Source organism: Arachis ipaensis, chromosome B3 (assembly GCF_059453495.1).
Source record: "Arachis ipaensis isolate K30076 ecotype BB chromosome B3, ASM5945349v1, whole genome shotgun sequence".
Taxonomy (NCBI): domain Eukaryota; kingdom Viridiplantae; phylum Streptophyta; class Magnoliopsida; order Fabales; family Fabaceae; genus Arachis; species Arachis ipaensis.
This window is the reverse complement of record NC_142438.1, coordinates 34,475,488-34,547,576: the sequence shown is the minus strand read 5'-3', so window position 1 is coordinate 34,547,576 and position 72,089 is coordinate 34,475,488. Positions and strand designations below refer to the sequence as shown.

The following is a 72,089-nucleotide window of genomic DNA, read 5'->3' as shown; positions in this document are numbered from 1 at the left end:
CATATCCGTCGACCCAAGAATCACAGGATTGTCTTAAGGAAACCGTGGATAAATTTCATGCAACTCTTCATCAATTGGAGCAAGCGATAAATCGATTAGCCCCTAGTCCGAAGGAGACACTAGAAGCTCCGGTTGACAGTACAAAACATGACTTTATACTAGAACAAGTGGAGGAAGCTGAAATTATCGAAGAAGAAGAATTGGTTGAGGACTTAGGAGATGCTGAACCTCCATGGGAATCAAGAATTGTGGATAATTCCACCAAGAAATTTGCAATTGATGCTAAGGAGGATAGTGCACAACCCTCCAAGACATGTATCTTATGAAGAACTGGACGAGATAAATCAAGAAGCAAGTTTCCTTGGTAATGATGACTACAAATCAAGCTCTCCTAGTGATGAACTTGTATCCGTAATTGAATTCTTTGAGACTAAAGATTCTGCCCCGAGTGAATATGAAGATAATGTGAAGGTAGACTTTTCTCAACCTCCAACTTATGACTTGAGTGATGAGGAAGAAATTGAAGACTTCGATCAAGACGAGGTTGCAATTAAAGAGGTTTGTCAGGAAAAGGAAGAATTCACAGAGGAGTACAAGGAAGTGGAGCTTGAAGAACCACTGGAAACACCTCTCCCACGGCCATTACCACCTAATACAAACTTCAAATGGGTAAAATCCTTAGCCTTTATCTTTACCTTTCCACTTGAATATGATTTGCTTGAAACCGATGGCCAGCTTAGAGCTCTTTGTGGTTTTAAGAGTAAAAGGGAGATGGCTAGCAATAGAAATTGGCACCCAAGGTTCAATACAGTTCCACGCTTCAAATGGAAGTGCAAGGATTGGTATAGAGCTTGATTGAATGAATTTTGGAAGAAGTTTGGGTATCTCAGTGAAAATTCAGGTTGTGTACTGCCCGGTTGGAATAATGAAGATAGAAGTGAAGACAGGTTCAAAAGCAAGGTTTGGGATCCTGGAGCTTGAAAACCTGCGTTAACTTGCTCAAAGGCTTTACGTGCCTAGTATGGGACCTCGGAGGCTGTTGGAATTGCAAACGTTGGTGGAGATTCCTGGATGAGTTCAAGCACAAGACACCATAACAGGAAGCTCTTCAAATGTCCAACTTAAGGACTTTAACTAAAAGTGCTTGGTGGGAGATAACCCACCATGGTATGATTGTTCCTTTTCAAATTTTAATTTTATTTTATTTTGTTTGTTTTTAGTTGTATTTTATTTTATTTTATTTTTCCTAGTAGCATTCATAACATCAGCATCCGCATTTGCATTTCGCATTCTGCATTTTCTATTAAAAAAATAATAAATCACACCATGCGTGCGCATGGGCCACGCGTGGGCGTCGACTCCAAATCGACGTCACAACCCAACGCCCAGAAAGTTGGGCTGGAATCGTGCGGCTGGTATGCGTTAGGCATAATTTGGGCCACGCATACGTGTCAACGACGCGTACGCGTCATTTTCACTAACACACACCACGCGTAAGCATGGGCGACGCGTACGCGTCGCGTGAAAATTTTGCCCCCACAATTGAAACAGAGAGTTGCGCCAAAATGACGCTGGATTTGTACGTTTAGCACAAATTCTAGTCGACGCGTACGCATGCTCCACGCGTACGGGTCATTTCCCTTATCCACCATTCACGCATTCGCGTCAATGACGCTGTCGCGTTGTTGCACTTCCGCCTTAGCTACGCTTTCGCGTGATCTACACGTCCGCGTGGATTTGAATTCACTTAACCCCCGACGCGGAAACCCTAACCCAGCGTCGCCCCTTTTTCCCCCCTTCCTGTACACGTTCCCTCTCCACTCTCTCTTCCACCAACCACCACCGCCGAACCAGCCGCCGCGCCGCCGCCGTCACCGCCCTCGCCGAACCACCCTCACCCCTCATTCTTCTCTTCTTCTCCTTCCTCTTCTTTCCCTTTCACCCTCCCCTCTCCCCTACCTCCACGCGGCCGAATCAGCCCCGCCGCCACCACCCAGACAGCCGGCAGCAGCACCCCCTCCTCGTCCCCCTCCCTTCTCTTCTTCTCCCTCTTTTATCCCCTGCTCCCACCCGAACCACTGCCCGTACTCCCAACACCGCCGTGCCACTTCCCAGTGCCGCCGTGCCGCCCACCAGCACCACCACACCACCACCCTCTCTCTGCGTTCAATTACTGCTACTGCGCACACCAGATTCCACTACGCTCCGATCCCATTCCCATTCCAGTTAGTTAGTTTGCATATTTTTCAATTCCGTTCAAATTAGGATAGTTAGAGATGCATGATCATAGTGGATTTTAGGTGGTTAGGTAGTTAGGATGTGGTTAGTGGATTTAGGTCTGATAATTGTGCCGTTCTTGCTGCTTACCTTATCTGTTTTGCAATTTTGAAATTGATGTGCTCATAATGTTTCTCATATACTGTTCCTTACTGTTTAATGCTATTTTCACATTATTCAACCTGAATTGCATTTCCTGCTGCAAATTGAGTTTGTTTATTCTGAATTCATGTGACTTGCTATTTGTTACTCTTTTCTGCACTACTTTTAAACGTCATATGAACTAAATTTATGCTGCTGTTGTTTTTCCGGGAATGTCTAATTTATAGCCGGAATGCTGCCCGATTTTTCTAAAAATTATTTCACTTAACTCCCATTCATAAATTGGCTTTGGTACTTTTGAATTCTGCACTAATTGGTTTCAACCAGGCCAATTCATGGATGAATGGGCTAGCATTCCTACTCATTCTAATTCCCTTCTTAGTTAAAATGCATTATTAATGATTTAATTCATTTTGCAATTCTTTCACTTATATGATTAATCATCATTACTCTGCATTCTCTGCTTACATGTGAGTTACTTGTTCTTCAAGTTTGTGCAATTCTTGTTAATTAGGAACCACAATACCATGCCACTTACTTTAACTTCACTTTTTAACTCTTAACTGCATTAACTTTCTAACTTCTCTCTTAGTTTTCAACTAACTACTTTCAACCCATTTCAAGGCATGATTGTTGTTGTTTCTGATAATCAAGCATTCCGCATATCCTAGATCTTGGTCTGAAATTTTTATTTCAATTCTTTGACTTTTAGCTTGCATACAGTCTAAAATTCTACATCTATCTAACTCCCTTCATGCTTATATTGTTATTCTATTCCTCTTTTGCCCATTTATGCTTATTTTGCTAAAATACTATTTGCTTACCTGTTTTCCTGCTTTAGTTTAATAAAATGTATCCTGGAACCTCTGCTTTTCAGGATGTCTGACCCAAAAGGCAAAGGAAAAGCCAAATCAGGCACAGACAAAAGAAAAAGAGGAGAATCCTCTACCACTATTTTGGATATCCTCCATGATGATTCCTGGCGGGAGAAAAATTTTACTCCGCAGGAAAAAGCTGATCAATTAGTGCCTGCCACCGACCCAGTCAAGTTTGCCAACCGATACTGCGAACTCAAGTATCCAGTTTTTGCAACTTCAAGGAACCTATATCTAGAAAAGACCCTCCGAATTCCAGCCAAATTACTAGAGTACACCACAGACCAAATCAAACAGAGAGGCTAGTACTTTCTAGAGAGGAACTTGACTGAGGTAAATACATCCTAGGTCAGAGAATTTTACTGCAACTACTTTAAAATGACCCTGAATGCAGTGCAGCTCAGAGGCAAACAGATTCTGGTTACTGAAGAGGCAATTGAAGACATCCTCCAACTCCAGCCTAAATCCGATCAGCCGGATGGTTACTAGAAGGCTGAAGAAGATATGAGGTTTATGAGATTTGACTGGGAAGCAGTAAAGCGCACGATAGCTATTGACCCTACTGTTCCATGGGTCATGGGTAAGGCAACAGTGACCCCAAAGGGCATCAAAATTATTTATCTGAATGATGAGGCTCGGCTATGGCAGCAAATTCTTAGCAATTATGTGATGCCGAGCACTCATGAGACTGAGGTACCAGCTGCCATGATTACCCTTATCTGGTGCGTGATGGAGGGCAAGGACATGTACCTTCCCAGATTTATCCGGTACTATATGTCTAGGGTCCATGTCCGAGGCACTCTGCCCTTCCCCTATTTGATTACTCAGCTAGGCCGCCGAGCTGAGGTACCCTGGGAGCTTGCGAATGAGAAGTCACCTGCCGCCGACTGTAAGAAGATTATCCCACATTGTAGGAAATTCCAGGCTTTGGGCTACAGACCACCCTTTCTCACTACCTCCGCTGATGCAGCCAAATCTTCTGCTGCTCCTTCTGCACCTGCTGCACCAGCCACCACCACAGCACCCTCACCTGCATCAGAGCCCATTTACCACCTTGTGCACCGCCTCTTTGAGCGGCTCGACCAGATGGAGCGCCGCAACCAGCAGCGATATGAGAGGTCTGAGCATCGCAACAAGCGACACTATGAGCATTTAAAGTTGATGATCTGATCGGGCCGCCATGACATCCCCTCCGAGCCTGACACACCATCAGAGGCATCTGAGGAGGAGGCAGATGACCAGGAGGAGGATGCACGAGCCGAGGCTGCGCAGGCAGGACCCGAGCAGGCTGCGCCACATCATGAGGAGCCCCGGCAGATACAGCCAGCCAATCCACATGTCCCTTTACAGACAGAGCCCCCACTTCAGCAGGCAAATCCTCAGGCACCCATACAGACTACAGCACCTCAGGCCACCATAGAGACACTAGCAGAGTACCCTTCTGGAGATGCCACTTCTTCACACCATGCTTGATTGAGCATCGGGGACGATGCTATTATTTAAGTGTGGGGAGGTCGCCATCTCTGGCGAACTTTATTTTGGTGAACTACTTTCAAACTCTTTATCATATTTTATTTCTTCGTCTGTATTTTATTTTTATTTTATTTTATCTTATTTTTCCTTTCAGTACTTGCACATTTTCTTTTGCTGTATTTCTGTTTATTTCTACTCTATTTCTACATTTTGCATTTTGGGCTATATATATATCTTAGATATTTAGCTTAATTTGCATTCTTAGCTTATTAGTTGTGATATAGAAAATATGGATTATTTAGTTTAGTTTACCCTTTTAGCATATCAGAATTTGGTTTAATTGAAAAGAAAAGAGTAAACTAGAAATTTTAGTTTTTCAGAATCACAACAATCCACCCACTATATATATAGCAATAAATGTTGGTAAATTGACAACATTTTTCAAAGAAAATACTTATTTTTAAGAGCCATTCAAAGATTTACATTGAGTTGAATGGAAACTCTTGATTTCTACTTGCATGATATACATAACTGATATATGATTTCTGAGCCAAAGAACACACAACCTGTGAGTTTTTTAGCTTAATTGCATGGTTACATTATTTAACCATAATTTTCATTCCTGTGTGTTTCGCCCTTCTTCACTATAATTGCAGACTTTACCTTGTTTCATTCTATATGTCCAGTATTCAATGTATTTACATTCTTGCATATGATTGAAGCCATTACTTGTATTTGCTTACTTATCCCAAATAAGCCTACCCTTTTATGTCACCCTTGTTAGCCACCTTGAGCCTTTTTATCCCTTTTTGTTCTATAACCACATCACTAGTCTTAAGCAGAAAAACAAATTAAAAATCCCAAATTGAATCTTTGGTTAGCTTAAGATAGAGATTGTGTATCCAGTAAGTGTGGGAAAACTGTGGGAACTTGGGTTGATAGGAAAGGATTAAATGGATAAAATAATTAGAAATTGGGAGCATGCTCATGTGAAACTTAAATAATTAAAAGAATCCATGTGCATTGATAATGTTAAAAAAAAACCTTTTAAGTAAATAAATAAATAAGGGGACAAAATTACCCTAATAATGAGTAAAGAAATCAATGCACATAGGATAAAAAAAATAAAAATAAAAAATATAAAAAAATAAAAAATAAAAAATAATTTGGTGCATGAGTATGTGATACAAAAGTGAAAAAAAATTGGGTAGCTAGGCATAATTTTAAAATTGTAGAAAGTATGTATATGTTAGGTGAGATCTTAGACTAATCAAGGATTCAATTTATAAGCTCACTTAGCCTTATATATATGCCCTCACCTTTACCTTAGCCCCATTACAACCTTGAAAAAGACCTCATGATGTTTGCATGTGTACATTGAATATTTGTTGATTGGTTAGACGAAGAACAAAGTTTTAGAAAGCATGACTAGAGAAGAATAGAGTGATTAACCCCAAACACTGAGTGACTAGAGTGTATACACAAATCCAGTGAGGGTTCAATAGCTCATTTCCAAATATCTATATTTAATTATTGATTGTCTTGCAAGTTTGTGAAATCTTTTGATTAACTCAACTCAATTGTGAATGTGTTTTAATTTGATTTGGCCTTGGTTGTACATATATGATTCCTTGAAAATATGAATCAACTTTACCACATGTAAGCTTTATATATATAAGTGGATAGTAATTAGAATTGCATGATTCATTTAGGTAGCTTGCATTTAGAATAGATTGCATTGCATAAGATTCCACCATTCTACCTTCACTCTTTTCTCTTGGATTTAGCATGAGGACATGCTATTGTTTAAGTGTGGGGAGGTTGATAAACCACTATTTTATGATTTATCTTATGCTCAATTGAGTGTTTTTATCAATTCTTCACCCACTTATTCATAAGATTTGCATGGTTTTACAATTCCTTCCTTATTCTATGATATATGTGAAAACATGTTTCCTATGCCTTAAAAATATCAATTTTAATTATCCTTTATTACCATTCGATGCCGTGATCTGTGTGTTAAGTATTTTCAGGCTTCATAAGGCAGAAATGGCTTAGAGGACAGAAAGGAAACACGCAAAAATTGAAGGAACGCACAAAATGGAGTTTTGGAGAAAATGGCAGTGACGCGCACGCATGGACGACGCGGACGCGTGCCTAGCGCAAAACGCAAACGACGCGCACGCATAAACGACGCGGACGCGTGCCTGGCACAGAGCACAAACGACGCGTACGCGTGACCCACGCGCACGCGTGACGGACGCCACGTGCAGGAAATTGCAGAAAACGCTCCCATCGATTTCTGGGCCCTTTTTCGGCCCAAATCCAAGCTCAGAAACACAGTATAGAGGCTGGAGAATGGGGGAATCAAAGGGAGAGATGGATACAACATTCATTATTGAGAAATTTAGGTTTTATATGTAGTTTTCTAGAGGAGAGAGCCTCTCTCTCCTCTCTCTTAGGTTTTAGAATTAGGATTTCTCTTAGAGTATGTTTATTTTCTTCAATCCAGGTTCAATGTTCCTTTAATTTATATTCTCTTCTACTTTTATTTACTCTATTACTTTAGTTGCTCTATTTCACTTGCTAATTACTTATGTTGCCAAATTGGCTTATGAACTCTTCATGTTAGATTTGAATTTATGTTTAAATGCAATTTGAGGTATTTCAGATTTGAGATTGCTTTCTTTTATTTATCTTATTGATGCTTCCAATTCAAGGCATTTTTATTCGAGTAGATTTTCGCCCCTTTTGGCTCTGGTTGAGTAATCGGTGACACTTGAGTTGTCAAACTCAGCTGTTGATTGAAAATTGGAAATTGCTGATTGATTTGGATCCCTCTAAAGCTAGTCTTTTCACAGGAGTTGACTAGGACTTGAGGAATCAAGTTAATTAGTCCACTTGACTTTCCTTTATTTAGTAAGGGTTAACTAAGTGGGAGCAATAAAAATTCTCATCACACCTGATAAGGATAACTAGGATGGGATTTTCAGTTCTTATACCTTGCCAAGAGTTTTTCTAATTATTTTTTCTTGCCATTTAAATTACTTGTTCCTTATTTCAAAAACCCAACGATACTTTTCCATAACCAATAATAAATCATACTTCCCTGCAATTCCTTGAGAGACGACCTGATGTTTAAATACTTCGGTTATAAATTTTATGAGATTTTGTTACTTGTGACAACCAAAGTTTTTGTACGAAAGGATTCTCTGTTGGTTTAGAAACTATACTTACAACGCGATTATTCCTATAAAATTCTTTACTAGCGGAAAATCCAGTTCGTCAGGATCGATCCCACGAGGATTGTGGCTTAAAGCAAGCTTATAGTTGTCTTGCAGGTCTTAGTTAGGCAGAATCAGAAGGAGTTGGATTATATGTCATAAATGCTGGATGTTTAGTAAAAATAAGGATAGGAATTATATGATGGGAATAGAGTTGAGAGTTGGAGTTGCTTTGTCTTTCTGAAGTAACTCTGGTACTACTATCTTCTTTGCTTGTGAATGATCTTCTTCTATGGCAGGCTGTAAGTGATCAATGCCATTGCTCGTGGTCATTGATCTCCTCTACTACAGGTCAAAAGCCATTACCTGTGGTCATTCAATCGGACGGAGGGTGAACCTCTTAGCAAGTCATTCTCTTGGCGATCCTACTCAAAACGCCATAGACAAGGTCGAATCTTCCGGATCAGAGAACGCTGCTTCTATGGATTCTAGCCTATACCACGGAGACCCTAATCTCCCCAAAGATCGGCTGAACTGGTGTCTCGAGAAGTCTCCAACGAAATCATAAATTAACCGTCTGAGAGATGTATAGACATAGCTGTTGGCTCGTGCTTTTCTTCTAGGTACTCACACGAACCCAAGTAGACGCGGGTGTTTGTCAGGCACGTTCGTCTTAATATGATGAACAGAGCTAATTTGTCAGATCATCCTGCTCACCATGATGAAGATCGGAATATACATCTTAGAGATAGATCAAACACGGATCGAAGAAGAAACAATAGTACTTTTATTAATTCATAGGACTCAGCAAGACTCCTCCCCTCAACCTAGGAGGTTTAGAAACTCATACTAAAAATAAAAACAATGGAAAAACGTGAATAATAAGAAAAGTGATTTTTTCCCTAAATTACATAGATCAAATCCCTTAAATACTAAACAAATGACTAGTTAGGGTAAAACAGTCTATCTACTGCTAAAATCTATTTCTGGGGCTCACTTGGTGAGTGTTTGGGCTAAGTTTTGATGAGATCCACGTGCTATGAGGCTCCTTGGGCATGGAACATCAGCTAGGGGGTCCTCTTTGGGCCTTTGGATGCTGCGCTCTGCTCTTTGGGCGCTGGACGCCTGGAAGGGGCATGAAGCTGGCATTGGACGCCAGTTTTGGGCCTTCTAATTCGAAGCAAAGTATGGACTATTATATATTTCTGGAAAGCTCTGAATGTCATCTTTCTATAGCCGTTAAGAGCGCTCCATTTGGACTTCTGTAGCTCCAGAAAAGCTCTTTCGAATGCAGGCAGGTCAGATCCGGATAGCATCTGCAGTGCTTTCTCTGTCTCTGAATCAGACTTCTGCTCCAACTCCTCAATTTCAGCCAGAAAATACCTGAAATTATCCAAAAACACAAAAACTCATAGTAGAATCCAAAAATATGATTTTAACACTAAAACCTATAAAAACTTAATAAAAACTAAATAAAAACTATTGAAAACTATATGAAAATGATGTCAAAAAGTGTATAAAATATCCGCTCATCATTTCATTTTGTTCATCGATGAAGTTATTTTCAACAAGCGAGGTGTTCGATCAATAGGCATCAATTAGTGATTCTTTGGAGCAAGGTTCAAATTAATTTTAAAAGTGGTTGAACATTGTGTAAGACGGTTATCAAGTAGGTATTTAGAGGGAATGGTTATCTTTTACTTCGCGTTGAGCTCGACACATGGTAGTATGGGATTGGTCGATAATATCTATAAATAGAGTGGTGAGCAATGAACAAGAGGCTGAAAGTTCGTTCTCTCCAGAAAATACACTCACACAAACTCCCACACAAGGAGGAAGATTAACATTATGTGCCTACAAGAAACAAAATGGGTTGGTGCGAAGGCTAGGAAGTTGGATACTTCCGATTTTAAACTTTGGTATACAGGCAAGGTGAAGAATAGGAATGGAGTTGGTATTATTATGGATAAGCAATGGAAGAAGGACATAGTGGATGTCAAGAGGGTGGGAGATCGGATCATCTCTATCAAACTTGTGGTGGAGGGAGGTGCTTTTCATGTGATTAGCGCCTATGCACCGCAAGTGGGTTTGGACGAACAACACAAGATAAGGTTTTGGAAGGATCTAGAGAGTTTGGTCCAAGACATACCTTCGGGAGATAAGATTTTCTTAGGAGGAAATTTAAATGGCCATATAGAAAGAGAAGTGACTGGGTATGGAAGTATTCACAGAGGCCATGGTTTCGGGGTGATCAATGCTGAGGGTAAGACTATTTTGTACTTTTCCTCAACCTTTGACCTTCTCATCGCAAATACATATTTTAAAAAGAGAGACGAACATCTTATAACCTATAAGAGTAGCATGACAAGCTCTTAAATCGACTTCTTCTTGTTGAGGAGAGTCGACCGAAAATTTTGCATTAATTGTAAAATTATCTCAGGAGAGAGTTTAACAACATAACTTAGGATGCTCGTCATAGATTTTCGCGTTGAGAAAAAGTTGAGGAAAAGACATCATACAAAGAACCCAAGGACGAGGTGGTGGCAGATGAAAGGTGAGGAACAAAGAAGCTTCCTAAGATGGGTAGGAGAAGAGGCAAAGTGGGATGGAAATGGAAGCGCGGAAGAGATGTGGAGGGAGATGGAAGAAGTTATTAGAAGAACAGCAAAAGAAAGTTTTGGTGAATCTAAAGGGATAGGACCAAGAGACAAGGAGTCCTGGTGGTGGAATGCGAGTATACAAGAAAAGATAAAGATAAAAAGGGAGTGCTTTAAAGAGTGGTCTTTATGCCGCAATGCAGATAATTGGGAAAAATATAAGGCGGCTAAGAAAGAGACAAAAGTGGCTATAATTGAAGCAAGAACAAGAGCGTATGAGGGTCTCTACTAGCCTTTGGGCACGAAAGAAGGAGAAAAAGGTATATATTGAATTGCAAAGATCCGTGAAAGAAGAACGAGAGATTTGGATCAGGTTAAGTGCATAAAAGGATAAGGATAGAGAGGTTCTGGCTCAAGAGGAGAAGATTCATGAAAGGTGGAAGAGCTACTTCTATGAGTTATTTAATGAAGGACATAAGACTCTTCCGAACCTTGGTCGGTTATGCATAAGGGAAAAAGATCAAAACTTTGACTACTATCGAAGGATTCGAGACTGCGAGGTAAAAGAGACTCTAAAGCAGATGAAAAATGGCAGGGCAGTAGGACCTAATAATATTCCATTGAGGTTTGGAAAGGCCTTGGAGGAAAAGGCATCCATTGGTTAACCAAGATTTTTAATGAGATTTTAAGGTCAAAGAAGATGCCTAATGAGTGAAGAAAGATCACCTTGGTACCTATCTACAAGAATATGGGGGATATACAAAGTTGTGAAAACTATAGAGGGATCAAGCTCATGAGTCATACCATGAAGTTATGGGAAAGGGTGATAGAACGGAGGTTGAGAAAAGAGATACAAGTAACAGAGAACCAATTTGGATTTATGCCAGGCAAATCCACCACCAAAGCGATTTACCTGTTAAGAAGGATGATGGAGAGGTATCGTAGTAATAAAAGAGATCTACACATGGTGTTTATTGATTTGGCAAAAGCGTACGATATGGTGCCAAAGGAGATCTTATGGAAGGTTTTAGAAAAGAAGAGAGTAAGGATATCATATAATTGTGCAACTAAAGACATGTATGATGGGGCCACAACTAGTGTGAAGACTCACGGTGGTGTGATAGAAGAATTTTCTATTGGTATAGGATTACACCAGGGATCATCCTTAAGTCCATACCTTTTTACATTAATATTGAAAATACTCACAAAGTACATTGATGAACTGAAGATTGATGGTTTAGAATTCACAATAAATTCTCGTTGCAAGTATAGTTTCTAAACCAAGCAATAATCCTTTCATACAAAAACTTGTTTGTCACTTAAGCAAACCCAATAAAATTGATAATCGAAGTATTGAAACCTCGGGTCGTCTCTCAAGGAATTGTAGGGAAGTATGATTTATTATTGGTTATGGAAAAAAAAAGTATATTTTTGGGTTTTTGAAATAGGGAACAAGTAATTTAAATGGCAATAAAAATAAATTAATAATTAGAAAATCTCTTAGCAAGGTATGAGAACTGGAAGTCCTATCCTAGTTATCCTTATTAGGTGTGATGAGAATTGTTGTTGCTCCCACTTAGTTAACCCTTACTAAATAAAGGAAAGTCAAGTGGACTAATTAATTTGATCCTCAAGTCCTAGTCAACTTGATGAGCGGATAATTTATACGCTTTTTGGCATTGTTTTTAGTATGTTTTTAGTATATTTTAGTTATTTTTTATTATGTTTTTATTAGTTTTTAAATAAAAATTACTCTTCTGGACTTTACTATGAGTTTGTGTGTTTTTCTGTGATTTCAGGTATTTTCTGGCTGAAATTGAGGGACCTGAGCAAAAATCTGATTCAGAGGCTGAAAAAGGACTGCAGATGCTGTTGGATTCTGACCTCCCTGAACTCAAAGTGGATTTTCTGGAGCTACAGAAGCCCAACTGGCGCACTCTCAATTGCGTTGGAAAGTAGACATCCTGAGCTTTCCAGCAATATATAATAGTTTATACTTTGCCCGAGATTTGATGGCCCAAACAGGCATTCCAAGTCAGCTCAAGAATTCTAGCGTTTAACGCCGGAACTGGCACAAAAGCTAGAGTTAAACGCCCAAACTGGCACAAAATCTGGCGTTTAAATCCAAGAAAAGTCTCTACACATGGAAGCTTCAATGCTCAGCCCAAGCACACACCAAGTGGGCCCGGAAGAAGATTTCTGCATTAATTACTGATTTCTGTAAACCCTAGGCTACTAATTCTCTATAAATAGGACCTTATACTATTGTATTTGGATCTTTGGACGTTTAGTCCCTAGACCTTGGAGGCTGGCCATTCGGCCATGCTTACACCATTCTCACTTTTGCATTTTCAACGGTGGAGTTTCTACACACCATAGATTAAGGTGTGGAGCTCTGCTGTTCTTCATGAATTAATACAAGTACTATTATTTTTCTGTTCAACTCAAGCCTATTTCTTCTCCAAGATATTCATTCTCACCCAAGAACATGATGAATGTGATGATTATGTGACACTCATCACCATTCTCACCTATGAACGCGTGACTGACAACCACTTCTGTTCTACATGCAAACAAGCTTGAATGTGTATCTCTTGAGTTTCTAATCTAAGATTGGAACCTTCGTGGTATAGGCTAGAATTATTGACGGTCATTCTTGAGATCCGGAAAGTCTAAACCTTATCTGTGGTATTTCGAGTAGGATCTGGGAAGGGATGACTGTGACGAGCTTTAAACTCGCGATTGTTGGGCGTGTGACAGACGCAAAAGGATCAATGGATCCTATTCCAACATGATCGAGAACTGACAGATGATTAGCCGTGCGGTGACAGCGCATTTGGAACGTTTTCACTGAGAGGACGGGAAGTATCCATTGACAACGGTGATGCCCAACATAAAGCTTGCCATGGAAAGGAGTATGAATGATTGGAAGAAGGCAATAGGAAAGCAGAGGTTCAGGAGGAACAAAGCATCTTCATACGCTTATCTGAAATTCCAACCAAAGAATTACATAAGTATCTCTATCTTTATTTTAAGTTTTATTTATCTTTTAATTATCAATTCTCCATCACCATCTAAATTAGCCTGACTGAGATTTACAAGGTGACCATAGCTTGCTTCTAGCCGACAGTCTCCGTGGGATCGACCCTTACTCACGTAAGGTATTACTTGGACGACCCAGTGCACTTGTTGGTTAGTTGTGCGGAATTGTGACAAAGTGTGATTCACGTTTAAGAGCTCCAAGTCCTTTGGTGCCATTGTTGAGGATCACAATTTCGTGCACCAAGTTTTTGGCGCCGTTGGCGGGGATTGTTCGAGTTTGGACAACTGACGGTTCATCTTGTTGCTTAGATTAGGTACTTTTCTTTTTATTTTTCAGAATTTTTAAGAATGAATTCTAGAGTTTCAAGGTGATGCTCTTATCATCACAAAAGCTGATTGATTCTCATCAATTTAGCTGCTGAATGTAATGTCCTGCTGAAGCTTGGCCAACCATGTCTAATCTTTTTAGACTGAAGCTTTAGACTAACATTGCATGATTTCTGGAATTCTTATTAAAAGTTTTGAATCCCTTTATTTTCTTTTCCATATAAGTTTCGAAAATCACAAAAAAATTTATAAAATCATAAAAATAAAAAATATTTTATGTTTCTTGTTTGAGTCTAGTGTCAATTTTTAAGTTTGGTGTCAATTGCATTTTTCTTGCATTTTTCGAAAATATGCAATATGTTCTTCATTAATCTTCAAGTTGTTCTTGATGATTTCATTGCTCTGATCTTTAAATTCCCTTGTTTTGTGTGTTTAGTTGTTTCTCATATGCATTCTCAATTTGTTAGTGTCTCTTATATGAAAATTTTTAAGTTTGGTGTCCTGCATGCATTGTTTGTTTGATTTGAGTTTCCTAAGATTAATTATATTTTGATTGTTTCTCATCATTGAAAAATTCAAAAAAATTCTCAAAACTATGTCTTTTCAAGTCAATAATACAGAGAATTGAAGATTCAGAACATTCAGCAGAGGAATCAAACAGAAAAAGCTGGGCGTTCAAAACGCCCAGTGAAGAAGGAAAATTGGCGTTTAAATGCCAGCCAGGATACTTGGCTGGGCGTTTAACGCCCAAAAAGGTAGCATTTTGGGCGTTAAACGCCAGAATGGATGCCATTCTGGGCGTTTAACGCCAGGATGACACTAGAGGGAAGATTTTGTTTTTAATTCAAATCTTTTCAAATTTTCATAATTTTTCAAAATCAAATCTTTTTCAAATCATATCTTTTCAATCATATCTCTTCAAAATCAATTTCTTTCCATTTTTTTATTTTCGAAAATCCTTGTTATAATTAATGATTTACTTCAAAATTTTCTAGTTGTTACTTGCCTATTAAGAATGGATTAAAAGTTTTAATTCTAGAATCATATCTTCTAATTTCTTGTTAGTCAAGTAATCAACTTTAATTTTAAAACTTTCTCTTTTTAGTTTGATTTTCAATCATATCTTCTCAATCATATCTTTTCAATCACATCTTTTTCAAAATTAACTCTCAATCATATCTTTTTTATTTCTAATTTCAAAATCTTTTTCAAAAATCACTTAATTTCTTTCCCAATCTTAATTTTCGAAATCTCAATCAAATTTTCAAATTTCTTTTTATTATTTCAAAATCTTTTTAATTTATTTTCAAAAATTCTTCCCCTCTTCTCACATCCTTCTATTTAAGGGACTAACACTCCTCCTCAAGGTGCAATTCGAACTCTATCCTTCTTTATATGTTCGAATTCTCTTCTATCTACCTCCTCCTTCTATTCTTCTTTTCCTCTGACACCTCAAGGAATCTCTATACTGTGACATAGAGGATTTTCTACTTTCTTGTTCTCTTCTCTTTCATATGAGCAGGAACAAAGATAAAGGCATACTTGTTCAAGCTGATCCTGAACCTGAAAGGACCTTGAAGAGAAAGCTAAGAGAAGTTAAAGCACAATTCTCTCTAGAGGGCCTAACAGAGCTTTTCAAAGAAGAAGAAACCATGGCAGCCGAAAACAACAATGCCAACAATGCAAGGAAGGTGCTTGGTGACTTTACTGCACCTACTCCTGACTTCTATGGGAAAAGCATCTCAATCCCTGCCATTGGAGCAAACAATTTTGAGCTTAAGCCTCAATTAGTTTCTCTAATGCAACAGAATTGCAAGTTTCATGGACTTCCATTGGAAGATCCTCATCAGTTCTTAGCTGAATTCTTGCAAATCTGTGACACTGTCAAGACCAATGGGGTTGACCCTGAAGTCTACAGACTTATGCTTTTTCCTTTTGCTGTAAGAGACAGAGCTAGGACATGGTTGGATTCACAACCTAAAGAAAGCCTGAACTCTTGGAAAAAGCTAGTTAATGCCTTCTTGGCAAAGTTCTTTCCACCTCAAAAATTGAGCAAGCTTAGAGTGAAAGTCCAAACCTTCAGACAGAAGGAAGGAGAATCCCTCTATGAAGCATGGGAAAGATACAAGCAATTGATCAGAAGGTGTCCTTCTGACATGCTTTCAGAATGGAGCATCATAGGTATTTTCTATGATGGTCTGTCTGAACTATCCAAGATGTCATTGGATAGCTCTGCTGGAGGATCTCTTCATCTGAAGAAGACGCCTGCAGAAGCTCAAGAACTCATTGAAATGGTTGTAAATAACCAATTCATGTACACTTCTGAAAGGAATCCTGTGAATAATGGGACAACTCAGAAGAAGGGAGTTCTTGAGATTGATACTCTGAATGCCATATTGGCGCAGAATAAAATATTGACCCAACAAGTCAATATGATTTCTCAGAGTCTGTCTGGAATGCAAGCAGCAACAGGCAGTACTAAGGAAGCTTCCTCTAAAGAAGAAGCTTATGACCCTGAGAACCCAGCAATGGAAGAGGAGAATTACATGGGAGAGTCCTATGGAAACACCTATAATCCTTTATGGAGAAATCATCCAAATTTCTCATGGAAGGATCAACAGAGACCTCAACAAGGTTTCAACAACAATAATGGTGGAAGAAACAGGTTTAGCAATAGCAAGCCTTTTCCATCATCTTCTCAGCAACAAACAGAGAATTCTAAGCAGAGCCACTCTGACTTAGCAACCATTGTCTCTGATCTAATCAAAACCACTCAAAGTTTTATGACTGAAACAAGGTCCTCCATTAGAAATTTGGAGGCACAAGTAGGTCAGCTAAGTAAGAAAATTACTGAACTCCCTCCTAGTACTCTCCCAAGCAATACAAAAGAGAATCCAAAGAGAGAGTGCAAGGCCATAAACACGTCTCACATGGCCGAACCTGGAGAGGAGGAAGAGGCAGTGATCTCCACTGAGGAAGACCTCAATGGACGTCCACTGACCTCCATGGAGTGCCCTAATGAGGAACCATGGGAATCTGAGGCTCAGACTGAGACCATAGAGATTGCCATTCATGAGCTCTGATGAGTATTCTTCCTCTGAAAAGGATGAAGATGTTACTGAAGAGCAAGTTGCTAAGTACCTTGGAGCAATCATGAAGCTAAATTCCAGGTTGTTTGGTAATGAGACTTGGGAGGATGAACCTCCATTGCTCATCAAAGAACTGGATGACTTGACTAGGCAGAAATTACCTCTGAAGAGACAAGATCCTGAAAAGTTCTCAATACCTTGTACCATAGGCACCATGACCTTTGAGAAGGCTCTGTGTGACCTGGGATCAAATATAAACCTTATGCCTCTCTCTGTAATGGAGAAGCTAGGGATCATTGAGGTACAAGCTGCAAGAATCTCACTGGAGATGGCAGACAATTCAAAGAAACAGGCTTATGGACTTGTAGAGGATGTCTTGGTAAAGGTTGAAGACCATAACATCCCTGCTGATTTCATAATCCTAGAGACTGGGAAATGTATGGATGAATCCATCATCCTTGGCAGACCCTTCCTAGCCACAGCAAAAGCTGTGATTGATGTTGACAGAGGAGAATTGATCATTCAAGTGAATGAAGACTCCCTTGTGTTTAAAGCCCAAGGATATCCCTCTGTCACCATGGAGAGGAAGCATGAAGAGCTTCTCTCAATACAGAGTCAAAAAGAGCCCCCACAGTCAAACTCTGAGTTTGGTGTTGGGAAGTTCCAACATTGCTCTGAACATCTATGAGGCTCCATGAGAGCCCACTGTCAAGCTATTGACATTAAAGAAGCGCTTGTTGGGAGGCAACCCAATCTTTAATTATCTATGTTAAATTTCTATTTTATTTTGTTATTTTATGTTTTCTATAGGTTGATGATCATGTGAAGTCACAAAAACAATTGAAAAAGCAAAAACAGAAGGAAAAACAAAATGAAAAATAGAACACCCTGGAGGAGAAACTTACTGGCGTTTAAACGCCAGAAAGGGTAGCAGAATGGGCGTTAAACGCCCAGTCTGGCACCATTCTGGGCGTTTAACGCCAGAAATGGGCACCAGACTGGCGTTTAACGCCAGGAATGGGCATGAAGCTGGCGTTAAACGCCAGAAATGGGCAGCAGCCTGGCGTTTAGCGCCAGGATTGGCAGCAAGGGGCATTTTGTACGCCACATGGTGCAAGGATGAGAAATCCTTGACACCTTAGGATCTGTGGACCCCACAGGATCCCCACCTACCCCACCTCACTCTCTCTTCTTTACCCATTCACCAATCACCTCAATACCTCTTCCCTAAAAACCCTCACCTATCAAATCCCACCATTCTCTTTACCACTCACATCCATCCTTCCTAAAATCCCACCTACCTCACCATTCAAATTCAAACCACTTTCCCACCTAAACCCACCCATAATGGCCGAACCATACCCCCCTCCCCACTTCTATATAAACCCATATTCACTCCTTCATTTTCACACAACCTAAACACTACTTCTCCCCCTTGGCCGAAACACAAAGCCCCCCTCCAACTCCTCTATTTCTTCTTCTTCTACTCTCTTCTTTCTTCTTTTGCTCGAGAACGAGCAACCTTCTAAGTTTGGTGTGGTAAAAGCTAAAGCTTTTTTTTTTTGTTTTTCCATAACCATTAATGGCACCAAAGGCCGAAGAAACCTCTAGAAAGAGGAAAGGGAAGGCAAAAGCTTCCACCTCCGAGTCATGGAAGATGGAGAGATTCCTCTCAAAGGTGCATCAAGACCACTTCTATGACGTTGTGGCCAAAAAGAAGGTGATCCCCGAGGTCCCTTTTAAGCTCAAAAAGGGCGAATATCCGGAGATCCGACATGAGATCCAAAGAAGAGGTTGGAAAGTTCTCACCAACTCCATTCAACAAGTCGGAATCTTAATGGTTCAAGAGTTCTATGCCAATGCATGGATCACCAAGAACCATGATCAAAGTGTGAACCCGGATCCTAAGAATTGGCTTACAATGGTCCGGGAGAAATACTTAGATTTTAGTCTGGAAAATGTAAGGTTGGCATTCAACTTGCCCATGATGCAAGGAGATGCACACCCATACACTAGAAGGGTCAACTTTGATCAAAGGTTGGACCAAGTCCTCATGGACATATGTGAAGAAGGCGTTCAATGGAAGAGAGATTTAAGAGGGAAGCCGGTTCAACTGAGAAGGCATGACCTCAAGCCCGTGGCTAGGGGATGGTTGGAGTTCATCCAACGCTCAGTCATTTCTACTAGCAACCGGTCTGAAGTTACTATAGACCGGGCTATCATGATTCATAGCATCATGATTAGAGAGGAAGTAGAAGTTCATGAGGTTATATCCCAAGAACTCTACAAGGTGGTGGACAAGTCCTCTACTATGGCAAGGTTAGCCTTCCCTCATCTCATTTGTCACCTCTGCAATTCAGCTGGAATTGACATAGAGGAAGACATCCTCATTGATGAGGACAAGCCCATCACTAAGAAAAGGATGGAGCAAGTGAGAGAACCTCACCAAGAGCATGAAGAAACTCCTCATCATGAAATTCCTGAGATGCCTCAAGGGATGCATTTTCCTCCACAAAACTATTGGGAGCAAATCAACACCTCCCTAGGAGAATTAAGTTCCAACATGGGACAACTAACGGTGGAGCATCAAGAGCATTCCATCCTCCTCCATGAAATTAGAGAAGACCAAAGAACCATGAGAGAGGAACAACAAAGGCAAGGAAGAGACATTGAGGAGCTCAAGCACTCCATAAGATCTTCAAGAGGAAGAACAAGCCGCCATCACTAAGGTGGACTCGTTCTTTAATTTCCTTGTTCTTTATTTTCTATTTTTCGAAAATTGTGCTTTATGTTTATTTATGTTTGTATCTTTATTACATGATCATTAGTGTCCAAGTGTCTATGCCTTAAAGCTATGAAAATGAATCCATCACCTTTCTTAAAATGAAAAATGTTTTTAATTGAAAAAGAAAAAGAAGTGCATGAATTTCAAATTTTAAAACAGTTTAATTATTTTGATGTGGTGGCAATACTATTGTTCTTCTGAATGAATGCTTGAACAGTGCATATTTTTGAATTTGATTGTTTATGAATGTTAAAATTGTTGGCTTTTGAAAGAATGATGGGAAAAGGAGAAATGTTATCTGATGATCTGAAAAGTCATAAAATTGATTCTTGAAGCAAGAAAAAGCAGTGAAAAGCTTGCAGAAAAAAAAAGGAGGCGAAAAAAAAAGAGAAAAGAAAAAGAAAGAAAAGGAAAAGCAAGCAGAAAAAGCCAATACCCCTTTAAACCAAAAGGCAAGGGTGATAAAAAGGGATCCAAGGCTTTGAGCATCAGTGGATAGGAGGGCCCACAGGAATAAAATCCTGGCCTAAGCGGCTAAACCAAGCTGTCCCTAACCATGTGCTTGTGGCGTGAAGGTGTCAAGTAAAAACTTGAGACTGAGCGGTTAAAGTCGTGGTCCAAAAGCAAAAAGAGTGTGCTTAAGAGCTCTGGACACCTCTAATTGGGGACTCTAGCAAAGCTGAGTCAGAATCTGAAAAGGTTCACCCAGTTATGTGTCTATGGCATTTATGTATCCGGTGGTAATACTGAAAAACAAAATGCTTAGGGTCACGGCCAAGACTCATAAAGTAGCTGTGTTCAAGAATCAACATACTTAACTAGGAGAATCAATGACACTATCTGGACTCTGAGTTCCTATAGATGCCAATCATTCTGAACTTCAAAGGATAAAGTGAGATGCGAAAACTGTTCAAAAGCAAAAAGTTAAAAGCCCCGCTCATCTAATTAATACTGATCTTCATAGATGTTTTTGGAATTCATTATACATTCTATTCTTTTTATCCTATATGATCTTCAGTTGCTTGGGGACAAGCAACAATTTAAGTTTGGTGTTGTGATGAGCGGATAATTTATATGCTTTTTGGCATTATTTTTAGTATGTTTTTAGTATATTTTAGTTAGTTTTTATTATGTTTTTATTAGTTTTTAAATAAAAATCACTCTTCTCGACTTTACTATGAGTTTGTGTATTTTTCTATGATTTCAGGTATTTTCTGGCTGAAATTGAGGGACCTGAGCAAAAATCTGATTCAGAGGCTGAAAAAGGACTGCAGATGCTGTTGGATTCTGACCTCCCTGCACTCAAAGTGGATTTTCTGGAGATACAGATACCCAACTAGCGCGCTCTTAATTGCGTTGAAAAGTAGACATCCTGGGCTTTCCAGAAATATATAATAGTCCATACTTTGCTCGAGATTTGATGGCCCAAACAGGCGTTCCAAGTCAGCTCAAGAATTCTGGCATTTAACGCCGGAACTGGCACAAAAGCTGGAGTTAAATGCCCAAACTGGAACAAAGGCTGGCGTCTAACTCCAAGAAAAGTCTCTACACATGGAAGCTTCAATGCTCAGCCCAAGAACACACCAAGTGGGCCCAGAAGAAGATTTCTGCATTAATTACTGATTTCTGTAAACCCTAGACTACTAGTTCTCTATAAATAGGACCTTATACTATTGTATTTGGATCTTTGGACGTTTAGTCCCTAGACCTTGGAGGCTAGCCATTCGGCCATGCTTACACCATTCTCACTTTTGTATTTTCAACGGTGGAGTTTCTACACACCATAGATTAAGGTGTGGAGCTCTGCTGTTCTTCATGAATTAATACAAGTACTATTGTTTTTCTATTCAACTCAAGTCTATTTCTTCTCCAAGATATTCATTCGCACCCAAGAACATGATGAATGTGATGATTATGTGACACTCATCACCATTCTTACCTATAAACGTGTGACTGACAACCACTTCTGTTCTACATGCAAACAAGCTTGAATGTGTATCTCTTGGGTTTCTAATCTAAGATTGGAACCTTCGTGGTATAGGCTAGAATTATTGGCGGTCATTCTTGAGATCCGGAAAGTCTAAACCTTGTCTGTGGTATTCCGAGTAGGATTTGGGAAGGGATGACTGTGACGAGCTTCAAACTCGCGATTGTTGGGCGTGTGACAGACGCAAAAGGATCAATGGATCCTATTCCAACATGATCGAGAACCGACAGATGATTAGCCGTGCAGTGACAGCGCATTTGGAACGTTTTCACTGAGAGGACGAGAAGTAGCCATTGACAACGGTGATACCCAACATAAAGCTTGCCATGGAAAGGAGTATGAATGATTGGAAGAAGGCAATAAGAAAGCAGAGGTTCAGGAGGAACAAAGCATCTTCATACGCTTATCTGAAATTCCAACCAAAGAATTACATAAGTATCTCTATCTTTATTTTACGTTTTATTTATCTTTTAATTATCAATTCTCCATCACCATCTGAATTAGCCTGACTGAGATTTACAAGGTGACCATAGCTTGCTTCAAGTCGACAGTCTCCATGGGATCGACCCTTACTCACGTAAGGTATTACTTGGACGACCCAGTGCACTTGCTGGTTAGTTGTGCGGAATTGTGACAAAGTGTGATTCACGTTTAAGAGCTCCAAGTCCTTTGGCGCCATTGTTGAGGATCACAATTTTGTGCACCACAACTCATGTGGGAAGACGAGCTTTAGAGCGATCCAAATAAATCAGCAGCTCCAATTTCAATCAACAGCTGAGTTTGACAACTCAAGTGTTACCAATTACTTAACCAAAACCAAAAGGGGAAAATAAATCTAAATTAAATTGAAAGCATCATAAATAGAATAAAACAATCATTAATCTGAAATACCTCAAATTGCATTTAAACATAAATTCAAATCCTAACATGGAAAGTTTGTAAATCAATAATGAAAAAGATAAATGACAATTAAAGTAATGGAATAAATAAAAGTAGAAAATAAATTAAAGGAACATTGAACCTGTGATTGAAGAGATCATAGCTTAAACATAATAGAAATCCTAAATCCTAATCCTAATAGAGAGGAGAGAACCTCTCTCTCTAAAAGCTACATCTAATCCTAAAATTATGAATATTGTATCTATCACTAAGTTGTTATTTGATTCCTCCATTCTCTGGCTTATATTCTGTGTTTCTGACTTGGATTTGGGCCGAAAAAGGGTCCAGAAATTGCTGGGGGCATTTTCTGCAGATTCTTGTACGTGGCGTCTGTCACGCGTTCACGTGGGTCACGCGTTCGCGTGGTCTGGGAGTTTTCCTTGTCACGCGTACGCGTCGGTCGCGCGTGCGCGTCATTTGCGTTCTGCTCAAGGCACGCGTCTGCGTCATCCACGCGTTTGCGTCGATGCCATTTTGTGCTAGGCACGCGTTCGCGTCATCCATGCGTTCGTGTCGCTGCCTTTTCTTCAAAACTCCATTTTTGTGCTTTCCTTCCATTTTTGTATGTTCCCTTTCTATCCTCTAAGCCATTCCTACCCTATGAAACCTGAAAATACTTAACATACAAATCACGGCATCGAATGGTAATAAAGGATAATTAAAATTAATATTTTTAAAGCATAGGAAACATGTTTTTCACATATATCATAAAATAATGAAGGGAAGGTAAAACCATGCAATTTACATGAATAAGTGGGTGAAGAATTGATAGAAACACTCAATTTGAGCCCAAAATACATCATAAAATATGGGTTTATCACACATCCAAGAGCCTATGCCATGGTGCATACTTTTTGCTGATGATATTGTCCTTATAGGAGAGTCAAGGGAAGACCTAAATAAGAAGTTGGACTTATGGAGAGAAGCTCTAGAAGTGTATGGTTTGCGCATAAACCGTAGCAAGACAGAATATATGGAATGTAAGTTCAGTCTGAGATGGGAAAACCCTAATATAGAGGTGAAGATTGGAGAAAACACCTTACGAAAAGTTAAAAGTTTTAAGTATCCTGGGTGTATCATACAGGATAATGGAGAGATTGAACATGATGTAAATCATAGGATCCAAACAGGTTGGTCAAAATGGCGGAGTACATCTGGTTTTATATGTGACAAAAAAGTGTCTTTAAAACTTAAAGGTAAATTATATCGTACTGCTATAAGACCGACTATGCTTTATGGTACGGAGTGTTAGGTGGCCAAAGGGGAGCACGAACATAAGCTAAGTGTGGTAGAGATAAAGATGTTGAGATAGATGAGTGGTCATACGTGATTGGATAAAATAAGGAACGAAGATATAAGGGAGGGATTTGGAGTAGCACTCATTGTGGAAAAGATAGTAGAATCACGTCTCAAGTGGTTTGGACATGTGAGAAGAAGATCAACAGAACACCCAGTCAGGAGGGTGGATGAGATGGAAGATGGACAAGGGGTGAAAGGCAGAGGAAGACCTAAGAAGACCATCCATGAGGTGGTCAAATGAGATCTACATGTAAACGATCTCTCTGTAGACAAGATACATGACAGAGCTCAATGGCGTCGTTTGATTCATGTATCCGACCCCACCTAGTGGCACAAGGCTTTGTTGTTGTTGTTGTTGTTGTTGTTGTTGTTGTTGTTCTTTTAAATAAGATTATTAACTGCATTTATTTTTGTTACTGGCTATTCATATTTCAAATTAAAATCATTAAAATTAGTAGTATATCTCTAAAATATATGTGGTCAAATATGTAATTAAGTTATTAATTGTGTATATCTTTAATTTGCATAAAAATAATTAAGTTATAATTTGATAAATTTATAGAAACTAATATTATATTTAAAACTTACTATTTTCATACATGTTTAACTATATATATACATATTATTTTATTTTTTAAATTATTTATTGATAAACTACTATTTTATGGTTTATCTTGTGCTTAATTGAGTGGTTTTTAAGTCCTTTCCCACCTATTCATATTAATTGCATGGTTTTACATTTTCCTTCCTAATCTTGTGCTATAATTGGAAACTTGCTTCCCAAGCCTTTAAATTACCAAATATTAATTCTCCCTTTATACCATTTGATGCCTTGATATGTGTGTTAAGTGATTTCAGGATTTATAAGGCAGGAATGGCTCAGAGCATGGAAAGAAAGCATGCAAAAGTGGAAGGAATACAAGAAGTTGAAGAAATTGCTAAGCTGTCCAGCTTGACCTCTTCGCACTCAAACACTCATAACTTGAGCTACAAAGGTCCAAATAACGCGGTTACAGTTGCGTTAGAAAGCTAACGTCTGGAGCTTCACAACGATATATAATTTGCCATAGCTTCCCTAAATCCAGACAACGCAAATGCGTGGATCACGCGGACGCGTGACCTGGCAAAAACCCAATCCACGCTAACGCGTGGACGACGCTTCCGCGTGACTTTGCTGCGACCTGTACGTACCAGAAATCACTAGGGGCAATTTTTGAGCTGTTTTTGACCCATTTTCGGCCCAGAAAACACATATTAGAGGCTATAAAGTGGGAGAATCAATCCATTCATACAGAACATAATACATCATTCATAATTCACAATTTTAGGTTTTAGATGTAGTTTTAGAGAGAGAGAGAGGTTCTCTCCTCTCTCTTAGGTTTTAGGATTAGGATTTCTCTTAATTTTAGGATTGCTTCTTCATTCCAGGTTCAATGTTCCCAACTTTAATTTATGTTTCTCTTCTACTTTTAGATACTCTAATGCTTTTATTTGTTAATTATTTATGTTGCCAAATTGGCTTATGAATCTTTCCATGTTAGATTTGAATATTCTATTTAATATAATTTGAGGTATTTCAGATTTATGATTGTTTTACTCTATTTATAATGCTTTCAATTTAATTTAAGATTTATTCCCTTTTTGCTTTGGTTAAGTAATTGGTAACACTTGAGTTATCAGACTCAGCAGTTGATTGAAAATTGGAAATTGCTGATTGATTTGGATCGCTCTAAAGCTAGTCTTTCCACAGGAGTTGACTAGGACTTAAGGATCAAATTGATTGGTCCACTTGACTTTCTCTTATTTAGTAAGGATTAACTAAGTGGAAGCAATAACAATTCTCATCACACCTGATAAGGATAACTGGGATAGGATTTTCGGTTCTTATACCTTGCAAGAGATTTTTATAATTATTAATTTATTTTTCTTGCCATTTAAATTACTTGTTCCTTATTTCAAAAACCAAAAAATATACAATTTCATAACCAATAATAAATCATACTGCCCTGCAATTCCCTGAGAGACGACTCGAGGTTTCAATACTTCAGTTATAAATTTTATTGGGTTTTGTTACTTGTGACAACCAAAACTTTTGTACGAAAGGATTCTCTGTTGGTTTAGAAACTATACCTACAACGTGATTATTTTTATAAAATTCTAAATTAGCAAGAATCAGTTCGTCAAAATGGCGCCGTTGCCGGGGAATTGCAAACGTGTGCCTTATTATTGGTTATTGTAAATATTTTATTTTGCTTGTTTATTTGTTTTTGTTTTTAATTTTTATTAGCTACTATGAGTTCTCACCCCCGTCGCTTTGAGTTTGGTTCTAATGTTGTTGAAAGGAATGGAAGCTATAACAGGAACATGCATCAAGGTCAAAACAATCAAAGATGGAAAGAGCCACGAGAATCTGATTAACCCTTTCGGCAACAACACCTTCCAAGATACCATGGACAACGACCATCCTACAATGCATGCCAAGACAATAGTTATGGTGGACCCCTCCATGACAAACCACCTCCACCAAATTACTATGGTCAAGATCCATTCCGAGGTGCGTACCAAGATGATAGATATGGTGGACCCCCTTGTAGTTACCAACAAGCCCCATCATATGCTTATGAACCACCTCCCCAACACACCTTTGAACCACCACACTCACAAGCCACTTACCACCATTCACTTCCATATGACCCTAACCTTTACCCACCCCAATTCCAACCCAATTACTCCCAAGAACCACCACTTTCATATGCACCATGTCCATATCCATCGACCCAAGAATCATAGGCTCGCCTCAAGGAAACAGTAGATCAATTTCATGCAACCCTTCATCGACTGGAGCAAGCAATAAATCGATTACCTTCCAGACGTTCGGACACTCAAGGAACCCCCACGGCTTCATGTGGAGAATCTAATGAAGAACGTAGCATGAAGGAGACACTAGAAACTCCAGTGGACAGTAAGGAGCATGACTTTGTATTGGAACAAGTGGAGGAAGCCGGAATTATTGAAGAGGAAGAAGTGGTCGAAGACTTAGGAGATGCGGAACGTCCATGAAAAAGCCCAGTCATAGAGTCCCCTTCTAAGGAGTTTGAATTTGTTGTTGATGATGGTGTACAACCTCCAAGGCATATCATGGTTGAAGACTTTGAAAGGGATGATCAAGAGATGGATTCAATCATTGATGAATTATTATCTACATTTGAATCCTCTCCCATTGGACTTGACATGGAAATTAAAGAAGAAGAAGCACAACCTCCCATGCCCTTGGTGAACAATGAAGAAGAGATTGAATTGGAAGAAAGTTACCAAGAGGAAGAGGTTGAAATTGAAGAAGCTTGCAAAGAGGTGGAAGTTGTCAAGGAAGAGCTCAAGGGAATATGGCTAGAAATCACCTTGCCAAAGCTGTTGGAGACCTCTCCCCCAAAGCCATCACCATCCATCCCTTCATTCAAGTGGGTAAATTTATCATCTCTAAGCTTAATTAGCTCACTTGAATATGATTTGCTTGAGACGGATGGGCAACTTAGAGCTCTTTGTGGCGTTAAGAGTAAGAGGAAGATGGTTAGTGGTTGGAGTTGTCATGCAAGATTCAATATGGTTACATGCTCCAAATTGAAGTATAAGGGTTGGTATAATTCTCAATTGAATGGGTATAGGAAATTGTTTGGATGTCTCGGTAAGAATTCCAAATGTTCACCACCCAAGTGGAAAAATGATGATCAACAAAAAGACGGGTGCAAAAGCAAGGTTTGGGACCCCGGAATTCATTCTGGCAATCAACACTCTGGGGCCTTGTCACTTGCTTTGACTTGCTTGAAGGCTTTTTATACGCCTAGTTTGGGATCTCGAAGGCCATTGAAATCACAAACATTGGTGGAGATTCCTGGATGAGTTCAAGCACAAGCCGCCATAACATGGGCTCATCAAATGTCCAACTTAAGGATTTTAACCAAAAGTGCTAGGTGGGAGACAACCCACCATGGTATAATTCTTCCTTTTATTCCTAGTTTATTTTATTTTAATTTTATTAGTGTCATTCATAATGTTTGCATTAGCATCTGCATACTGCATTCTGCATTTTGTATAAAAAAAGGGAAATCGACGCGCACGTGTCGTATGTGTGTACGCAATGGAACAGAGAATTGCGCGAGAGACGCGCGGGAGGGGTGCGTGACACACAAGCCACACCACGCATATGCGTCCCCTGCAAAAAGTTCAACTCACGCGTAAGCGTCGACGACGCGTATGCGTGGGCATGAAAAATCGGCGTAAATAGCATGTGGGACAGAAAGTTGTGTTGTCCTCACGCTGGAACTGTGCTAGAGGCACAAGGACATCCACGCGTACGTGTGGGCGACGCGTACGCGTCACATGGTTAATGCAATTTTTGACACGCACGCATACCCTGCGCGTGAGCGTCGCGTCCTGTTTTTAATTTCCTCCCTTTTATTCTATCTTCTCTCCTTCTTTCTTCCTCCTTTCTTACTTTCTTCTTCTTTATCCCTTTAACCTCTCATCCCTCTTCACTTCCATTCTATTTTATATATATATATATATATATATATATATATATATATATATATATATATATATATATATTTGCATACTTTCATTCATTGCATTTTAATTTTGTGCATATTTTTATTTTCTTTTCTAAATTTATTATTTTTCCATTGGTGTTAAATTTTCTTATTTAACTGTTGCATCTTCTCTTGCATTATCCTGGTGCTTTATAACTTGTTTTATTCTGATTAGGTAATATTATTTAAATCAATGCTAATCTTTTATGATACTTGTACCCCTCTTTCATTGATATGAACTTATACTATCCTTCATTACCCACACTCTTCCCCTTTTTTGCAATTTTTGCACTATTGATATGCCATTTGCTTCTACTGTTTTTTCTCACTTGCATGTTGTAGCTACCATATAATTGAGACCCTCATTATTTGGCATTACCCACCCAGACTTTATTTATTTTCTTATCTTTATTTCTGGGTTACTTTTTCTCCTTTTTTCTCTTCTTTCAGGCTGGCCACCGAAAAAAGGGAAGAGAAACTTCTACATGGGACAATAGACAAGTCCATCTGCACAATCTCTAGAGAAAAGCATCAGTTGTAGCAGCCCGTCCACCTGCACATCTCTACATGCACCAAGGACGGTGCAATCTTTAAGTGTGGGGAGGTCGATACCGATCTCCATGGGTTAGTTATTTCCTTCTCAACACCAATGTTTAAATTTTCTTTGTTAAATGAGTTGTTGCATGTTTGATTTGTGCATATTTTACCACCACTTGGTTAAAGTAATATTTTCTTTCTTTTTCAAGAAACTTTTTATAGCATTTTACTAATTTGAATAAAACTTTTTGAAAAACTTGTTTGAAGAAATTTTAATTTGGAACATGGTTTAGAGCTCAAACACACAAAACTAGTAAGATTTTGAGCCTACTTGATTGGATGCATTTTATCAACCAATATTTTATTTTGGTGTGTGTTGTTCTCTCTAAAATTATTATCTTTGTCTTCCTTAATTCTATATTTCCATGGTTTGATGTATGCATGCACTTATATGGTTGAGGCCTTTGTTTCACTGAGCTTACATACCCATATGGCTTTACCCTTTCATTATCCTTTGCAAACCAATGTTGAGCCTATTATACCCCTTTGTTCTTTACTTTAGCACATCATTAACTCTAAGCGAAAAGCAATAATGTCCTTAATTTGAATCCTTGGTTAGCTTAGACTAGTGAGAGTGCTCATGAATTAAGTGTGGGGAAAAGGGGGTTTGAAAACGTTTGGTTTAAGAATTGGGTGTTATATATCTTAATGAAAATGTGAAAGAAATGTTTAGGACATGTTCATGCATTCAATAATTTAATCATATGCATTGAGAAAAACAAAAGAAAATATATATATATATATATATATATATATAAGAGAGAGAAAAATAAAGGAGAAAAAGAAAAGAAAAAGAGCAAATAAATTAAAAGGGGACAAAATGCCCCAAAATAAATGGTGAAAGCAATGCATATGTACTGTACTCGAAATTAGGATGCATGAATATGTGAAAAACATGGTTAATGGATAGATAGGCTTTATATTATGATTACATGGATTGTCTAAGTTAGGTGGAAAGTTTAAGTTAATTAAGGATTCAGATTTTAGTCCACTTGACCAAATACAATCCTACCTTGACCCTAACCCCATTACAACCCTTAAAAGACCTCTTGATATGTGTATCTGTGCATTAAATTCTTTGTTGATTGTTAGATGAAGAGCAAGCCTTAGAAAGCAAGATTAGTAGAGAATTGAGGATCGAACCTTAAACACATGAGTGATTAGAGTGTATACACTTCCAGTGAGGGTTCGAGGCTCGATTCTTTGTTCCCGGCTTTCATGGGCTATTTTCTTCTGCAAGTTTACTTGTACTTTATTTTGTGATTTGAATTAGTGAAATCTAGTTCATATTTGTTTTTGAAGGGTTTATTTACTTTTAACCAAGTAGGTAGAAACATTTTCCATGTAGTTGCATTCACATAGATAGGTTGCATTACATACTTTTTACCATTTCTCTTCACTCCTTTATAGCTTCTCTTGAACTTAGCATGAGGACATGCTAATGTTTAAGTGTGGAGAGGTTGATAAACCACTATTTTATGATTTATATTATGCTTAATTGAGTGATTTTTATCAAGTCCTTGCCCACCTATTCATACTAATTGCATGGTTTTACATTTTTCTTCCTAATCTTGTGCTATAATTGGAAACTTGCTTCCCAAGCCTTTAAATTACCAAATATTAATTCTCCCTTTATACCATTCGATGTCTTGATATGTGTGTTAAGTGATTTCAGGATTTATAAGGCAGGAATGACTTAGAGGATGGAAAGGAAGCATGCAAAAGTGGAAGGAATACAAGAAGTTGAAGAAATTGCTAAGCTGTCCAGCCTGACCTCTTCACACTCAAACGGTTATAACTTGAGCTACAGAGGTCCAAATGACGCGGTTCTAGTTACGTTGGAAAGCTAACGTCCGGGGCTTCATAACGATATATAATTTGCCATAGCTTCCTCGAAGCCAGGTGATGCGAACGCGTAGATCATGCGGACGCGTGACCTAGCAAAAACCCAATCCACGCTAACGCATAGACGATGCTTCCGCGTGACTTTGCCACGATCTGTACGTACCAGAAATCGCTGGGGGCAATTTTTGGGCTATTTTTGACCCAGTTTTTTGCCTAAAAAACACATATTAGAGGCTATAAAGTGGGAGAATCAATCCATTCATACAGAACATAATACAACATTCATAATTCACAATTTTAGGTTTTAGATGTAGTTTTAGAGAGAGAGAGGTTCTCTCCTCTCTCTTAGGTTTTAGGATTAGGATTTCTCTTAATTTTAGGATTGCTTCTTCATTCCAGGTTCAATGTTCCCAACTTTAATTTATGTTTCTCTTCTACTTTTAGATACTCTAATGCTTTTATTTGTTAATTACGTATATTGCCAAATTGGCTTATGAATCTTTCCATGTTAGATTTGAATATTCTATTTAATATAATTTGAGGTATTTCATATTTATGATTGTTTTACTCTATTTATAATGCTTTCAATTTAATTTAAGATTTATTCCCTTTTTGCTTTGGTTAAGTAATTGGTAACACTTGAGTTATCAGACTCAGCAGTTGATTGAGAATTGGGAATTGCTGATTGATTTGGATCGCTCTAAAGCTAGTCTTTCCACAGGAGTTAACTAGGACTTGAGGATCAAATTGATTGGTCCACTTGAATTTTCCTTATTTAGTAAGGGTTAACTAAGTAGGAGCAATAACAATTCTCTCACACCTGATAAGGATAACTGGGATAGGATTTCCGGTTCTTATACCTTGCAAGAGATTTTTCTAATTATTAATTTATTTTTCTTGCCATTTAAATTACTTGTTCTTTATTTCAAAAACCTAAAAATACACATTTTTCCATAACCAATAATAAATCATACTTCCCTGCAATTCCTTGAGAAGATGACCCGAGGTTTAAATACTTCGGTTATAAATTTTATTGGATTTTGTTACTTGTGACAACCAAGTTTTTGTACGAAAGGATTCTTTGTTGGTTTAGAAACTATACTTACAACGTGATTATTTTCATAAAAATTCTTTACCAGCAGAAATCCGATCGTTCATTTATTTTCACCAGATCAATTTATGATTTTGGTTTGGGTGACGTCTTTAATGATTCATTATGTTTTTGCATCCTATTTATTGCATTCATCAGTTGCTTTAAATGCTACTTGTGTCTATATTGGTCTGTGTATAATTATTGTATGTTGTTTCAGTTTGATATTACTTTATTCAACTAGATTTTTTCTTTTTTAACATAAGCTTCTAACTTTTGGATTCGGGATTATATAAATATTCTCCAATGCCAGTCAGTTTTACTTACACTTATTCACTATCTTCTAACTTTTTTTCTTTTTCCAAGTTGCAACAAGGTCATTCTTTACCATCCTAACAAATTTTTTCTTCTCTTTAATGTACCATGGGTAATATATTTTGTATGCAATGTCACATCTTTTCTTTGTATACTGTTTGATTTTGAAATTTATCCTTTTATTTATTCCCTGATAGTTAGTTTACATATTATTATTTGGTTTTGTTTCTGCATTACAACATTTGCATTAAGCCATCCGTCGACAATGAATCAACTTATTAGCTTTATTTAAATTTTTTTCGGTTAATTTTTATAATGCTGGATCCTATAGCTGTAAGTTATTATCGATTTTTCATTATTTGTTTGTTTTAACCTTTTTCTTTGTTTCATTTATATTTGTAAAACAATTTGTTTTTTATTGTTAAAAGATTTTAATGGTTCTACTATTATGAATATTTGTCTTTCTTCGTATCGAAAATATTAACAGTCTTTAATTGATGTACATGTGGTTATTATAAATGTTTGTACTATTTTTATAATGATATCCTTTGATTTTTTTTCATAGTTATGTATTGCCGAAATTATTTTATTCCTCTCCTTATAGGAAAAATATTAAAAATATTAGAATTTTGAATATTTCCTAATGTATAACCACTCATTAAAACCTTTGTTATACATGTGTTACAAAAAAAATAATAACCCACTTTCCAACCCAGCAAGAAACCCATGCAATTCTAGCCCAGTTGCTCGCTAATGTTAACTACTTCATTACCCCTAATTAATCTCGCGCACACAACGTGAAATGGAACTCCATCTCCGTATAACCACAATTTTCAACATTTGTGTGTCACGCTCTAGTAATCCACACCTTGACAGCATCATACATTTACATTTTGGGTCAACATGGTAGAATTTTTCTAAATTTATTCGAGAAATAATACAATAATGAATAGATATCCGAAATTAGTTTTTAAGTGTTGGTGATTGAAAGACCCACTAACTAATAAGAGACGATGATTATAATAATGAACACAGAAGGACCTATTATTACTATGCATTACCAGAACTTTTTAAAATAAATAGAGTAAACTACCATTTGTACCCACGAAAGTTGAAAACGCTGATATATCTACCCAAAGAAGATGAAAATTACCATTTGTATCCATAAAAAATAGTTTTTACAAGCAAAATTATCCAAACCCTAAAAAATTAAATAAAATTTCTAAACTACCATTCTCTCCACCAGTATCATCTCCTCCCTCCTTTCTCTCTCTCTCTCTCTCTCTCTCTCTCACACACACACACACACACACACACACACACACACACATATTTCTCAGCCACCCAATTCCAACATCAACCACATACTACCGTATCACCCTCCTCATCACTGTTCACCCCCTTCTCCGCCAGCAACATTGCAGACCTACGCCAAGCCTAGGAGCACCGCGCCAACTTCTCCTAGCCACCATCACCATCGGCCTCGAACAAGAGCCTACTGTGTCAGAGACCCTCCTCTTCATGCTACCTTATCGCCGCCATAGCCAACCCTCTTCACCTCTTTCCGTGTTGTAGAACCACCACCGTCGTTGCCTGATCCCTGCCGTTGTTATATCTACCTCTCCCCTGATTTTCTTTTGCTTTGTTCTTCATTACATGTTCATGAACCAACCCATTTTTTGCAAGCTCCAATGGTGTCTCCCCGCAGGTGGAGCATCAGGCCTTCACCCCCGAAGAGGACGACACCATAATCAGAGCTCACGCTCGGTTCACGAATGAGACATTTTTCAGCGAGTCGCGGCAGTGGAGAGTGATTAATAGCGCGATTGCGCCGCCGAGGGATTCGGAGTAGAGGAAGGAAGGAAGAGAAGGATCAAAGCGAGAGCGGAATTCGATGAAGAAGGCGATGCAGTCGTCGACGACGGGGTTGATGTCAGGGATGTGGGCGATGAGGCCGTCGGAGAAGCCGTAGCCCTGATGGTCAATGGCGCAAGTGGCGAATCCGGCCTTGGCGAAGTAGATGGTGGTGAGCTGGAGGAACCAGCTGGATTCGCCGGTAAATCCGTGAACGAGGGCGAGGGTTCCGGTGACGGTTGCAGGGGTAGTGGGAGCCACCATTGAGTGAAGAGCTTGAGGGGTGGTGGTGGGATTTGAGATTAGAAAGGGAAAGAGAGGTGGTGGCAGGGTGAAGAAGGTTAGGGTTAGAAAGGTGATTGGGTGAAGGAGGTGGTGTGGTGGTGAAGATAAGGGTAATTTAGGGATTTTAGGTAATTTTTTAGTGTTTGAATAATTTTGTTGTGCGGAATCCATATTTCATGGGTAAAAATGTTAATTTCCTTTTTCTATGGGTAGATATGTCAGCGTTTTCAACTTTCGTAGGTACAAATGGTAGTTTACTCAAATAAATATAACATTTACAAATATAAAATTACTCCAAAAAATTTACTTTTTTTTCTCTATTACATATTAAAACAAAACCTGCATCAGTCCAATTGTCCAAAACAACTTTAATTACACCATCTATTCCAGACAATTGATGCTCATTTCGTCCACAAATCCAATTAGTTGCACTCTGTTAGTCGATGAAATTTTTTTTGACAACTGAGGTGTTTGATCAATAGGTATCAATTAGTGATTCTTTCAAGTAAGGTTCAAATTAATTTTAAGTGGTTGAATACTGTGTAAGACAATCATCAAGTAGGTATTTAGTGGAACAGTTATTTTTTAGTTCACTTTGAGATCGACACATGGTAGTATGGAATTGGTCAAAGAAGTCTATAAATAGAATGTTGAGTAATAAACAAGCAGTTAAAAATTCTCTCTAAAATATACACTCACACAAATTCTCATATTCTAGTGACTTTTTAAGACTTTGTCTTGCATCAGTTTTCTGTAAGTTTCCTTCCATCTTCTTTTTTATTGTGATTTATGAATTTTTTACTTTATATATATGTAATTTACTTTTATTGCAAAGTTGATTTCTTTTGTTTTGTATTTTATTAAGTTTTTCATTTTGGTTAAAATCTTTAAAATTTTGTGAAGCTTTTTTACATTGTATGTTTGTAGCACTTTGAAATTTTGAAATGTTCTATTAAATAAGATTGTTAACTGCATTTATTTCTATATCATTGGCTATTCATATTTCAAATTAAAAATATTAAAATTAATAGAATATATCCTTAAAAAAGATGTGGTCAAATATATAATTAAGTTATTAATTGTGTATATATTTAATTTGCATAGAAATAATTAAGTTAAAATTTGATAAATTTATAGAAGCAAATATTGTATTTAAGATTACTACTTTCCTATATGTTTAACATATATATAACTTTATTTTTTAAACTATTTATTTTCATCAGATCGGTTTATGATTTTAGTTTTGGTGATGTCTTTAACGACTAATTATGTTTTTGAATCCTATTTATTATATTTATCAACTTGTTTTAAATGCTACTTGTGTCTATATCGACCTGTGTATGCTTATTGCATGTTGTTTCAGTTTAACAATGCTTGATTCAACTAGATTTTTTCTTTTCAATATAAGCTTCAACTTTTGGATTTAGGATTATATAAATCTTCTCTAATACCAGTCAATTTTACTTACACTTATTCTTTATCTTTTCCATTCTCTTTATCCACATCTTCTAACTTTTTTACTTTTTCTAAGTTGCAATGAGGTCATTTTTTAGTTACCATCCTAACGAAATTTTTCTTCGATTTTGGTGGGCCATGGGTAATAAATTTAGTTTGCAATGTCACATATTTTCTTTGTATACCGTTTGATTATGAAATATACTTTTTAATATTTATTCCATGATAGTAAGTTTACATATTATTATTTGGCATTGTTTATGCATTACAACATTTGCATTAAGTTGTCCGTTGACAATGAATTAACTAACCAGCCATATTTGAATTTTTTTCGGTTAATCTTTATAATGCTGGACCCTATAGCTGTAAGTTATTATCAATTTTTTGTTATGTGTTTGTCTTAACTTTTTTATTTTTGGTTCATTTATATTTGTAAAATAATATTTTTTATTTTTAAAAGATTTTAATGATTCTGCTATTACTATGAACATTTGTCTTTCTTCGTATAAAAAAAATATTAATAGTACATGGTTATTATAAATATTTGTATTATTTTGATAATAGTACCCTTTGATCTTTTTATTCATAGTTATGTATTATCGAAATTATTTTGTTCCTCTTCTTAAAGGCTGAAATATTAAAATTATTAGTATTTTAATATTTCCTAATGTATAACCACTCATTAAAACCTATGTTATACATGTGTTACAAAAAAAATAACCTGCTTTTCACCCCAGCAAGAAACCCATATAATTCCAGCCCAGCTACTCGTTAATGTTAACTACTTTATTACCCCTAATTAATCTCGTGCACACAACAAGAAACGGAACTCCGTCTTCGTATAACCACAACATTTGCATGTCACGTTCTAGTAATGTCACCATCATATATTTACATTTTGCATTAGTATGGTAGAATTTTTTTACATCTATTTGAGAAATAATACAGTAGTAAATAGATATTCGAAACTAGTCTTTAAGTGTTGATGATTGAAGGGCCCACTAACTAATAAGAGACGATGATTATAATAATAATAACAGAAGGGGTTATTATTATTATGCATCAGCAGAATTTTTAAATAAATAAAATAAATAGAATATTTAGAAATATAAAAATACTCCAAAAAAAACTTTAATTACACCATCCGTTCCAAACAATTGATGCTCATTTTGTCTATAAATCCAATTAGTTTCACTCTATTAGTAGATGATGTTCTTTTTGACAAGCAAGGTGCTTGATCAATAGGCATCAATTAGTGATTCTTTGGAGAAAGTTCAAATTAATTTTAAAAGTGGTTGAACATTTTTGTAAGATGGTTATCAAGCAGGTATTTGGTAGGAACGGTTATTTTTTAGTTTGCTTTGATATCGAGATATGGCAGTAAGGGATTGATCGAGGATTCTTTAAATAGAGTGGTGAGCAATGAATAAGAAGTTGAAAATTCTCTTTAGAAAATACACTCATACTAACTCTCATATCCCAATGACTTTCTAAGACTTTGTCTTGCGCCAGTTTTCTGTAAGTTTTTTCTATCTTCTTCTTTGTTGTTGTTAATAAATTATATATTTTACATTTATGTAATTCACTTTTATTGAAAAGTTGATTTTTTTTTGTTTTGTACTTGATTAAGTACTTCATTTTGGTTAAAACATCAGAATTTTGTGAATGTTTTCATTGTATGTTTGAATTATACCATCCGTTCCAGACAATTGATGCTCATTTTGTTCGCAAATCCAATTAGTTTCATTATTTTAGTCGATGATGTTCTTTTAGATAAGCGAGGTGTTCAATTAATAGGCATCAATTAGTGATTCTTTCGAGCAAGGTTCAAAATCATTTTAAAAGTGGTTGAACATTGTGTAAGACAGTTATCAAGTAGGTATTTGACAGAAACAGTTATTTTTTAGTTCACTTTGAGATCGACACTTGGCAGTATGAGATTGGTCGAGGATGCCTATAAATAGAGTGTTGAGCAATAAACAAAAGGTTGAAAATTCTCTCTAGAAAATACACTCACATAAACTCTCAAATTCCAGTGACTTTCTGAAACTTTGTCTTGCGTCAGTTTTCTTTAGGTTTCTTTCTCTCTTTTTATTTATTGTTCTTTACAAATTCTATACTTTATATTTATCTAATTTACTTTTATTACAAAGTTGATTTCTTTTCTTTTGTACTTTATTAAGTTCTTTATTTTCGTTAAAATTTCGAAATTATGTGAAGGTTCTTTTCATTATATGTTTGTAGCACTTTGAAATTCTAAAAAGTGTTCTTCATGTTAATTTATTCGAGTAAAGTCAGTTTATTTTATTGCATTGGTTAACTCTATAAAATTCTTTCTTCTTCATCATTGACAAAGTATAGATTTTGATGCACGTGAAACTAGTATTCGCAAAAAAGAGTAGATTTCTCTCCTAGACATTAGATTTCGAAGCATTATGATTATTTACAACCGTTAAGAGCATTATTTGTATTTGATTGGTTAATAATATGCATAACAAATTGGCATGTCCAGTGGGTGATACAGCAAGTACCTGCGTTTGATTTACATTCGATTATTAAACCTTGGTCATTTAGGAGTTGGGCTTTGGATTTAATTAGAATGATCCATCCTACATCTTTAAAAGGTCTTAAATTTCTTTTGGAGGCAATTGATTATTTCACGTAATAGGTAAAATTTGTACCTTTAGTGAACGTCATATAGAATGAAATTATTGATTTTATTGATGAGCATATAATTCATCACTTTGAAATTTCCTAAACACTGTGTACTGACCAAGAAATGATGTTTACTGGTCAGTATTTAAGTAATTTTATAGCATTAAAAAATATAAAAATGGTTACTTCGACACCATATTATATGCAAGCAAATGGCCAAGTGGAGGCTACAAATAAAGTTTTGATTGGTTTAATTAAAAAACAAATTGGTCAAAAAACGCGAAGTTGGAACAAAACTTTAAGTCAATCATTATAGGATTATCGAAATTTGCCAAAAAGGTCAACCAATATGTCCCCCTAGAAATTAGTTTATGGTCATGATGTAATGCGACCATTAGAAATTAATTTGAACACCACGAGGGTGATGAGGAAAGATGAGTTACCAATCAATGATTACTGGAATGCTATTTTGATGAATTGAATGATTTAGATGGTGAGTGCATCCTAATACTTGAGAATATTATTCGGCAAAAAAAAAAAAACATAGCCAAAGTTTATAATCGACATGTGAAGAAGAAAGTATTTCAAATTGGTGAGTTCGTTCTTAAAATTATTTTACCATTGGAAAAGAAATTGAAAACCTATGGTAAATGGTTTCCCAATTGGGAAGGACCCTATCAAATTACTAAGTTATATTCTAGCAATGCTTATAAGATTAAACATGTCGAAATTGAATGTGAAATAAAAATTAATTAATGGTAAATACTTGAAGCAATTTCAATGTTTAGGAAATGACATTAAGTATTGAAAATAAATTGCTTGTATTCAGAATCCTAAAATAAACATAATGGACATAATAAAAGTTTAAACTATAAATCTTAGTTTAAAAAACTTGGCATTCCAAGCCTTCACTTTCGGTAAGGTTCCAATAGCTCTACTAAGTCGAGTTTGAGGCGCACTCTTTCTTTATCGATTGAATTGAAAGCAAGAATCACATTTGCCTCTTTTTGTTGTAGTTTGTCAAACTCCCTTCTAATTTTAGCTCGGGTGCTATTCATTTCACACAATTCTCGATGGAGATCTCTTTCTCTTTTGTTAGCTTTGGAAAAAGATTTTTGTAACAAAGTTGCATCTCCATAAACCTTGGCTAATTCTTTTTCAAGTTCTTCTCTGCGTTGAGCCAATTGTTCTAGCGCTTTGCAGCATGAGTGACATGCGCTTCATATTTATCATAAGTTTTTTGTTTTTCTATAAAAGAATTCTCAAATTGTGCAAATTTTACTTTGAGCCCTGCTATGTTCTTCTTGTAGTCCTCGAGTTTGTTGTGAGAAATGAATAAATCATTGGCAATATTCTCAAAGTTTTTTCACCAGTTCAGCAAACTTAATGGCCACTTGATATTGCAGAGATGAACTAAGCATGGTCAAAAGCAATGAGTTTAGGTCATCTCGAACCTTCTATTCTTCTATCGAATGATTCACAAGATGAAGGAGGGTATTCAAACCTTCTAAAGTGTTTGGAGTCAAGGACCTTGGAAAATCGCTTTCAGATGGTTGGTTTGTCGATGAAGACATTGGTTTTTCTTCTATCTTGTATGATAGCTTCGATATTGCAGAAAGGAGTTCTTCTAGATCAACCTCTTTTGGACTAGAAGCTTTAATTGGCTCAAATCCTTCAGGATTTGATTGCAAGTTGATAGTGGAGATGATCTCGTTGACAGAATCTTGTGCAGCATCAACTTGTAATTATCTTGCGAAGCAGAGACTCTCGCTTCATCATGTTACATTGCTTGAATGGCTTTTATAGGAGAAGAGGGAGGAGTTGTGAGATCAACGACACTTTTCTTATGAGCATGTTCTTTTTCGATCATAATTGTTTGCATCGGGCCTTCTTTGAGTTTACTATATTGAGGAATTTCTTTTTCAATAGTTTGATCTACTCCTTTTTCCTCACCTGGATAATGGGATAAAAAAATGCCCATTCGATGAAGAGTAATAAAATTGTGAAAGAATAAGAAAAAAAAAGAATGCAAACTTTTATTGATTGTTGATTGATTGAATTGAATTGTAAATTATGAAGGTAAAACTATATATATATATATATATAGAGAGAGAGCATTGGTTTAAGAAAGATAAAAGCAAATAAAGATAAGATAAGAACAACTAAAGATAAGATAAAAAAAGATAAGATAAGATAATAAAGACTAAAATTGTAATTGAATTTATGTATTCTGTTGGGCTGAATTTATGGGCCACGAGACTTCTTTATTGTTGTTATGGGCTAAGGTGAAAGAGTAGTTTAATAAAGAGGATAGAGTGTGATTCTTTTCTTTTTGGGAAGAATGTTTTGTTTCAACTATAATTGCTGTCAGAATCGAAAAATGGTATTTTGAATAAACCTCGACCTGGTGTATTAAATCAATACACATATTAGAAAAAATATATAATAAAAATAATAAATAAAAAATGATGATGATGATGATGAAAAAGAGAAAAATGTAGTGTAGATACTTTAGCCTTCATAGAGCCTAATGATTGCAAGGAACTTGATGATATGTCATCAGGATTAGAACTGCTCAGGTTTGCAAAGGATTCATTTGAGTCAACAAAGGACCTTTTTTGGGAAGAAGTAGTAGATTTGTTAGTGACTTCATGAGTTGAAGAATCACCCTGAGTTGATTTCTAGCCAGATTTATGAAAAGTATATGCATGTGTAAGTATATATGAGTGCATAATGAAAGTGATAATGAAAAGAGAGTAGCATCAATATGGGAAGTTAGCTTAGTCAGTCGAGTAGTAGTGGATGATACTTTCGATATTTTGGTTGGCCTTGGATGCTTCGATGGCTTAGCTTTTCTTTTTTGAGTTTTTTATGAAGGTTGTTCATATGACTCAGATAAGGTTTTGATCAAGATTTTTGAGATATAATCCAAAGATTGATCATAACGAGAGTAATAAGCAACCCACCAATCAATAAAGGACTTAGTCACATAACTACTTCGAATGAAAAGGAGAGGCTTATAGTAACCTCGATATTTTCATTGCTTTTAATACATTTGTCAACTTCTTTTTTTCAGTCGAAATTAAGTTGACAACGGAGATGATTTGCTCGGGAAAGGAGCTGGAAGAGCTTGGAAAACCCCATTTGTCTTGCAACATAATGAAGGGAATGAAGAGTGACTCGATATTGATCTTTTTTTGTATTAGGAAATGCCTATTGATAACACTTGAATAGCAACAAAATTAGACCACATGTCATCATTTCCACGTTGTGCCTTCTCATCTTCATCCTTACACTCTATGGGTCATCGAAACTATGTGGGTCAACACTTACGGTCGACAAATGGAGCAAAATTAAGTTTATCATTTTGGAAGTGTAAGGCTGAGCAAAGCTTCGGAAAAGTTTTCCAAAAGAGTTCATTGGTTGAACCAGAGTGGGCGAAGTTAGGCTTCAAGGTGATTAGCCTAAGTCCTTTGATGTTTTGTCTATCAGAAGGAGCCACTCCTTATGCTTCATGTGTTTTTCGAACACTAAATTTAACCAAAGTTGTACTATCCAGAAAGGTCCTCTAGCACTAATCAAAGATTTGTTTCGAAGGATATCAACCATTTGACCCAATTCATTATAAAGATTTCATAGAAGAAGTTTAGCCAAACAAAGTCTGTGTTTGTTTTCATGAAAAAGAGCAGCTAAGTGAATGTATAATTTTTGCATGGTAACACTCCTTGAGCAGAAAGAAGACTATCGCATTGAGCTAGTAAAAAAGAAACACTACGTGCTCGTCATTAGTAATTAGGCTTCCTTCTTCACCCATATTGTTTCTGATGAACTCCCCATAAAAGCTTATAAAGTTGATATCATATTCCTTTTTAGGGTGTAGGTCAGAAGTAATTATAGTCCCATTTGAAGAAAGCTCATTGATAACAGCCACGTCGAAAAGAGTAGAACCGACCATTCCACATGGAAGATGAAGATTTTGGTGGTTTTTCTCCAAAAACATATCATAACCCCAATCATCCAGTGACATGTTGATAAAGGGTAAAATTGAGAGAGCCTGAGGAGATCATAGATTCCTCGATAATGCCAAGCATCTTTCTTGAAGGGTTCCATTCCTTTCTACCACGCAAGGAAGTTTACATTCTTGCAAGCAATCTTTGGGTTATTATAGAAAGGTCGAGCATGATCGACAAAAGGGGCAACAAACAAGTTCGTTCTTGACTTGAATATCTTGCCTTTCATTACATGGAAAGTAGTGGAAAATGCTTTTTGCTTGTTCTAGAAAATTCAAAGGACTTAGAAAACAATGTAATTTGTCCTCGACAGAAAATGGAAACAAAATCTTATCGTCATTAATAGTGTCGATCGAGTCTTCGACGACGATGTCGAAATCTTTTGACAAAATGGCCAAGTTGGTTTTTTCAGTGGATTGCTCGATTGATTCTTTGCCTTTGTTTTTGGTAGGGGAAGGTTTGAGTGATGAAGGAGATGCCATAGATGAAGGAGATATCATTCCTGTAAATTAGGATTAAGATTAGTCAGACAAACTAAAAAACTTGTAACATTTCCACCATCATAATATGGATAGTATAAGAAAAATCCTATACAAAAAATGTGGTAATACTAATGGTAATTGGGTAATTGGTGATACTGGAGATGAATGGAAGAGGTTTATTCTACGATCTAAAAGGGTATTTTCTTTAGAAGAACCCATAATTGCTGGTTCGATAAATATAAAAAAGAGAGAGAGAATAAAATTCCTTCTCCTTTATGAATAATTAAGGAAATGAAAAAAGCGGAGTTCAAAGGGAGAAGAAAAGCAAGTAAACTTGAATGATGCAGGCAATACCTAGTTTTAAAGGGTAGATGAAAGCGTTGTGAAGCTTGAAGCTTGGGAGACGACAATAGCGGTAGTAGCAACAATGGTAGAGACATCTCTTTAGAGAGAAAAGAAGATTTTTCTGGAAATGAAAGTTTAAAGTGAAAGAGGAAAGGAAATGTTGGATTTTTATATGTGTGTCTTGGTAGTTAAAAAATTGAGAAATGTGAGAGGAGTGAAAAGACTGATGGAACGTGGAAGAACGTGAGCGCATTTAATGGAGTTATGATGATTGTGGCAGTTACTTGGGAAATGAAAGGGTACATTTTTGGAATTAAATTTGGATTTGATGCGTTGTGTAAGATTGAACATCCTATCTCGAAACAAAATCTCGATGAGGTTGATGATTCTAGTGGGCAATTTGTTAGTTGATGATTCTACTTATCATATTACAACAATAACTCAATTTTCTCCCTGTTTTAGGGGGTAAGCTTTTGTTCGAGATGAATCGGATTCTAAAACCCAGTGGATACTTTATTATGTTGACTAAACATGACAGTATTGAAGAAGAAGAAGGTTGGTCAGTCTCACTTTAAATCAAACTGTTTGTTTCAATTCATTATTTTCTTCACACCCCATCTTCTCTTTTTCTGTGGTACATTCTTGCATTGCTATACAAGTAACATTGATGCATCTTTTTCTTTTCCAGCCATGACTTTATTGACAGCATCTATTTGTTGGAATGTTCTAGCACATAAAAGTGATGACATTGGTGAAGTTGGAGTTAAAATATATCAAAAGCCTGAAGGAAATGAGATATATGAATTGAGGAGGAAGAAAATTTCACCACTTTGCAAAGAGAGTGAAAATCCTGATGCAGCATGGTATGCTTCTGTTACATTATTTTGCCAAAACTGCTTCATGATTTATCCAACTTGGCTTTCTACATCATATGACTTACCATATTATCTAAATAGGTACGTTCGAATGAAGAGTTTTTTGCACAGCATTCCAATTGGAATTGAACAACATGGGGCAAAGCGGCCCGAGCAATGGGCGAAGAGGCTTGAATCATATCCTGACTGGATAAGCAACAAAGAGAAATTGGTTGTTGACATGAACCACTGGAATGCTGTTGTTAACAGGTCCTATCTCAATGGATTGGGCATTAACTGGCCGAGCATCTGAAATGTAATGGACATGAAAACCATCTATGGAGGGTACGCCTGCGAAACAACTCGAGTGCGTAGATAAGCAACAGTATTGGAGCAGTGTCTGGACTTGTTCAGCTGATATTATATGCTTGCTACTGCTCCTGCAAGGGAGACAAGAACAATGATGAGAGTGCCTTGGCACAAAACCAGAAGCTATGGTTCAACTCTCTGCTACTTCAAATGGAAGGGTTGCAGTTCAAGTTTGATGATGACAACTACTCCAATATCAAACCCTTTTGCTTTTTTAATTTCTTTTCTGTTGTTTAATATTCGATCAAGACAGTAGCAATTTATATTTTATTTATTGGTACATGAGAGAGCTAGATATTTCTGTGTGCCACTCTCCTCATGTGACTTTATTATTGTCATTTAATCATTTCTAGTGAGTACTTTTGCACATGCTTAACATAAATAAAGTTATATTCTGCACAGTTGACTAAAAATTCTAATTGAACATAAACAAAAGAAACATTTTCAAATTGAAGAAAAAAACTAAAATTAATTAAGCACCCATTTTGAACAAGTTTCTGCAGTAACATAATTAAAACCAATACTTAAAACTAATTATGCACTAACATCAACAAAATCTTGCATTCAAAATTATGCATGTTTGAACCTAAATCTGCACAAAATGAAATGATAACTCTAAAAGAGATTAACTCTAATTCTAAGTATGCAATATAGCTCTAATAAATCCGGCTTTCTGACTATTTCCCAATGACCAAAACATTTTTTCCAGATGAGGATTTGTGGAGAACTTGAATGCAATAGAAATAACTTCATCATCAGTGAATCCAAGTTCGCTAAGTATATCACCAGCCTTTTTTCCTCACGAGTGTTTACCATAGCTTGGGCAAAAGCATCCAAACGCGTTTCCTGTTGATCGAACACATATTTCAACGTGTCAGTTAACCCCTTCATCATCTTGGTATCCTTTGCCGCGTTAAATGAGGAAGGCTTCTTTCCTTGTTTCTTCCCAGAAGATGAAGCCACAGAATTTAATTGTTGGAGTAGAGATTCACTGCAATCATGGTTTGAGTTAAAGATATCCGTATCTTCTTCGTCCAACAGACTATCAAGTAGAATAAAATTAATTCAACAAAATCAAACTTGTAAACCAACCTTCATATAAGCAGCTAGGATCTCTTTGTTGTCCACAACCACACATTGCTTCACATCATCTCATCCAAAACCGCTACAGGCTGCCATGTCAGCAGCAAATTGATATTTCTCTTTCAACCTCTTAACCTTGTTTTTGCAATGAGTTATTTGAAAACCACCACCTGGAAACCTTTCATTCATTTTTGCAACAAGTTTCTCAAAAGATCCGGGCCTAAATTGACCTGCATCAGCTATTCTTCCTTCAATGACAAGCTCCTCCATAAAACCAACAAATACCTCTGTCTCTTCATCAGTCCAAACATGTCTGTCCATTTATCCCTACAATCTATATTAACTCAATCAAAATTCAATTGAACATCCTAAGCATATCATGACATTATCTTTATAATGTATCAATACAATATATTTAAATAAAATACACATAATGATTCATATAAAATACACATATAATGTATCAATACAACACAAAAGCATATCATAAGCATATCATGAGATTATTTTTATAATGTATCAATACAATACAAAATCCAACACAACAAACTATCATAATAATTCAAATAAAATACACATACAAGAAATAAACCAACTAATTAATTCGGCTATGCATCCACTCATTGTACATTTCATGTGCTAAGTTGTCTCGCCAAACAGTCCATTCATTGCTGCCCTCTACACTGTCAATAATTTCATCGTCGCCATCTTGGTTATCACCATGCTCCTCTCCAATAATCACTTGCTCATTCTCAAGTGACATGTCCTCCTCAGGATCGGAGTCCATATTAAGCCGAATAAAATTTTGTAATAAACAACAAGCAATAATTATTCTATTTTGTGTCTTGATTTGGTAGAAACAAGGACTCCTCAAAATTGCGCATCTCTTCTTCAATAAACCAAAACAACGCTCAATAATGTTCCTAGCTGAAGAGTGCTTCTTGTTAAAATATTCTCGAAAGTTTCTAGGCGCATTTCTACCATAGACCCATTATTGTACGTGGTATCGAGTATGCCTATATGGTGCTAGAAATCCCTTGCAATTAGTATGACCAGCATCCACTAAATAATAATTCCCTATAAATTAAAAGAGACACGTTATGAGGATTAAGAAAATTGTATGAATTAAAAATTTTGAAGTGTTTTTGTTACCTAAAATTTAACTATTACATACCAATTGGTATCTTGAGGTTATTACGACGTGAAATTGCATCTCTAAGGACTCTTGAATCCGATGCGGATCCTTCCCATCCACTAAGTACGTACACAAAATTCATATCTCGATTGCATACGCCTAGGACGTTGGTTGATATTTTACCTTTTCTTGTTCTGTATCTTGATTTATCTTCTTCAGGGACAGTCACATCTATATATGTTCCATCTAATGCTCCTAGACAATTCTAAAGCAAAGAAATTGAAGGTTCAAAACTATCTCTATACCAAACCATATATAATACAAAACCACAACCGCATTTCTTCATTAGACGTACCTTGAACCATTTCCATCGGGGATCTATGCAGTCATCTGGAACAGGAACAGGCTTTGGACACATAATACCGACGACAAAACTTTATTAAAATACTTACTTATTGTTTCTCCTGACCTATAAAATCTAACTTGGAGTGTGCGATTCTTTTTATGATGAGCTAAAATTATTAAAAATATAATCACTTGCTCAGGTATATTTACATGGCATTCATCGCTTAATCCACCCTGAACTTTAAGTAACTCACATAATCTTCCTAATGCATCTACGCTCATCCTTAATTCCCAAATACAATTCCTATCGCCTCCTCCTATGATGCGGCTTAACACATTCCGTCTTAAGAGATTAGTATTAATTTCTCTATTCCTAATCAACAAATGTCTCCTTCTCCTATTCTTCAAATAAAAAAATGCCAATATCAAAACTAATATTGTGGCTGTCTCAAGTTCAATCTGAATCATAAAATAAAAAAAAAAAAAAGAAATCACCTAAATTGTTCAGATTGGTCCAATGGTTCCATTTTTTCCTAACAACAGATAAAAAATATAAATCATAATTTATTATAAAATAACATAAATACTAAAAATAATCAATAAGAATAAAAATAACAACATAACCAACTAATTATTTTATTTTTGCATTCAAACAAATAAGAAGACTTCAATATATTTTTTCCATTCCTTATTCAATTCTGAACAAAATATGTTCAATCATTCATTCTCAGCAGGATTGTATAAATTAAAAATTTTGACACCAGAAAGACAATTTCTCATGTCCATATTCAATTTTTACATTTTCAAATCACAAACAATATAAACAAATAAAAATAAAAGAAGCCAGAAGAACCCAATAATTTAAAGTAAAAAAAATGCAAACGAAAATAAGAAGCAAAGAGGAAAGGCAGAGTTATATACCTGCGTGACTGAGAAAGAGAAGAACACGTGAATTCCAAAAGTTGTTACAAGCTCTAATAAATAATTTGCTTCTGAAATATTGTAGTTAAATTAGTTGAGCAAAAAAATGAAGAGGAGAAGCACGCAGTAAAGAAGAAAAAAAAGAAACAAAGAAAAAGAAAAAGAAAGAAGAATAAGATGAAGTACTAAACCACATAACACTGAAAAAAGAAGAGAAATAAGAAGAAGAAAAAATGGACAGAGAGCAAGAAGAGAAAGAGAAGAGACAGAGAGTTATACTTGGGAAGTGAGACGAAAAAAGAATCCAAAAAAGAGAAGGAAGAAGGAGAGACGAAACAGAGAGCATGGAGAAGATTACCTCGGAGGAGAAGGCTGCTGCACAACACATAAAATTAGGGCTTATGATATGATTTAAAAAAGGGCAACAATGGAATAATAATAATATGTAGGGATAAAATGGAAAAGAATTTTCATAAAAAAATCTGTGTCCACTTTGTTAATTCCCGTGTTCATCATTGTCCCTCATAAAAGAGTGGACACAAAAATTAAAAAAATTATTCCAGAAACAATATGTCCACTGTCTATGTCTCTGCTACCAAACACGTTTTAATTATTTAATGTCCATGTCTTTGTGTACTGTCTCCAAAAACAAACGCTACCTTTGAGATTGACATTTGGCAGTACGAGATTGGTTAAGGATATCTATAAATAGAGTGGTGAGTGATGAAAAAGAGATTGAAAATTCTCTCCAAAAAAACACACTCACACAAGAAAACACACTCACATCTCATCTCAATGAATTTCTAAGACTTTGTCTTGTGTTTGTTTTTTGTAAATTTTCTTCTATTTTCTTCTTTATTGTTCTTTACAAATTCTATATTTTATATTTATGTAATTTACTTTTATTGCAAAGTTAATTTTTTTTTCTTTTGTACTTATTAAGTTCTTCGTTTTGGTTAAAATTTTTGAAATTCTGTAATGGTTTTTTTCATCATATGTTTGTAGTATTTTGAAATTTTGAAAAGTGTTCTTTATATTAATTTTATTCGAGTAGTCATTATTTTATTTTATTTCATTGGTTAACTCTACAAAATTCTTTCTTTTTTGTCATTAACAAAATAAAAATTTTGATACATATGAAACTAGCATCTACAAAAAAGAGTGGTTAACTCTACAAAATTTTTTTTTTTTTGTCATTAACAAAATAAAAATTTTGATACACATGAAACTAGCATCTACAAAAAAGAGTGGTTAACTCTACAAAATTCTTTCTTTTTTGTCATTAACAAAATAAAAATTTTGATACACATGAAACTAGCATCCACAAAAAAGAGTAGGTTTTGCTCCCGCATTAGATTTTGAACCACTGTAATTATTTGCAACCATTAAGATAATTATTTGCATTTGATTGGTTAATAATCTACATAACACACTCACAGTAGGATTTGGACTTCTTCGACCACTTCCAAGTTCCAACAGTGACCAATGCAAATACGATTCTAGTATAACTTGTTTGTTTCTTAGCAAAAAGAATGAAATCAGTCTGTTGAAATCCTACAACTTCTTTAGTAAACCCTCAATTTTTCACACAAGTAAAAAGCACCTTGCATGTTTGCTTGCTTGCTTTTTGCACCTTGCAGTACTTGATTTTTCTAATTTCATATGTTTGAGTCGCAGTACTTTGACGAAAGAAACTTACGTCACTGTAGCCAGAAGACTTATGTTCAGAAAACTACCGCTGGATCCTGGATCACATCTATTTGTAACATTTTTCTCTAGTATAATTACAAATTTAGTTAAGTTTCTTACAACTATTAATTTATGCTCTTGAAAAAATTGGAAACAACAAAGTTCCTATATTTTGTGATGTACAACTTACTGTACTAGGAATCTACACTACTTATGTACATAAAATTAAGAACTTTTACCAATTTACTTCCAAACCTTGATAGCCCCATCTCTAGCACTTGATAGCAAGAGTCTCTGGTTTAACTTTACAGAAGCCAGAGAAAGGATAGAATCACGATGGCAACCCGCAGGATCAGTGGCAGCAGCAGCAAGAACTACCTTTGCGGTTAGCTTTATTGTAAGTGGGCGTTTTTTTGTCTCCTGTTAACGAGAATAAAAAGTGAAATACAAGTTAGCAGTATTCCAAAAAAGCTGGATGGTTTAAAGTGAAGCAAGCAATATCCAACAAAGTTCACAAAGCATAATTGAACAGAGAAGATCAAGATTTCCAGCAACCAGTGGTTTAATTTGCAGTCCTATCATACATTGGACAAGACAAAAAGAAATGGAACCATGCAAAATGTATTCTAGAGTTGGATGCGTCCAATTTCTTGATTCGTTTGCCAATGAATCATGTAGCCCACCCATGGCAATTAATAATAACAATAAAAGGGGAAAAAAAGAGCAAAAAGGATGGAAAAATTTACCTGTACAACTTGCACTCCAAAGCTAGATTTTGTTTCATAAAAATCATCATTTCCTACTCCTTTTAAGGTTGGGCCACAAATACAATAACTTCTTTTCGGACTGCAATAAAATAAACAGATATACTTAATCAGAATATTGCTGCAAAAAGAGCAAACAAGAGTGAATTTCAACACAAAACCTGCAATGATCCCATCGGCGTATCTTCAAATCGGTGCTCCCAGTCAATAAATCACCCCCTGGCAAAGGAAGTAGTGAACGGATACCAGGAAGACGAGGAGGAGGTTCATTTAGTTCATCAACATTGTACTTGGGATTGATATTTCTTCTATGATTTGATTTAGAACTTAGTTTACTTGAATTTCTGGCCAATGCCCAAGGCCGATCAGACATTTCTGCATCATTGTCATAATTGGCCAACTTCAATACCTGGAGAAAGAAGTGTTAACTGTAGAAGACGGAAATAAGAATATAATAATTATTAATATTATCACAATTTCATATGATTTTAAGATAGCCGTAGCCTATAAGCAAGGAAGGCATAGGTTCGTATCAAAATCGGTATGAAACCAGCCAAATTTAAACTTTGTTCACGCGCACAATCTTCTCCTGCCAAACAGATATTTAAACTTTGATAGCGTATTTATCGGGGTTGAGATTGTTCTAGTCATATTGCTCTCATTATCTCCAACCGTAAAAGAACTGAGCACTTATACCTACCTGGTGACAAGTGCCATTCTCCGCATTCCAAAGAGAAACTTCATTGCAACCAGCAGCAACATAAACAAGAGGCCTAGAAGTCGGAGGAGGAGGGCCATTTGGAGGAGGAAGAAAGAGACATATTTTTTCTATAGGGCAAGCAGGAGAATACTGCCAAGAGTTCACAGGTATAAGAAACCTCAGATCCCAAAGTGTAAGAACACCCCTTGATGACCCTGATACAACCCAATTACCACAAGGCCCTGAGGCTACAGAAGAAACATAGCCCTCCTCTGGAATAGCTTTTAGAGTCCATACATTGGAATCTGATCTAGTATCCCACATATGAATACCACCGTTCTGGGTGCTATACATGACTGTATGATTATCCACTGGGCTCTTCAAAAGGCTGAGTATAGCAGCTTCCTTGATATCCTTTTTAGTGATATCAGCAATACCAGAATACTTCTCAACGACATTTCCCAAACCTCTAGATATATGATCAATAGAGAACATATGAATCAGTCCATCAGATGCTCCAACAATTACTTGCGTAGATCCCCAAAGCATTGCTGCACATAATGCTCGGCTTCCCCCTAGGTGATAAGTTAGCTTTGACCTAAAAGCAATGTCCTTTTCCAGTTTTCTTGAATCCCAGATTTTGACTGTAGAGTCATCAGATGCACTCACAAAGAAGCAATGATCATTGGAAATAGCTATTTCATTTACAGCTGAACTGTGCTCCTGGAGATGTGCAACCAACACCCCACGGGGCCTCCAGCCAGAATCAGGAATGGATGAGTGACAGGAAAATCCTGACGGATCAGTTTGGGCAGTTGCATCTTCCATTAAAATTGAACTAGCTTTAGACAGTCCTGCATCTTGAAATGTGCTATTAACACATGTTTCATTTTCCCTGCCATCTGGCTCATGTACAACTCGGTAGAACTGTTTAGGTCCGCTGTTAATGCTAAAAGATTCCGAAGCAGACTTTGGTGCTGGAACAGAACTAGCCAAATTGAAGGAATTACTGACTGGATTAACCCAAGGCATGGAAGACGAACTGCGACCAGGAGAATTCATTTGCACTGGAGAATCTGATGCTGGAGGAATTCCCATTCCCTGCCTGTCCGCATAGAAAGAGTACAAAGGTATCCCTTCTGATGGCCTTTTGTATGTGAAATTGTTTATGCCACTACCATATGGTGATGTAAGTCCTGAAAATTGTAACTTCTCTGAAGATCGGAGATCATTATGTCCCACTATATTGCTAGCACTATGTAAAAAGCTCTTTGTATCTCTCAAATTTGCCTCACCTGTGTCACAATCTGATAGTCCTAGCTGTTGGAAGCCAGTACCAACAGCTTGTTGAACCCCAGGACCTTGTTGCTTGTCTGCCCAATTGTCCAGTGTGTTCAACCCCTCAATTCCCTTTTTCAGAAAATCTATTTCCCAGAGTGTAGATTGTGATGATGAATTATACCATATTTTTCTCTGTCTATCTAACATGTCTGAACTCCTAGAGTTCTCCAAGACTTCATAAAAAGCCTGTCTTGAGACAGGAGGTTTCAAACATGACAAAAGTACCTGCTCTGAAGCAAGTGTTACAGGTTGTCTATGGAGGAAAGGTCGTATAACAGGAGCAAGAAAAACATAGGAATCTACTGTACCCAAGCTCTCACTACTAGCAGCAATAAAAGAAACAGCTGATCGTTTTACCCATTCACTGGGATAACCTAGTAAGGGAAAACTGTGCTCTATCATTTCAAGCAGTATCCTCTTCCGGAAGAACCCACTTTTGCATAGAATAGTCAAGCAATCCAAGGCTTTAACAATTACTGCCTCTGTTTTGTCACTTAAAGCCTGCTCGATGTATGGCAATAGATATTTTTCTACACTGGTTTGGCCCACAAGAAAGCAGACATAAACCAGCTTTTCATAGAATACTGTCCTTAATTGCTCATCCTGATCATTTAGGAAAGCAGGGAGGACAGGTAACAGAAAGTCGTTACTCTGTCTCCTCCCAAAGAACCAGCCCAGTCTACCAATGTCCTGAAGAAGTGCTCGCCTAATATTTGGTGTTTGCTTTGGACCCATAACAAGTTCTTGGACAATTTCCGCTATGGATTTCCTCAGCTGCGCAAGTTGCGCATCAGTATTTATCCTCTTTAGTTTTCCAGGGGTCTGAGCAGAGGATATTAATGGTTTTCGTGGTGAGTTCAATTCATCAAGGACGCCTGCCTCTCTTAACCTTATTGAGCGTATCAAGAATCCATAACCAGTTAGTGCCAACTTAGCTATGTTTCTGGAATAACATATTCTCACACTTTCCTCTGGATCATCAGGAAGCATAGAAAGCATGGGAAGTATATACTCAGGAAATATCTTTGCATCGCTTGGAGGAAAGTCTTGGACTAAGGGCAGAATGTCACACAAAGTCTTTAAGGCAGCACATCGCACAATCGCAGCTGAATCTGAAAGCATTACAATCACATATGGGATAACACGCTGCAAACGGTCTTCATCATCAATGTATAAGGCAGAAGCCTTCAGCAAGAGTACAGCTGCCCTCCTCAGGTGAGGAAACTTGACATTGCGCAGGCAGGAACAGAGCAAAGAAGTAATCAAAACCATGCCTTCGCATTTCATAATATTGTTTGACAATGGTAAAAAGGGCATGTCGCATGTATCTGATTGATTATCATTTTCAGACTTCAATGAACTTAAGTCATTCAAAATGATCCTTTTCAGAAACGGGTGATCAGTTCCTTGAAATTCATTGGAGATAGCTTGAAGCAGCTCTCCAGAAGATTGCAAAGTTTGAAGATTTTCAGGAAATGTAGAATTAGGTGAATCTCCTTTCACATGCTGGGGGCCAGATGAATGGTTATTGTTGTTCATCATTTGTTTAAATATCTCCTGGAAAGCACTTTGGCATAACAAAATCTAGACAGATTGATCACAACAGAAAAAAGTGATGTATGAGTTACCAGAAGCATTAAATCACTCTGATCCAAAATATTTTATTAAAGACCTATTACCCTCATATCAGGTTGGAGAGGACTCCAGCAGCAGAAAAAATCGTGAAAAAAAGGTGAAAAATATGTTGGGAATACAACTGCAGCATATTCCTCTAGATAGCTTTCAGCAGAAAGCCGCAACTCCGGTTCTAACTGAATCATGTGTTGTATCATCTTACGGACTCCAGGATCTGGTATCTGCACTAATTGGAAATACATTATCAAACATATAAAAGCAGCAGTTAGAAGTACAGGCATGGGGAAAACCATATTAATGGGAGGACAAATAAAGATAAAGAACAAGGCATAACACTCGTAGATAGGGAGAGTACTTTCTCAAGATGTTGACTAGGATCATATTGCCCTCTGCGATAAGCAAGAAGTTGAGACAGTTCAAACAGTGGCTGTCCCTCAAGAAAAAGCTCTGCAATTACACACCTGAAGTAGTAAAATGATGTGTGCACCTTAGAAAAGATACAAAACAAAAGGAAGCGATTAAGTCAGCTGTATGACTACAATGCAACATTAATTATCACTGATTCAACAAAAATAGATCCAGAGTTGACGTAAGTTTTTATGATAAATAAATTAGCAAGGACCCAATTTTTTTTTTTTCTTTTCTTTTTTCACTTCACAGAGACCCCTTGAGTTCCTCTTCGACTATTATTGACTCAATCTTTTAGTTATGTAAAACCTGCCCAAATGTCAATAGACAAGTGTGTGGAAATATAGTCAAGCCCATATATCTATTAGGATCTTCAAGGTATTGTAGCGAAGAGTCAGAAAATACTGAATTCAACAGAATTTAGGGGCTTACCCTTCTTTTTCAGTGTTTGTGTGCAATAGCTGCATCCCTTAAAAGATAAGTTTGATATGCTATTTTTCACTTAATAATAGGAAGTGAGGGAAAAAAGTGTAGATGAAAGCTGGAAATAAACTTTCCTTTCCCCGGCAGCACAACTGCTCTAAATAACTTGCCATATAAATGAAACACAAAGAAATGTTTTTGAAAGGCCGAAGCCTGAAATGGGGATAATCAAAGAGCTAAAGTGTTAAGACTCCAACAGCAGAGTACTAACCCGACAGCAAATATATCCATGGATGGCTCTAAAGGGGCATCTTGCGGCATCTGCATTTCCCCTCCATGTTCATAAAATCTCTGCCAGTAAAAAAATAGACAAGGTAAATAGTGACCATTAAGAAAAGGCATATATAACAGCATAGAAGAATAGAAATTGTGCCTCACTAATTGCAGTATTCACTTGAAACACACACACACACAAGAACATGAAACAACAGTGAATCTCAATTTTGTTAATATACGAAACAGAGTATGAGAATTCGTACTAACAAGTTCCAGTTGCACCCTGACACCAAAATTATTATCTTTTAGAAAAAGAAGGCAGAGAAAAGCACAACAATGTGCTACAGTAATTTTGAAACCATGCAATGTAATATCTGACATTTATGTCAATTGTAGGAACAAGAAATAGAAAGAAAAAAGAGCCAACCTCAGGTGCCAGATAACAGAGCCTTCTTCCACCAGTGTCAAAGAAGAAAGAGAAATCTGATGGATCATCATATGGGATGTAGGTGGGCTTGAAAGATGCGAAGTCAGCAAGGTAAAGCCAATTCGAAGATGTAATCAACACATTCTCACACTTAATATCACCTACAATATGCAAATCAATGCATCATCATCACTTAACATCACCTACTTTCATGTGTGTTTTGGAGCTGGGATTGCTTAATGCAAAGACTTACCATGACACACCCCCTCATGGTGGCTCTGTTTCACAGCTAAAAGCAACTGGAAAGCCAGCCATTTCTTCTCGATGAAACTGAGAAAAGGTCGAGTGCTTAGTCGATCATGCAAATTATGGAAAAAATACTGCCTGAGAAGGTATGCTGCTTTATCGGTTTCTTGCCAAAACTGAAAGACGAGAGTGTAGAGTGTAGTTAAGGAAACGCTGAGGCTGAAATAGTAACTAGTTAGAGAGTTATGGAAAAGAGAAGGGACCTGAAAGGGCCAAAGGTGAGGATGGTGAATGGAGAGGAAAATGTGCTTGATCTGAGAGAGACGGCGTTCGTAGGGGGAGAGATCAATGGAATGGCCGCGCTTGAAATAGACCTTAACGAGGAGGAGGCCCTCGTCGTGCTTGCACTGAATCGACTTGAAGAAACGGCCCCGTCCGAGCACCTCCTTCAGCACCAGATTGTACGTCGACGGCAGCTCGTGAAGGTAGTACTCCGACGCCGACACCTGCGTCGTCCGAGCGATCTTGTTCCCCATTCTCAAACGCCTTCTTTTATTTTTTCTTCAAACTTCCAAATCCCGTTTTCTTGGAAACATGGGAACATGTTCCTTTTCTTTTCCTTTTGCTTTCGTTCTCAGCTGATTTCTACGAAGCCGTTTTTTTTCAGTTTCGGTTTGAGTGGATCCAAATCCAATCATCACATCACAGGCAACTCAAGCAAATATTATATTTTGTCATCATGAAATTTGATTTTGATTTTTGGTTCTATAAACAAATTCTAATTTAAATATGTTTATAAATAAAAAGGTGTTTTTTTCCAAACCCATAGTAATTTTGAGGGTAAGTTACCCTTGCATATGTGTCATCAGCCATTGATCAAAAAAATTTTCAACCTTTTATTAATGCATTTATTGGTTATAGCAAAAGCCTTTAATGAACATATATCATAACATATATTGCATTAATTATTGTATATACATACTATATAGTGTATTGGGAACATTTGTAATTATAATTTATAATCTCTAACTTGTTTTTCATTTTAAAAAATACCCTCCATCTCTTCCTGAAATTCAACATGCATGTCTCAGAACGTGGAAAACACATAGAACCCACTACTCACTGGTATTTTCGCCTGCATTGTATACCCACTACCCAACCCTGAAATTTGTTATCCTAGAACCCACGACCCAACCCTGTTTGGTTTTTTCGTCTTCGTTCTATACCCAGCGTACATTTAGCAAGAATGATCTCCTTCGATTGAAAGGTTCCGGAACTGGTGCTCTGGTTTCGTCGGCTAGGCATCGACGTCAACTAAAGAGAGGGCGAATGCTAAACTGATGTGGCTCCGATAGAGAAATTTGTAGCTGAACTTCTGCTTGATTGGAAACTGTGGCTGCTGGAAGCTGGTTTACCAACATTCATTTTTCGGCTGCCTTCGAATTAGGTGCGTACGGATTAGGTAAGGTCACCTCCCTCCGAGAGTGCATTTTTTATCCGTTCAAGCTCAACCTTTGGTTGTCATCAAGGCATGTCCAATTAAGTTTTTTTGTTAATCCAGATTAGTTTAATTTGGATGATAGTCCATGCCTTTTCAACGGTTCTCTGTTTAAGGCGTTGTGTTGCTATTCTGAAATTTGGAAATTAAGTAACATTATCCAGTTCTATGCTGTGGCTAGGTTTGAGAAATTGAAATTAAAACATTATACTGGGGTCGAAAACAATTGGGTTAGTTTAATTGGTTTTGGTTCATTTAAGTTTACATGCAGCTTAGTTTAACTTCCCGTAGTTGCTGCCATTGGCTCTGTTTGTTGATATTTTTGGGTAAAATTATGGCAGAGGTTAAAATATGTCCATAAACGAGGATGATGCGAAGAATGATTCTGATAATGATTTGGGTGATAATTTCGATTATCAACCGAATGCAGAAGATGATGCTGAAGACGACGATGTGGATTCGCTGGATTCTACTAGCAAGAGTGAAGAAGTTTGTGGTGTAAAAAGAATAGCAGATTTAATGGTGGAGGATATTTGGAACCTGGAGTTTAGGACAGAGGATGAGGCCTGCCAATTTTATAACGCTTATTCTTGTTGGTATGGATTTGTAATGAGGAAGGACGACGTGGTTAGGGATAATCAAGGTAGAATCATTAGTAGGCAACTTGTTTGCAATAAAGAGGGCTGGAGGAATATGAGGTATCTTGATCTGGATGATAGATCAAGGGAGGCAAGGTCACTAACGCAAACCAAGTGTCCAGCTCGGCTTAGGGTAAAGCTTGACTATGGCTGCGGTAGATGGAAGGTATCATGTTTTGTGGAATCTCACAACCACGATCTGACGCCACCCCAATTTGTGCATCTGGTTCCGCCAATCATTGTCTCACTGTCACTGATAAGGTCCAAGTGGAAAATCTTCATAATTTTGGTGTCAGGACCTGCCATATTATGGGGTATATTGCATTCCAGAAGGGTGGATATCGTCATGCTGGCTTCACACGCAAAGATTTGTACAACCACATTGATCGTTATCGTCGGTCAAAGGTTAAAAGCGGGGATGCCAATGCGGCAATAAACTATTTGATTGGCAAGTCAAACAACAATCCGCTGTTCTTTGGAAAGTATACGTTCACTAGTGACGAAAGGCTCGAGCATATTTTTTGGGCAGATGGGCAGCCAATTATCGACTATCACTGCTTTGGAGATATTGTTGCCTTTGATTCAACCTACAAGAAGAATAAATACAACAAGCCTTTGGTAATTTTCTCCGGATGCAATCATCACGGGCAAACTGTTATCTTCGACTCCGGCCTACTATCCGACGAAACCACAGAGACGTATAAGTGGTTGTTGGAAACCTTTGTTAAAGCCATGGCTGGGAAAAGTTCTAAAGCAGTAATAACTGACGGAGACCTTGCCATGCGAGATGCAATCAAGAATGTTCTTCCTGATGCGACCCATCGGTTATGCGGATGGCATCTGCAGAGAAATGCATGCGAAAATATAAAGAATCCTAATTTCCTGCGCGATTTTAAGGGTCTTATATACGACAACAACGACCACAGAGACTTTGATCGGAGATGGGCAGCCATTTTGGATAAGCACAACATTGTTGGGAGTACCTGGATGGAAAAGACGTACGAAACTCGTTCGATGTGGTCTCATTGTTTCCTCCGGGATAAGTTTTTCGGTTACATAAGGATGACATCACAGTGCGAAGGTATAAATTCTCTCATCAGATTTTATGTTAATCGCAAGAACACCCTCATTGACTTCATGCATAACCTGGATAGGGCCTTAAAGGAGTATAGAAACAACGAATTAATCGCTAACTTTAAGTCTCAGTGCTCAGAACCAGTGATGATTACCTCGTTGGAGGTATATGAAAGATTTGCATCATGTTATTTCACTCGAAACATTTTTAAGGAAATTCGTAATGAGATTCAGAGGGCAGGGGCTTTGAATATCAAGGTACTAAGCACAACATTGGACAAGGTCGAGTTCAGTATGACTGCTCTCGGAGACCCGGCCAAAGATCGACGAGTGGAAGTCGATAGAGGTAAGAATATGTTCTCGTGCTCGTGCAAGCTGTTTAAATCACGTGGTATTCCCTGTAGTCATGTCTTCTGTGCCATGAAGTTCGAAAACATACTTGAGTTTCCAGATTTGTTGATCTACAAAAGGTGGACAAAGAATGCAAAGAACGAATTTATTAGCACACAAATGCCTGTGAATGATGACGTCGAAAGGGTCTTAAAGTTTCGAGTTGTTGCATTGGCATCAAATTGCAACAAGCTGTGTGATATTGCTTGCAAGGATGTTGCATACTTTGATAAAGTCCAATCTGAACTTGTCAACTTAATTATCCACCAGCAGTCACGCAAACAAGGCAACTCAACGCCTAATGTTAACGTGGAAGGCATCAACGATCCCTTTGTTGTGAAAAGCAAAAGAGCCCCTTCCAAGAGGTCTTCTTGGAAGAAGAAGAGAGCATGCTCTAATTGCCACAAGTACGGTCATTACTACAAGCGCTGTCCAGAACTGATGCAGCATAGTGTGGAAGGTAACCCCCGCGATCGATCAGACGGCAATGCATCAGCCAGGGACTCAGGTTTTAGTCCAGAAAGGTTTGCTAATTCTTCGAGGTCGTTCTCAGTTAAGTCCGAAAATCACTCAGGACCTAAGACCAAGGTACGATTTGTTTATTCTAACTACGCTAATGCTGTGAAAATCTTCTTCGGTAGGGTGTCCCTTTAAAAACCATTAAACTATGTGAATGTTCCTATGTTTGCGCAGCCTTTTAAAAAGGCTGGAACAAGGAAGTTTACGGTGACAGGTATGAAGAACCGGAAGGGTAAAGACAACACTTTTGTTGAGGTAATTTTTGTGAATGTAAACCTCTAATTTCTGTGATATGAACTGGGTAAATTAATGAAGATCTCCTTCTTCTTGTTTAAAAAAAAATTATAATACAGCGGAACCTCAATGAAAGCAGTGAATCCATTGACATCGCATCCATGAATGGATTTTTCAACAAAAATCTCTATTCGTTAACACAGGTGCGATGCGTAAAACTCCTGTTAACCACTTTGCGATGAATGATCATTACGCTTTTATGCATGATTATGGTTTCTTATTGGGGATTATGATGTCATAACCAGGTGAAGGAGTCACAGGAGGACAAGGGACATTCATTCACAAACTATGAATGCGTTAATGATGTCATGGATGAAAAATGTGACACACCATATGTGCAGATCGATGTCCGAGATCCGTCACCATCGTCAATGCCTTGTGGCAATAAACAAGGATCGTACATGGCATTGTTCGCATCAATGCATAGGACACTTTGATTTCTTGGAAGAATTAGTCTTATGAATTGTGTGCAACCCAAATATTTGGTTCTATAAGCATCATTAGTCCTGATTTACTGACCGCAATGTATTTGGCATTGCTTGGTATTAAGGAGTATTAACCTGTTGTTATTTACGTTAACTGTGAATATGTCTATTATGATGATAATTATCTTCAAGAATATTTACGTCTTTTGCTTACATTGCTGTATTCTAGCATCAGCTAATTGTGGTTGAATTTTGGGTAAGGAGTTGCTACCATTGTGATTATGCAATACAGTTGATCAATTAGAATTGTGTTAATTGATTTTTTCCCTACTTAGTGCATTAGGATGATAATCATGTTCAATAATATGTATGTGTTTTGCTTACATTGCTGTATTTTAGCTGCAACTAATTGTGGTTGCATTTGGTGTAAGCACTTCCTACAACTGTGATTATGCAATACAGTTGATAAATCAGAGTTGTGTTAATGGATTTTATTTCCTACTTAGTGCATTTGATTTATCAACCAAATTCTTAGATTGCATGGGTCGTTGTGTTCATCGATGGTTGTACCAATGTTGTGAATCTGTTTTGTTATTATGGATTTCCTATTTTCGTCAGAAATTTTGTTTAGGGGAAGTGGCGCCCTGTATATGAAAACAGTTTCAAATATAGCGAGCATTTCTTGTACCGTTTTAGTCGATTCGTTATTTGTCATGAATCCGTTATATATAAAGCAAAAAACATAAACACAAACACATTTATATTTGAGCATATCATACTTTCGATTATTAGGAACAATAACATTTTGAAGATGCTAATCTTAGATACTGACAGAAGATAACATTATGAACAATAATACTTTGAAACCCTGCGGACATTTCCTTTAAGTTTAACATTAGCAAATCTTTCTATGTTTTCAGCTATTTGCCTACAGCATGACTTTGATAGCGAGTGTTTTGCTTCCCGGGATTTCTGCCTGAACGTTTCCAAAATGTTTTCATCTGTCATCCGTAACATTGTAGACTATTATTACCTGATATTAAAAATTAATAAACAATCACTGTAACAAAAGTATATGTGAAGACATTTCAAGAAAGCAAAGACTGTAATCATTATAATTACTTGATTCATGCAGCCATCTGATCATGCAACTCAGCCATGTTGTCACCCAAAATCCACACTCGCCTCTTAAAAAAAAAGTTTGAGTTATATTTACACACCACATTCTCTCTCATTGTATTGTCTTAAATAGAAACCGGAAAGGGCTATCAAAACCTATGGCCTAGAAAGTTCCAGCGGAGATGGAATGAATCTATGGGATGCCTTGAAGTAAAATGTAGCAAGAAAGAAGATGATAGTATTTGGTTGAATGCACTCCGAAACGGACTTGCAGAGTTATTCGAATAAAAGCAAGTGTATTTTGTGATTCTAGAATACAAAGGAGAAGCTAGATTTAAGTTCTTGGTGATCCGTTTGATTGCCTCGGAGATAGAATACTCAAGTTTCAGAAGTTTCCATAATGCTCATCCCCATATGAATCGAAAAATTATTTCCCACATGGTAATGATCGTCACCATGGAAATTTGTCAAACTCGAATATTCAATTTCCAATTCACTCGAACGCCTCACTAAGTTCCTAAGTCTAGGTTCTCCTTCATATTCTAAAACCACGAAATACCCAAGCTTTAATTCTAATCACTATACAATTCTCGACCAGCATTCACACAACCAAGCACTACCATCTCCCTCTTTCCCCATGTTACGTTTATCCCATACAAGATGATTGAAAATGCATTTGTCGTACAAGTTTTTTATCGATTTTGAAAACCCAACAATTATTCATTTGTATATGAGGTATATACATAAAATTTATCTATTCCGTTACTAACCGATTTGTGAGAGGGCGTCGCCGCATCAATCTGACATATAGGACGTGTACCTCCAACTCTGGCTCCTCCTCATGCATGTAGATGAGAATGTGTTAGAATAACTTCCATTAATAAGTTAGAGTGTTAATTAATACTAAGCTACTAGCAGCGTAACAAAATCAGTTGCTAGTTTGTCATTCGTAACGAAGGTCATAGACAACCGTTACATCCGATATCGTTGGAGCTACCAACCGGAAATAAAATAAATGGAAAATTGAGCATGAAAGAAGATATCAGTGTTTGGTTGAATGAAGGTTGGCACAGAATTCATGAGTTGTTAGGATTAAAGCATGGATATTTTGTAGTTTTTAAGTGTAACAGTTAATCCAAACTCAAATTCATGGTGATTCGTTCAAGTACCTCAGAGATCGATTATTCAAGTTTGAGAAATTTTCATACCAATCGCCACCGTTCGAATCGGAAAATCATTTTCCACACAGCAGTGATCGTCATGGAAAGTACTCAAACTCGAATAATCGACCTCTAAGTCACCCCAATGGATCACAACGAATTTAAACTAGGATTTTCCGTAACACGTACATACCACAAAATACACAAACTTTAATCCCTGTAACTCGAGAACTCTATACCAAACCCTCATTCAACCAAACACTAACCTCTTATTTCTTACTCCCTTTTTTTGTTTATTTCATTTCCGGTTGGTAGTTCAAAGGAAATTGAATTTAAGAGTATGCTCCACTATCTACATAATTATTATGTTTTGTAGAGGACAACACCCAGTACATTAACCATCGAAATGACCCACAATAAAATAAAATAAAACCCCTTTTATTCGGTTTTCTCCGTACAAAATTTGAACATCTTATTTTCTAACGGCATACACAAAGCTAAGTACAATAGTACGTACCGATTCAGCAGGAGTGGGCGGAAGGAATATGGCTTCAGGCACTGTTTACAGATAGCTAATTCATCCAACCCGAAGCAAGGAAGATGGTCATTTAGCATCATTTATCATCGTCATTATTTTTCGCATGCAGCCCATCCATTTGTGTTTTCGGATAGCCGGATGCCTGATCTTTTACCTAAGTACCAACCTGGTTGCACAAACAACGAAACGAAAAATCAAAAGGATAGAAATTCACAATCAATGAAGCAAAAATAACATATATTAACATACCTGATAAATAAGGATCCACCACCCTGCTACTAACCCTGTTGCGATTGGGTATTATGGTTTTCATCAATTTCCTTTTCTGGTGGCCACAACCTAGTCTGTGGTGTTACCCATGTTTCAACCACTGTCCATCTGATTTCAAGTTGAAAAAAATATATATAGCAAATGAGAATGACACATTTCCTTATAATCAATAACGTATAAAATCAATCATCATAATCCAAGAGGAAAGGAATGAGTACTTACAATGAAGACATGAATCTTAACGCCCGAAAGGTAGTCACCACCAATAAACATGATAGGGCAGACTACTTAGGAAGATTATGTAAAATTATCAGGCGACCAACTATGTTGATTAACATGGATCTACCTCTGATGACATATGCTTATGGTTTCCTTCGAATATAGCTGGTTTCCTCCTTCTGATGACATTTGGCTTCCTTCGAAGTTTTCTGGTGTGTGGATCCTTCTAGAGTCACCCTTTTTTTTTTATTCACATTTACTGGGCTAAGAAAACCATAAAAAAAGATAAAACCCACACCACATCGGACATTCAATCCTGAGCAGATCAAAGCCCAACTACAATAAATTACCAAATATTGAATCATTAATAAAAAAGATACATTAACAAGAAAAACATGAGGTAATAGTTTTCTTTCTCATTTATTGGGCCGGATTTCTTTTTTTTTTTTACAGTATGTTCAAATACGAAAAAAAATTCTCATGTTTCCAAATTTCAAAATTTAATAAAAAAATTTAGTTCTCCAACGAAGAGTGGTTTATAAATCGTAGTTTAAAAAAAATTGTTTACCGGATATTAAAGCCCAACAAAAAAAAATTGTTTGTTCCCCAGATGAATAAACCCATTCTGGCAATTTTCAAAAAAAAATAGAGGCTATTTTGCCATTTGATCTTAACAAAAAAAAATTTCCAGCTAGTTACGATTCACAATGCCAATTATAAACGTACGACAACTCACATCATTGGCTAATGCGAATCTGATTCAGTTACGATCCAAATTTGTCTTCAAAATATACATACCAAAAAAGCAAATATAATTGTTCAACAAACAACTAACACATAATTCAGTTTCATACTTCCTAAAACTAGGGGAAAAGTTCTATCATGATAGATGGACAAACATGTCAAACACAGGCGCATTACGCCTTCAGTTCCTCATCGTAAGGCAACCTATCTGCATCGAACCTGGATGATCATCACTAGTTCAATGGATATCACTTCGAAGATCCCCATACCACATGGGTTGAAGTTGCACAATGAAGCAAAGTTCTCCCATCCTCCAGAAATAACGCCGAAGCTACCATCCCTTTTTCCACTGTACCTTGTATATGTAGCTTCGATCTCTATGTGGCCGTGTGTAAGGATGATAGGGTGCCTCTGACCAGTGAAGTGACTGAGATGAGGGACATTCGGCTGATTTTAACACAAGATATTTCAGTTAGTATCAGATAATTTAATGCTTCTTCAGTGAAAATTATTTTAAAGAACAGGTTGCAACAAGTTAACGCTTACCAACAATCGCGACGACATTATGCGAGCAATGAGGTCCATCACAAAAAAGGGCCACTTGGTTTTTACCTTAGCGGCAACGGCTCTAACACTGGCTGAAGGAGGGATGTTGATACATTTTGCAATTTGATAGTCACCAGTCCTTACATATGGTGGTTCTTCAAGATCACGGAGTTGGTATGAATTCTCAATGTCACCAAAATCAAAAATCCGGACTTGGAAATTGGAGTTTCCTTTGTGTGTGAAATATAGCATGGAGTCCAGATTGATTTTGTACATCTGGTAGAACTCCTTCCAGCCACGAGTCAATGCAATTTTGCCACTTTGGAGTTGCGACCAAAAGCATCGAAAGGGGTTATTCCTTCCGTTAGGCACAACCAGGTCCAGGTGCGGGGTACGGTTTGGGAGCTGATCCGGAGTTATAGGTAATGACTGTCACATATAGGTCAAGTTCCATCAAACATGGATGGCATCGCACAAACTAGAAAATTCAAAGGTCTGTAGTCAAGGGTTGTGATTTACCAGTTTGAACACTGATGGCCTTATTACTGGCTTTAGAAACCTCAACTTGTAGTTCTGTGTGGTACTCTGATCCATTGGTAGCTTTCTCTTACCCTTGTCCTTCGAAGACGTCATCTATGGCGACTGTAACACAGAGTTCATGTTGAAAAACGAACTAAATCAGAGTTCATGTAAACAAACTCATACAAATGACACTTACGATTCAAAATCTACAAACATGCATATTTTTGGTATTGATAAGAAAGTGGTTCAATTTTTTCATAAACAGTGCAACTTCATTTTGTTGAAACAGTTGAATGGCGTGAACTATAGAATCTTTAACAGAACAATCTTAAGCAAACCTAATAGCATAAAATCCTTTTCAGGTGAACAAATGAGTAACCTAAATCAGTCACCATTCATTTAAAAAAATTAAACTGGCTGATATTAATTTTACTACGATTAAAGTTTTATTACATGGACATTGCATGGAAATGATAATAATAACCAATCGCTATCAGGAGAAGAGGTAGCATAGAGTTTTACCTTGGTCGAGATTTTCGCAGAGAAGAAGCTCTTGGAGTCGAAACCTTCTTCAGCAAACTGTGTTAGCTTGGGGTTACAAGGAGGAGTTTTTTACGAAGGAAGATGGAAAGTGAAAAGTGAAGGATACTTAAGTTGCACAATTTTGAAGGAAAAAAATTAAATTTAAAATGATGTATTAAAACGCGGCGTTTTAAAACAAAAAAAAAAACTGAAATTTTACATGAGCTATTAAAACGTGGCGTTTTTGATAATCTTCAACAAATATTCTGTTCTATCCCAATAACTCCCCATAAGTCCCCCCTCCATCAATGCCAGTGATTTGTGAAAACCTCAAAAAAATTTAATTTGCCTTCCAAAAAAAAAAAAATAAATTCCTAGGAAAATGAAATTATTCAGTGTTTACTATTAACCCAATTAATGTTAGCAAAGTTGTTGCAGCACAATATATAACTTAAATAAAAATTTTGAATTAATTTGATTAATGGGTTTCTATGTAACTACTAGTATTTCATTTGAAAATTAAATTCTTCAACATTTGTTTCTAGCGCAATTAATGCTAAATTAAATTATACCCGGTTGAATGTTGAAACAAACTTTTTTTATTTATTAATATTTAAATTAAAATTTTGACGTCATTTGATTACTCGGTATGTTTTATTATTTTTTTTAATGACTATAACTACGAATTTTGATAAATTTTTTGTGTTTAAATTTAAATTCTTCAATTTTAGTTATTAACATAATTAAAACTAAAAAAATCTTTCCTGGTATAAGAAAACTTTACTGGGTAAATTAAAATTTTGAAATCATTTGATTACTTGCTTTCTAGATATCAAATAGTATATAACAAATAAACTAGTTTGCAATTCAAATCAGATTTAAAAATAAATTAGTTATAAGTTATAACACTTTCTTTATCAACAACGTGTATGAGCAAGGGATAACAATTTTGAAAATATTAGTGATTCAATTAAAGGGGATCTCTGCACATTTATAAACGAGACATTTCCAAAACATTTTGATAATCAATTAAAGGGGACTTTACGTTTTCGAAACATTAGGATAACACAAAGAATTGGCTAATAATAACTACCCACTACCACTGATTAGATGTTTGGATTAATTTCACATTAAAAAGTTTAATAAATTCTCAACTAACATAGTAAGATAGCAAAAAAGAAAAAATTTAAACTCATTAATCAACTATTCTTCGTCTGTAACACTTCCTTGGCATCTCCCTCCCTTCAACCACAGCCATTTTCGCAGTAATTAAACAAGAATGGAACCTGTTTTTCGGTAAGCATCTTCTTCAATCTTCTACTACCTCCTTCGATAACAGCTATATCTGTAAAGAATTAAACCGATCATATTTACATAACTGCATGCAGAGAACCAGTAAATAAAGAGTCACGTAATGTTTGGCTGTATATCATCCCTTCTTTTAGGTTTCACTTCCCTGTTTTTCATTTGTCATTGTTTCTTCATGTTGGTTAGGTATGTTAATGCATTAAGGAACATACAACAATCGTACAACCAGTTTTATGTCTTCGGGCTCTTCGCAATAGATGTACGTTAATCCACAACTTCTCCTTGTTTTGTTGTTATGCTTCTGTTAAAAAACCTTTGGAACACTAACTTGCCATGTTTTTGTCTTGTTCTGCCACAGGATGATATTGAATTCCCACCTAATATCGTGAATATATTCAAGTGGTACAGTACCACGGATCTTTATCTAATAGACACTCAAGACAATTGCCTCCACATAACGCCCAAGAGAGACGGCGACAGGTTCTGGATTAAGGGAGCTGATTTAGGGAGGATACGACGCATGTATAGACGATCTTCTTTGCTGAGTGTGGAGCTTAGGTACATTGGCTAGGGAGTATTCTACATGATCGTCAGGGACATCAATCGAATAGAGGAACCTCCCTGTGTCATTGACGAAATGTATGCGTCGAAGGTTTTGCCTGAACAAATTATACATCGCTTGTCGTCGGTGTGTGGTGATTACTTCAACAAAGAAGCCCAACTAAGAGACTACCACACCGAGATGTTCCTTAGGAATCACCGCCGGAGCCAACAATAGCATCATGTGGATACTCAGCAGTCAGGGTTAGCAACATCTTACCACTGTTATCTGCTCTAATTTCTCACGTTTTCTATTTTTATGCCTAAATTTTTTGAACTCTACTACAGTGTCAACAAGAGGCAACAAAGTGGGGGGCTGACGCAGGTCCTAGTAAGCGACAACAACCTACAACCTCTCCTGACTCGTCCGTCAACTAGGGGTCAACCTAGCAGATTTATGCATAGCTTTAAAAGTTCCCGTGTTGTGTAATTAATCAAAATATTATTCTGAATATGTTATTTTGTCTATGATGTGCTGTGTTCGATATTTGGTGAACATTTGTGATCTTTTTTGGTTTGTATATATGGCGCATATATCCTTCTTTCTATTTTATTGCGACTACATTTGGTTATAGGTAGTGTATCGACCTAATAGTGACTGCTACTGAATGCAAATGCAATGCTACTGCATGCAAATGATACTGAATGCACATATCAAATGTGAATAATAATCTATCGGTAACATATTCGATTAGGTTAAGTATTTAACAAAAAAACATGGCATGTTAACTATTAAACAATAAGCTTGGCCATGACAAGAATTTTAGAGTTTTAGTTATTCTTCGTGTGCAAGAATTGTTTGTGGCCGTAACATCATTCTCACAATGTTGTAACCGTCATGAATGTTGGATTTATTTGATTTCTTCACTTTGTTATTTGTTAATTTGGGCACTCAACCGGTTTTGGGTTTTAAAAAAAAGGAAAATGAAACGTAATGGAATTCCGAACAAGTACATTGTGAATGGCCCATTTAAATTTCGATTGGATTTTTTGGTCATAGTGTATAATCCTTTATGGTTCAGAAAGATTCTATTTTTTACTAACAACATCTTTAGGGCCCGGTAAAAAAATTACAAATTTATACACAACCAGGCAGTCACATACACCAGGCCAATTTCAAACTGTCACACTAAAAAAGGTGATATTCAACGTGTATAGTTCCAAAAAACATTCCTAGTTTTCCCCCTACGTTAGTCCCAAGAAGTTCAACTACATCATAAAATCTTATCTTTAGGAGGTGGATGGTGAAGGACTCCAAACGACATGAACTTAATTACTGGTCATAGGGTTTCTGATTTCCAATTTAAACTTCATGACAATAGCCGAATAAGGAATCAGAATGAGCAAGATTTTAGGAACAAAATCCGGTAACATATAATGGAACGATAGTTTAAATTGGAATTAATAAAAGGAACATTTGTGCTTTCATGGTATATCGCATGGTGTTTTAATTCCATCTAACGTATAAATCAGCTCCCTTAACAAGTAAACATTCTGGTGTAACTAAATTAATTTGAAAAAATGACACTAACCTTGATCGTGTTTTGTAGACTAGTCCACACAGCGATAATGTGTTCCTGTCCACCATTTGATCCAACTTTTCATGCCTTGTATGTTATGATGAACAACATTTTTGTCCCCTATGATAATACGCGGGATTGAGGCGTCGTTGAAAAGAACGAAAGCAAAATCACCGGAGTCTTTGTCCCTCCGAGGCATGACAGTCACCCTTTGAACCACATGACCAAACAAGTTGCAGAAAAACTGAGCAATTCCATCCGCAGTGGGCATAGACTCTCGACCGAAGCATACGGTCAGTGTCTTTGGACGTTCCGCGTCGTCCAACTCCTTGCAGACGTACTTATGCTTTCCCTTTTCTTGCTCAATTTGCCTTCCTCCTTGTTGCATATGCATTCGTTGGCCATTGTTAAGTCTACTCAATTCCTCTGGTGCAACTGATATGCTTTCGTCCTGTGTGTTGAAACCCAATAATCTTGCAGGATTCCTCTGATACTCCAACCACACGGCATCCATTATTACGTCGCCTAGAATTCTAGAGCAAATATTTGAGAGGGTATCGGGAATTATGGTTAGGAGGACGGATCTCATCCTATGAACCTGGTATAAGGTGAGCTCAGTTTTCAATGCGTGTCCGAGGGTTTCTAGTTTTCTGGATTTGTCCAGAAACCCTGAGAACTCGGGAGATAGTAGGCATTGCAAACAGATGACACAATCCTCGGCAAGACTGTTCATAAACCAGCCTTCCTTTTTTATGGCAGTTTGCATAATACCGCTCATACCCATCGTCTCCATTGAAAGTAGAAATGCGATGACCATCAAGGACTATGTAACTTCACGGTTAAGGACTTGTGTCAGCATCCTGAATGCAGTTCGATCGATTCCATGGAACATTTCCAAATATTCGACTGCCATGCTTGAGGTCTTCCTTCTAGTATCCATGTTGTATGGGGAAGAATTTGTAAGCATATAGTTTGTAGTTTTTGTGCTTAGTCCACTCACTCGTAGCCTCCTTCTTGTAAGCATGCAGCATGGTATCTACTTTATTGCACCATGTTGTTGCTTGTAGTCCTAGACTAACCATCACCTACCTTGGAATATTAATTAATGGCCTTAATTACGTGGTATATGGTATTATGGATACCACTAGGTGCGGTTTAGAGTTTCTTCTTGATAATAGAACATGCAATACCTTTATCTAATACGGAGAAATTGAAGTTAAATTGGGTAAACCTCCCCGTATTTTATGAATCATGCCAAATTATTTAGCTTAAGCAACTTTATACCAACAATGAGTTTTAGTGTTATCGATGTATTCAGCTACGGTTTCCGGTTTAATGCGTACGGTTCAATGTGTACGGTTTAGTGACTAGGTTCACTACGTTTTAGTTTGAATGATTTCGTGCCTATGATTTACGATTTGGGAGTTTTCGGTTCAATGCGTATGGTTCAATGTGTACGGTTTAGTGACTAGGTTGACTATGTTTTAGTCTGAATGATTTTGTGCCTATGGTTTACGATTTGGTAGTTTCTGGTTCAATACGTATGGTTCAATGTGAACGGTTTAGTGACTAGGTTCACTACGTTTTACCGTGAATATGTTTTCGTGCATATGGTTTATGGTTTGACGGTTTCCAGTTCAATGCGTACGGTTCAATGTGTACGATTTAGTGACTAGGTTCACTACGTTTTAGTTTGAATGATTTCGTGCCTATGGTTTATGGTTTGGGAGTTTCCGGTTCAATCGTACGGTTTAATGTGTACGGTTTAGTGACTAGGTTCACTACGTTTTAGTTTGAATGATTTCGTGCGTATGGTTTACCGTTTGGTATTTTTCGGTTCAATGCGTACGGTTCAATGTGTACGGTTTAGTGACTAGGTTCACTACGTTTTAGTTTTGAATGATTTCGTGCCTATGGTTTATGGTTTGGTAGTTTCCGGTTCAATGCGTACGGTTCAATGTGTACGGTTTAGTGACTAGGTTCACTATGTTTTAGTTTTGAATGATTTCGTGCCTATGGTTTACGATTTGGT

The 72,089-nt window shown here is 36.9% G+C and overlaps 4 protein-coding genes and 1 non-coding gene across 5 annotated transcripts; 2 read left to right on the top strand and 3 right to left on the bottom strand.

The window, feature by feature from the left end:
- Window positions 1-15,971: 15,971 nt before the first annotated feature.
- On the bottom strand, window positions 15,972-16,079 carry LOC148570278 (small nucleolar RNA R71). The gene has a single exon (XR_015908462.1). It is a non-coding gene; the product is annotated as a small nucleolar RNA R71 (small nucleolar RNA).
- Window positions 16,080-34,207: 18,128 nt separating this feature from the next.
- Window positions 34,208-34,567, bottom strand: LOC148570277 (caffeoylshikimate esterase-like). The gene has a single exon (XM_088506948.1). The coding sequence runs from the start codon at window positions 34,565-34,567 to the stop codon at window positions 34,208-34,210; it is 360 nt and encodes a 119-aa protein (XP_088363074.1).
- Window positions 34,568-43,998: 9,431 nt separating this feature from the next.
- LOC110269636 (putative methyltransferase PMT28) lies at window positions 43,999-45,159 on the top strand. The gene is made up of 3 exons (XM_088507137.1): window positions 43,999-44,090; window positions 44,224-44,398; window positions 44,492-45,159. Exons 1-3 carry the CDS (start codon window positions 44,018-44,020, stop codon window positions 44,700-44,702), a joined length of 459 nt encoding a protein of 152 aa, XP_088363263.1. The 5' UTR covers window positions 43,999-44,017; the 3' UTR covers window positions 44,703-45,159.
- A 4,842-nt stretch (window positions 45,160-50,001) lies between these two features.
- On the bottom strand, window positions 50,002-56,808 carry LOC107630195 (serine/threonine-protein kinase VPS15-like). Its single transcript, XM_016333266.3, has 10 exons — window positions 56,415-56,808; window positions 56,159-56,327; window positions 55,906-56,066; window positions 55,474-55,553; window positions 54,727-54,832; window positions 54,416-54,592; window positions 51,396-54,320; window positions 50,857-51,104; window positions 50,678-50,777; window positions 50,002-50,351 (listed from the first exon to the last, which is right to left on the bottom strand). The coding sequence occupies exons 1-10, from the start codon at window positions 56,685-56,687 to the stop codon at window positions 50,175-50,177; spliced, it is 4,416 nt and encodes a 1,471-aa protein (XP_016188752.1). The 5' UTR covers window positions 56,688-56,808; the 3' UTR covers window positions 50,002-50,174.
- Window positions 56,809-58,168: 1,360 nt separating this feature from the next.
- Window positions 58,169-61,001, top strand: LOC107632882 (protein FAR1-RELATED SEQUENCE 9-like). Its single transcript, XM_088506947.1, has 4 exons — window positions 58,169-60,372; window positions 60,445-60,525; window positions 60,624-60,707; window positions 60,810-61,001. The coding sequence occupies exons 1-4, from the start codon at window positions 58,447-58,449 to the stop codon at window positions 60,999-61,001; spliced, it is 2,283 nt and encodes a 760-aa protein (XP_088363073.1). The 5' UTR covers window positions 58,169-58,446.
- Window positions 61,002-72,089: the final 11,088 nt, after the last annotated feature.

Coding starts and splice junctions, on each gene's coding strand:
- LOC148570277 (XM_088506948.1), bottom strand. CDS start 34,567: ATGGTGGCTCCCACTACCCCTGCAACCGTCACCGGAACCCTCGCCCTC.
- LOC110269636 (XM_088507137.1), top strand. CDS start 44,018: ATGAATCGGATTCTAAAACCCAGTGGATACTTTATTATGTTGACTAAA. Junction 44,091..44,223: donor CAGTATTGAAGAAGAAGAAG/GTTGGTCAGTCT, acceptor TTTCTTTTCCAG/CCATGACTTTATTGACAGCA. Junction 44,399..44,491: donor GAAAATCCTGATGCAGCATG/GTATGCTTCTGT, acceptor TTATCTAAATAG/GTACGTTCGAATGAAGAGTT.
- LOC107630195 (XM_016333266.3), bottom strand. CDS start 56,687: ATGGGGAACAAGATCGCTCGGACGACGCAGGTGTCGGCGTCGGAGTAC. Junction 56,067..56,158: donor CCATGAGGGGGTGTGTCATG/GTAAGTCTTTGC, acceptor TGCATATTGTAG/GTGATATTAAGTGTGAGAAT. Junction 50,778..50,856: donor CGCCGATGGGATCATTGCAG/GTTTTGTGTTGA, acceptor ATTTTATTGCAG/TCCGAAAAGAAGTTATTGTA.
- LOC107632882 (XM_088506947.1), top strand. CDS start 58,447: ATGGAAGGTATCATGTTTTGTGGAATCTCACAACCACGATCTGACGCC. Junction 60,373..60,444: donor ATTCTAACTACGCTAATGCT/GTGAAAATCTTC, acceptor ATGTTTGCGCAG/CCTTTTAAAAAGGCTGGAAC. Junction 60,708..60,809: donor ATCTCTATTCGTTAACACAG/GTGCGATGCGTA, acceptor TGTCATAACCAG/GTGAAGGAGTCACAGGAGGA.